The sequence below is a fragment of the Patella vulgata genome, chromosome 4 (assembly GCF_932274485.2).
Source record: "Patella vulgata chromosome 4, xgPatVulg1.2, whole genome shotgun sequence".
NCBI classification, from domain to species: Eukaryota; Metazoa; Mollusca; class Gastropoda; family Patellidae; genus Patella; species Patella vulgata.
Window position 1 is genome coordinate 79,273,866 of NC_065882.2, and position 62,162 is coordinate 79,336,027.

At 35.1% G+C, this 62,162-nt stretch overlaps 2 protein-coding genes and 1 long non-coding RNA gene across 10 annotated transcripts in view; 1 reads left to right on the forward strand and 2 right to left on the reverse strand.

The window, feature by feature from the left end:
- Positions 1–14,711: 14,711 nt before the first annotated feature.
- On the forward strand, positions 14,712–55,951 carry LOC126819345 (receptor-type tyrosine-protein phosphatase epsilon). 5 transcript variants are annotated; one of them, XM_050547329.2, is made up of 27 exons: positions 14,712–14,813; positions 18,456–18,571; positions 18,866–18,953; positions 19,641–19,757; positions 20,089–20,295; positions 22,145–22,375; positions 22,803–23,027; positions 24,323–24,553; positions 26,621–26,935; positions 28,033–28,138; positions 29,141–29,238; positions 29,530–29,726; positions 30,374–30,461; positions 31,103–31,179; positions 31,830–31,869; positions 32,069–32,166; positions 33,422–33,544; positions 34,493–34,644; positions 34,814–34,949; positions 35,442–35,591; positions 35,682–35,781; positions 35,984–36,051; positions 36,344–36,475; positions 37,184–37,315; positions 52,143–52,297; positions 52,498–52,633; positions 53,299–55,951. In XM_050547329.2, the coding sequence occupies exons 3-27, from the start codon at positions 18,875–18,877 to the stop codon at positions 53,371–53,373; spliced, it is 3,468 nt and encodes a 1,155-aa protein (XP_050403286.1). In that variant the 5' UTR covers positions 14,712–14,813; positions 18,456–18,571; positions 18,866–18,874; the 3' UTR covers positions 53,374–55,951. The 5 variants fall into 5 exon arrangements, with proteins under 5 accessions (XP_050403286.1, XP_050403285.1, XP_050403287.1 ...); XM_050547328.2 differs by lacking the exon at positions 18,456–18,571 and having other exon boundaries at positions 14,719–14,813; XM_050547330.2 differs by lacking the exon at positions 18,456–18,571 and having other exon boundaries at positions 14,719–14,813; positions 26,621–26,911.
- Positions 39,748–44,872, reverse strand: LOC126819388 (uncharacterized). 3 transcript variants are annotated; one of them, XR_007679593.2, is made up of 6 exons: positions 43,834–43,926; positions 43,447–43,520; positions 42,026–43,211; positions 41,341–41,464; positions 40,993–41,080; positions 39,748–40,033 (listed from the first exon to the last, which is right to left on the reverse strand). It is a non-coding gene; the product is annotated as an uncharacterized LOC126819388 (long non-coding RNA). The 3 variants fall into 3 exon arrangements; XR_007679591.2 differs by lacking the exons at positions 39,748–40,033; positions 40,993–41,080; positions 41,341–41,464; positions 43,834–43,926 and adding an exon at positions 44,757–44,872 and having other exon boundaries at positions 41,489–43,211; XR_007679592.2 differs by lacking the exons at positions 39,748–40,033; positions 40,993–41,080; positions 41,341–41,464 and having other exon boundaries at positions 41,489–43,211.
- A 1,162-nt stretch (positions 55,952–57,113) lies between the features above and the next one.
- Positions 57,114–62,162, reverse strand: part of LOC126819402 (scavenger receptor class F member 2-like) — a 5,121-nt gene continuing 72 nt past the window's right edge. Inside the window, exons 1-6 of one of the 2 annotated variants that reach the window (XM_056100519.1) lie at positions 62,135–62,162; positions 61,424–61,651; positions 60,758–60,988; positions 60,208–60,630; positions 59,046–59,166; positions 57,114–58,011 (exon numbers count right to left, since the gene is read on the reverse strand). The exon at positions 62,135–62,162 is cut by the window's right edge and continues 72 nt beyond it. In XM_056100519.1, coding sequence (XP_055956494.1) covers positions 57,765–58,011; positions 59,046–59,166; positions 60,208–60,630; positions 60,758–60,988; positions 61,424–61,651; positions 62,135–62,159 — 1,275 coding nt within the window. In that variant the 5' untranslated portion in view covers positions 62,160–62,162 and the 3' untranslated portion in view covers positions 57,114–57,764. Of the gene's footprint in view, positions 58,012–59,045; positions 59,167–60,207; positions 60,631–60,757; positions 61,170–61,423; positions 61,652–62,134 lie in introns of those variants that run through there. The other variant, XM_056100520.1, reaches the window with a different exon arrangement.

Sequence of the window (62,162 nt, forward strand, 5' to 3'; positions counted from 1 at the left end):
CGACAGTCAAGACCTTGTTCACCAAATGAAGAAATTATTCCTGATTACATTTACGTTCCTAATCATTTAAACCCGACTAGTTCTACAACAGATAATGCATTAGCCACTAGATATCGAAATATTCCTGATTACATTGACTTTCCTAACGATTTAAACGTATATATGATGTCTACATTTATTCAAGTATATAAGTGTTTTTATGAAGTATCGAATACTGTACTTATGTCTGAAGATATGTGAACATATATAGTTAATGTTTTTATAACAATGATTTCACTGAAGTATGTTTTTGTGGTAATTATTCATCATTATCATTTCTTCTACGCTAATAGTCATTTCATTGAATCTTTTCAAACAATGAGTTGTACAGAGACTAACCATGCAGAACGAACTTGCTACACTGCCTCAGAGCTTTACTCACTCCGACCTGGTTTTAAATCATCGAGATTATCTGACATAGCCATAAATCGAATACAAAACTTTGGTATAAAAAGATGTTGTTGGGGAAATCGTGGCAAACAATCTAGTGCTCGTAGGACGGTGAGTTGGAAGGCATCATGGGACAAAAATAAAGGAATTCACATTGATCTATTACGTTCCCTACCACCGGAGACATTATATGACAATAACCGTCACTGTAGATTTGGTTTAGTTAATGCTAGATCAATCCGTAATAAAACTGACCAATTTCTACACCATGTAGTCACTGAATCTGTTGATTTTTGCATAATCACCGAAACGTGGTTGAAGAATTGTAACATCGTTGAAATAGCAGACTTAAAACAATTCGGTTATGACTTCAAAAACTTTGAGAGAAAAGACCGCGCGGGAGGTGGTATTGGAATATTTTTTAAGGACAATATTAAAGCTAGCGTTACGAGTTCGGGTGAATATATCTCCTTTGAATTTGCACAAATTGAATTAATTATCAATAGTTTTAGAATTACTGTAAAGCTATTTATAGACCACCATATTCTGAACAGCATCCCATTTCGACCGCAACATTCTTCAGTGAATGTACTGAGTTTATAAGTAATATATTTTTGACCCGCAATAGATGTTTATTTGTCGGGGATTTCAACATACACGTCAATAAGCCAACATAAGTGGATACTGTTGCCTTTAATGAACTATTGGACAATTTCTCTTTGAACCAACTTGTTACGAACCCAACACATATTTCTGGAAATACACTGGATCTTATATTGATTCGTGAAAACAGTGATTTCTCTATAAGTAATATCATAACTGAATACTATCTTTCTGACCATGTTTTCATATTGTCAAATATCTCAACATGTCGTCCAATGCTTGTGCGTAAGAAAATTCAGTTTCGTCGTCTTAAATCGATTAATCAAGAGCTTTTCAGGTCCGATGTTACCAAAGTTGCAGAACATCTTTCGACCTTGAATAACATAGATGACCTCGTTTCTGGCTATCATGAATGTTTACAAGATGTATTAAACAATCATGCACCAATCAAAACGAAATCTATTACACTTCATCGGGAAGTACCTTGGTTTGGTGCTAAAGCAATGGAACTTAAAATATCAACCCGAAACGCTGAACGTCACTGGGTCAAGCACAAAACGTCCGAGAACTGCGATCACTTCCGTAAAGTCCGTAACTTATACAGTCACCATCTTAATCAATCTAAAAGTTCTTTCATACGCGACAGGATCAACTCTTGCGGAAATAATTCTAAACGACTGTTTGAAACAATTGCCAACCTTACTGGTTCCAAGAAATCTAATCCGCTACCCGAAGGTGTATCTGATTCTCAGCTTGCGAATGACTTTGCTTTGTTCTTTCACGATAAGGTTGACACCATCTGCCGAGATTTGGATGGGTATCCAGTGTACGTTCCTCCATCTATAGATGTTCACTCGTTTGCTTCATTCAGTGAAATAGACACTGAAACTGTTGAAAAGCTCATTCAAAATGCAAAACCAACTACGTGCAGTTTGGATCCGTTACCATCATGCCTGGTTAAAGAACATCGCGATATATTCGCACCAGTAATCCGTGATATTATCAATACCTCCCTCTTGTTGGGCGTGTTTCATTCAGACTGGAAAAGAGCTATCATAAAACCGCTTCTAAAGAAGACAAATTTAGACCACATCAAAAAGAACTACCGTCCAGTTAGCAACCTTTCCTTTTTGTCCAAATTAGTCGAAAAGGCTTCTCTAATCAGCTTTACTAAGCACATGGACAGCCATCGTCTCCTACCATCATACCAGAGCGCATATCGTAAAAACTATAGTACAGAAACATTAATCCTTAAAATATACAACGACATCTTACACAATATGGAACATCAATTATTATCCCCTTTTGTTGCCATAGATCTTAGCGCCGCGTTTGATACCGTGAACCATGAACTTCTGCTTGAAATCCTCTCGAAGTGCTTTGGCGTTTGTGAAACCGCACACAAATCGGTAGCTTCCTATCTCTCTGGTAGAAGCTTTAATGTTAACATCAACCAAACTAACTCGACACCAGTCGATATAAATTTTTCTGTTCCTCAAGGTAGTATAAACGGTCCAGTTTTCTTCACATGTTATTCTAGCACATTGCAGTACAGTGTTAAGGATGACCTTAATCTCGTTGGGTATGCCGATGATCATAACATCTACGGTAGTTTTAAAGCTGGCGATATTACATCGGAATTGGAAACGATCTCGCGTTTATCTTCCACGATGGATGACATTAAACATTGGATGCTTAGCAACCGGCTTAAAATGAATGATGATAAATCAGAATTTATAGTTTTTGGTAGTAACAGAACTCTACAAAAATGTACAACAGAGATTAAAGTTGGGGATGTTTCTGTCACACGATCAAACCGTTTTAAGATTCTCGGTGTCTCAATGGATGAAAACCCCAGTCTCAAAAAACACATCGCAATAAAATCTCGTACCGCTGCAATATCACTATTCAATATCAAGAAAATAAACCGCTACCTTGATAGAAATTCTCGTTTAAAACTTGCTAATGCTCTGGTTTTTTCGCATCTGGATTACTGCAATAGCCTTTATGTCAATTTGCCAAAAAATACCTTGTTACCGCTTCAAAGAATACAAAACTCACGGCAAAAATGATCCTCGGACAGTCAAAATATTCAAGTTCAACAGATGCTCTGAAAGAACTTCATTTTTTGCCTATACATGCTCGTGCAGAATATAAACTATTGCTTCTAGTATATAAGTGCTTTAATAACCTTGCTCCCCAGTACTTGATAGATTTACTTAAACCCAATCCCAACCGATATTCGACACGATTTTCCAACAGTCAGTCACTATACGTTCCACCCACAAAAAGAAAAACTTTTGCGGACGGGTCTTTCAGTGTTGCCGGTCCACGGCTATGGAATGATCTTCCCGACAGCTTAAAAAACTCTAACTCTCAGGATAGTTTTAAGAAATCACTTAAAACGTATCTTTTCCAAAGGACCTTCAAGACTTAATTAATTATTAATATACTATATTTTATATTCTTGTACTGTACAAGTTGTACATACTAAATTATTTATTTTGATTGTACAGTGCCATTGAATGCATGCATTGCAGTAATGAGCGCTATATTAAATGTAATAAACTTAAACTTAAACTTAAACCCAACTAGCTCTACAACAGCTGATAGATTAACCACTGGACATCAAAATATTCCAACTAGCACTCGTAATGTAGAATATGAAAACCAGTCGTTTAATACAGAAGACAATACGAGAAATACGTATGATACATTCGATGATACACCAGATGATAAAAACAACACGTATACATCTACATAATTTCTAATAAACTCATATAGAAGTAATACGATTTATGTTATACATGAACTAGGAATGATAACACATTAGATAATACATCTACAGATTGTAACATAATCAAATAGATGTAATCATGTATATTCTTTATAAGACATATGTATATGGTACATTAGATTACATATAATGTAACACATCTACAGATTCTAACATAATCAAATAGATGTTATAGTGTATATTGAATATAAGAAATATGTCTGCTACATTATATAACACATTAGATAATACGTGTACAGATTCTAACATAATCAAATAGATGTTATACTGTAGATTTTATATACGAAATACTTTAATAGGTGTTATATTGTATATAAGACATGTATGGTACTTTAGATTACACTTTATATAATACATCTACAGATAATATCATAATATAATAGATACTACTGTTGATTTTATATAAAAATACTTCAATATAAAGTATTATTTATAATCCATTGTCATGGAAATCTATTATTCGAAGAATGTATATATGTATCGCATTTGTAATATTTTATATACATTATTAATATCTGAAGACGCCCATAGAAGGCAGACAGCTAGCTTATATGATTTAATGTATGTCAGAGTGAAGTAAAGTGGAGAATTTTTTATCTGGACGGATTTTTGTATTTTATATATATAAAATGTAATAATGTATATATTTTTATAAGAAATAATCTAAAAAAAAGCATGCTATACAGATGTAATACTGTTGATTTCATAGATGTAATACGTTAATAAAGCATGATACATTGTTTATAGATGTAATAATGTTTATTTTATATAAGAAATATGTATGCTATACAGATGTAATACTGTTGATTTCATAGATGTAATACGTTAATAAAGCATGATACATTGTTTATAGATGTAATAATGTTTATTTTATATAAGAAATATGTATGATATACGGCAACACATTTTATTAATTCTTTCTCTAAGCCATTTAGTATAGTATGTCCTCATATGAATGGATCAAAACAGTAGGACGTTAAACCCCCATTTCATTTCATTTCCTCATATGAATAATTTGTATCGGGGAATCGCACATTAGACAGCGTATGCTTATTCTTTGTAAAACAGTTCATGTCACTCGATATTCACAACTATACAATACTTATCAGTAGTTTTGGCTCTAGGTCCAATTGTTTATAATATAGTTAATTAATGATTCATTATAGATAATATCGTAATCATGTGATCAGTTGGCTTACACTTGTCAGAACGCTTTGTACTGTTCTATAGATGTAGATGTCGGTTTCATGCAAGAATGTCAAGTATAAATCAGTCGATGTATTTCGGACATATCTTATAAGATTACTATATTATGTTCAGAAATATTTTTTAATATTTCAATTGACGGTCATTTATTATATACCCGTCTTCAGAGCAGAACAGTAAGCCGTTAAATCCAATTTTATTTCATTTCATTTATTATATATTATTTTCAAATGTAAAGCTACGTGAATTAATGATGTTTTGTATATGTGACAACGAAACAATTAGGGGATGTATATAGATTAACTTGTAATTATTGCATTTTATATTTTTTTCATAATGCTTTACTTTTGTATTTTATATTGGTAGTAGATTGATCATAAGCCAAGTAATATTTTTGTAATTTTCTATATCTTTTAACAGAAATAATGTATTTTACATTGTACATGTATAACTGTATTATAACACCAACTATAATCTCGCCTGTGTTTTGTCAATACTTTTATATCTATAGATGAATGTTAACATTATGCTTTATAACATTGTTCATAATAATCAATAAACAATATTTACTCCCTCAAATGTCCAGAAACTCCCCAACAATTATTTAACTTTTCTGGCCTTATGAGTTCTAGATCTGCGGACTATTCGGTGGTCTGCCTTATAGCAGTGACTATTTGTTTTAATTGAATGGAGACATAAAATAAAACACCACTGTTTTTGAATAATGGACGGATGACCACAGATCATTAATGATTTCCCATTCACTTTAATGTTAATTCTCGTCTCTACCCAATTAGCGTTCTACCACATATGGAGCAACATGTGGCAACCTCTTGCTCAAAAGCAAGTATGAGGTTCACCATGGAAAACTTGAGATACACAAACTGAAAGTAAAGTAATAATAATAAACATGCAATTTTCCACCTGACATTTCAACCTACCCAATCTCTCAACTATTGTATCCTTCCGCCTCAAAATCATGAATATTTTCAAAACCTTTTCTTCGATTCTACACCAAAAAGTCACCAAAAATCGCCGCGCGAAAGGGAAAGGGGGAGAAAGACTAACAATAAATTTCGCCCGCCCTTCATTCGTAGGAATATTTAGTGAGCTGTGTCCAAATAAAACACCATTGTTAGTAGAGTTATTTCCCCTAGTTACAAAACTTCGTAAACTGTACTGTTTTTTCTGTAAAACTGTCGGTAATCAGGAATATATTTATCAAAATTTCGTCGCCTTTCAAACTTTCTAAAAACTTTAAAGTTTAACCCAATTAACATTGAGGTATTTGACCTTACATCACAACATACAATTTTTGTTGACAGGCCTTTCAATTAAGTGGGGTAGATGTACGATTGGTTAGCGCGTGCACGTTGTATCACAAGCTCTGTCATTGAGTCAACTGACGTGGTTTCCATTTCCCGGTTGTACGTGACAGGGACTAGAGTCGCCTGTCTAACCTAGTGGGTTTTCTGCGGGTCCTCCGGTTTCCTCCTACTGCTAAAGATCCCTACGCACAAGCGAATTGTTGAAATAAAATTGAACAATATGGTAGACCCGAAATGACCTAGTTTGTGTTGCGTAGACGTTAAACCCCATTTATCTCTCTTTCTCTCCTTTTAGTCATGGTTGTTGTATTATGTTTAGGCCTAGAGACTTCAGACTTCGGTACCCATTGTTTATTGCTATTAGTTCTAGGCTGGTAGGAGAGCTCCGGATTCACGTGAGATATTGAAAAAAAAAAGACAGAAACAAATGATTCTTGCTTGTTATTAAAGGTCTATTTGTTTACAACCTCAGGCACAAAATCCACCAAAAGTTACAGGCTTTCTGGTTTTCGCACCCGTTCGACTTATAAAATAAGTTTTCGTACTTTCCGGCATTTTTTGCAGCATGCTGAGAATATATTTGTTCATCACAAATGATTTTCCGCTGTTAGGCCATCGACAAAATCAGTAAATTCTCATGTTAGAAAATTGTAAAGACGCCCATAACCGCCCTACCCTGATACAATTTCTTTTTGCAATACTTTACTTGTTTCTATTGTGTTGTTTAGCAGAACAGTAGGGCGTTAAACACCATTTGTTTATTTCATTTCATTTAAACATACTTTATGAAAGAGCTAAATCAGCCTATTGCAGGTCTTTCATTAGGCCTGAAATTTTATAATAAGCTATTGGTTAGACATTTAGTAACTAAACAAGACAATAATCAACTGTCGATGACATCGAATACTCGAGATTTTAACTATAGATTAGAACGGTTCGCCATTTAAAAATTAATTTAGCGAGGCTAAGTCTCGAATATCCCAGTGCCCCGGTTACCACAATGCACAGTCACACATCTTGTCAAAACTACAAACAAAGATAACTTGGCTGAGAATGAAGTAATTTCATTTTACATTATATATGTTTGAACTATTATAGTAAGAATGGTCAGCTCTTGATCTAAATCTTGCATAATGTTTCTATAATTTGTTTAGCCTAAGTAACCCGCGAACAACATATTGAGACGACTACATAACAGAATAGGACGATTCGTTGTCTAATAACACAATGATGATTTCAATTTTATTGTCAACCCTGTCACAATCTGTGAATGAAATATCCCGCATGGGGTGTTAATCTGTTTTCAGTTTCTATTCCAATTCAATAAAACATTTAATAAATGTTTTGGCTCTATTCGTTATTTACAATTTATTACGTCAATTATATAATACAATTCAAGAGATCAAAACGTTTCCATTTTATACATTCAACATTACACGTACACCTAAATCTATTTTTCAAAAACGTGTATAAATATTTAAGTGTTCTGGTTTTCGTACTCGTTCGACTTATAAAAGCTACTTCTGTGGAAGTTTGTCTAAATTTTCGTCACTTTTTTTGGACACGTTGAAAATATATTTGTGCATCACAAATGCTTTTCCGCTATTAGACCATGGAAATTCAAATTGTAAAGACGTCCATAGCCACCCCACCCCAAAAGCTAAGCCAGATTAGTACATTTACTAACTGCATCAAACGTGACAACTGTCTGAGATTTTCAAGGTGGGGTTAACTTGTCAGGCATCCCTAATTTCCCCACGTCACCCCGCTAGCTCTTTTACTAACCACACGAAACATGTTGCAAAATGTTCTGCAACTTCACATGTATCATAAAAGACAACCTACAGACATTTTCATGGTGGGTTATCCCCGACAGGCTGTGTGATTTACCCACACTAACTAAACAATGCCAAATACTACCTCATTACTGTCGGAAACTAACATACTACTTCAGTTATGTTGGGCAGTATTGGGCTCAGCATAATAATGACAATGGCGAGACTGTTTCGATAGTGGGATATTCCAGCCAGAAATGTAATTGATCAGCCACAACAGCTAATGTACATTACTACATGACTAACATAATGTATCTGAAAACCATCAACATATTCCAACGAATCATAAATGGCCACTTCCAAACATTTTAAGTGGTGAAGTACCAATACCACACGGAACGTACAAACTGTAAATGGGATCGTTCCCATCAATAACTGATTAATCGACGAAACTAACTCTGATCCAGACTAGTACGTGTACTAGTCTTTTCAGTTGCTCACTGACTATTGCAGTACCTTACAGAGAACATTTCAGACATGTCACATTACACTATTATACAAATCACAGTTTACTGAGATGTTTATTCTGGCGAAGCGTCGATGAAGATTCTCTCGTCGCTATTAGGGAATGAAAAACAGTTCAAATTATCTGACGCTTAGCGTCACCAGCTCGCCCCACCATTATCCCCTGACATATTCTTCGTAACAGATTGAAGCCGATGTCAAACTATACACTCTTGTGAAATGCGATCATACCAAAAAGATCTACCAACTAAAGAACAACCAATGCACCTGTTAAAACATCTCAGAATGAATATATTACCAAAACTGTTATCAGTCATGGCTTCCTCAGCGGTAATAATCCAAAGATTGGGAAAAACAGCGTCATCACCACAGTACCTGCGAACAAAGAGACGGTATCTGTAATAATCGATATACATGGGTAACCAAAGACCCCATTTCTCCTCATCAAACCAAACACCCAAAACACGTCAAAATCTACCACAATTTAAGTGACAAGACGTGTACTCCGGAGATTCTGTCAACTACAAAACAGACCAATACCTTTCGATATTTTTATCAACGTAAACTCGTCTTCTACGAGTTGTCGACTTGGTCACGCCCCCCCCCCCCCAGCCCACCACCACTTCTTACTGGTCCACCTCACCATACAGCATATTGAAATTAAGTTCATCGTGGGCACAGAACGAGACAACAAATCGCTCCAAACATCAGTTTATAGGAAACCAGACCACACAACTATGAGTATCTCCATTACAAACCCAACCACTCGTATCAGACCAAGTAAGCCACCATCACCTCACTCACCTTAATATTTGGGACAGGAATTTCAAATAATATTTCAGCATTTAAGCAAAATACTGTTACTCAAGACCGACCGCAAATTCAGCAAAAAGTGAGCCACTAACCATCCGCAATAGCATGCAATTTCATGGTAGTTCATCCTACCAAATCAGACGAGTATGCTGGATATTATAGTTACGCTAATAATATTATGTATTACAATCCTGGAACTGAGTGTACAGTCTATGGTTACTTACGATTTTATTATAAACTTAGAGGACAACTTAAACAATGATCATTCATTTTGGGGTCGGATACCAAAACTAAATTGTCTACAAAAAAATTGCCCAAGGTAGACTGTAATGGATTTTCTTCTTGTGGTACTATGTACATACCTCCTTGGATAAAAGCAAAAATCGTTGGTTTCAGATTTTTCGCCAGGCTGGAGAGTCTCCTTCCAGCCTATTCTAGAATAGATGAAAAATGTTTGAATATTTATGCGGATTTAAGAGGTAAAAGAGACAAAAACAGGCAGTTACAGATTTGATCAGGTAATTGTGTCGTGCTGCGTTTGTGATGAGCTGGGTGCTTTGCTTATTAATTTCAACTCGGTGTTAAGAAAGAGTTACAGGTCCAGACATGGAACTAACATTGATGTGTACGAGGAATTAATAGTCGCCTTGTGCCACAATTCGAATAGAATATTACCGACTAGAATGTGTTGTATGATTCCAGATCACATTCTAGGGATGGCGATATTTCAAGCCATCAGAGCCATGGTCGTCTAGTTTTGATTTTCGTTTTCTTTGACTTTTTGGGGAACATCAAATGGTCTTGGTCTTCTATATTCCGATCACACGTTGCGTGAATAAATAAACTGACCAGTAATCGTGTCACGTTGTATAAATTAAGACATGACTCTGGACAAACTTACAGTTCACTTGGATGTTTATGGCTCTCTGTAAAACCCTTAATACAAAAATCCATGATAAAATGCAACATATACCATATATATAATAGCATTCCTCTACTCGTTTCACAATAAATTAAGCTGTTCGACAAAAGACGAACCTCACATCTCCAACTTTCAACAGCGTCCCTGAATGTTTCCCTGACATTTACAGATATAAGAATACCATAATATAACCACCAATGTTCTTGGCTAGTTCCTATGAAGATAGGAAATACACTGGTTATATTTACAAACACTTGACTTATAAGCAATGGACTTTTGTTTTGCCAAAAACTTAACTTCAGTGTCAGACTATTGAATGTTCTTAGACATTTGATTCTTTTCCCTCCCGAAACTAATGTCAATTTAAGCTGTAACGTCATTCACAGATACAGGGAGTAATTCTTAGTAATGACCATAAACATCACAATAAACATTCGTCTTCAGTGCTAAATGAGCATCGGCTTCTGAAGTTCAAGATATGTATATGCTTCCTTTAGCTTAAGTAGTAACTTCCAGGTGGGTGATACATTTAAAAAATATCGTCGTTGATATTTTCTATCAAGTTCAGTCTTTAGAATAGCATAGAATATGGCCAACATAAGTAAAGATACTGGAATCTCTATTTTTCTAATATTTTACCTGACTCCACTTTACTTGACATCGGGCGTGAAAATTTGTATTTGTGTTCTGTAAACCACAAGCGCCGGTAACGTAGAAAATCTCTTTCAATATTAAACTGCGTGACATTATGAAACAGCTGGCCTGAATCCGACTGAGGGGCAAATAACTCTTATTGAGGCGATTCGATATCAGTATTTATGGACACAGCTTATGAATTTCCTCATTGACTGTAATGTTAATTCTGATCTCTTTGCAAGACTCAAATCCTTTCCCAAATGTTCGTGAGGTTAAATGCTTTCTCCCACAGATGGAAACTAAGTACATGTGGCAACAGCTTGCACAAAAGCAAGCATGAGGTTCACCACTGGAATCTTAAGATACATGCAACTGTCCGTTCTAATTTCAGCGCAACAAACCTTCTAATACCCATGTCAGACCGAGGTGGCGTCCTTGTTGCGCTGCTATGGCGTGGTAGAAACGCCAGATATCGTGCTGTGGTCTCAATGGTCGCCAACGATCGCCGAGTCATCGCGTTTGTTTTGAGCATGTTCAAAACAAAAGCCAAGGTTCTGCGATCTGACCTGGAAAGCTGTGAGAACGCGGCTTTTTTCAGGTTTGTAATTTTTGGGGATTTTTCTCGCGTTGTGCAGTAGTACGTTAAATCCCATTTCATTTCATTTCATTTCATTTCATTTCTCGAGCTGTGATCAACGTTTATAGGCGACCTTGTGTATTTTCTGGTTGCTGTACGGTCGCAGCAGCGCAGTAAAGACGCCATTCCGGTCTAACGGGGGCATTACTCTCTTATCCTTCTGTCCCAAAATCATGAATATTCATCATAACCTGGCAGAAAATGTAAAAGTACCGATGACAGTTGCTATTCGAAATAAGATCAGTAGGTCATAGCAAGGCATATTGCCGCCTTCATTAGTACATTAGGATCAGAACAGTAGGACGTAAAACCACATTCATTTCATTTTATTTGTGTCCTTATAATATCATTAATACTGTTAAAAATTCGATAAACTATAAGACATACTTATAGAAGAATAAATACTGGTTTATTAAGGCGACGTATGTTTTATAGTTTATTATTCTACCCAGTTACTAAATGCCTCTAAAAGATTGGGGGATCACGTGGCTAAGTGGGTAAGACGCTGGCTCGTTAGCCTGGAGGTCGGGTGTTCGATCCCTGCATTGACCGAGAAAGTGCATCCAGATTTTCAAGCGTGGTTTCCCCTTGTCAGTGATGCAGGACGGAGGGCCTGACAAGGACAGCTATCTAGTCGTTCCGATGGGACGAAAGACCGAGGTACCCTGTACACATTCGCGTGCACGTAAATGATCCCTTGGCAGTTGGAATTCGATATAAAGAGAGAGAGAAATGGGGTTTAACGTCCACTCGACAGAAACTAGGTCATTTCGGGACTAACATATGGTTTAATTTTATTTCAATAATTCGCTTGCGCGTAGGGGTCTTTAGCAGTAGGAGGAAACCGGCCACTCGACAGAAACTAGGTCATTTCGGGACTAACATATGGTTTAATTTTATTTCAATAATTCGCTTGCGCGTAGGGGTCTTTAGCAGTAGGAGGAAACCGGCCACTCGACAGAAACTAGGTCATTTCGGGACTAGCATATGGTTTAATTTTATTTCAATAATTCGCTTGCGCGTAGGGGTCTTTAGCAGTAGGAGGAAACCGGCCACTCGACAGAAACTAGGTCATTTCGGGACTAGCATATGGTTTAATTTTATTTCAATAATTCGCTTGCGCGTAGGGGTCTTTAGCAGTGGGAGGAAACTGGTGGACCGGGAGAAAAACCACGAGGTTGGACAGGCGACCCTACTCCTTGTCACGTACAACCGGGGATTCGAAACCACGCCAGTCGACTCAATGACAGACTTTATGATACAGCGCGCGCACGCTAACCATTCAGCCATCCAACCCCCCGGAATTCGATAAAAGAGTAGGTTATAGTGCCGCTGCCCGGTCAAAATTTCCCTCATTGCACACTGTATGGCGCATGCCCGTCTTAATTAGCCCAGTTTAGGAACAGAACAGTAGGACTTTAAACCCCATTTCTTTTCATTTCATTTCTAAAAGATTGTTAAAAAATCGTTTTAAGACGAGATAGTTGCCCCTGAATCGGATTCATACCAGTTATTTTATTATCTCACTCACTTTGTGACAGTTAAATATTGAAAGAGATTTTCCACGTTACATTCTCCTCTGGGCCAATGGAAAGGTGGGGCTGATAAGTAAGGCACACCAAACATTTCCAGTCCAGCTTACTGAAAGGAGTAGACAGGCACTGCATGTAAAATCGTACGAAGTTTCCTCTATATTTCCATATTTAATTGGTGGTTGATAAAAGGGTTGAAATAAACAACGCGTTTGCAATGAATTTAGGCCATTAATAAATGATTCTTTATTCACGATATCTACATAATATGCTTTATTAAGATTGCAACACAAGAGGATATAAATAGTTTTATATTTATCAGGCCGGGGTTTAGTGTCAGAGGGTTGTAATATGGAGACAACCATTAATTCTGGAGGTGCCCCAGAAGGAATTTTAGTCCACATTACTGAAACACATAATATTGACTGTAATGAGCAATTATATCTGCTCCAACCTAAACCTATTCAATCTTTTGGTATTCGCACCCAACCTCCTTATTCTGAGACTTTCATCAGTTAGGCTTATGAGAGTATTGTGAATACCGCGTTCTTAGGTCATTTATTTTAGGTCTCCTCTCATCATATATTTCTATCTAATCCAACATAAAATGAGAGATATTAGCTCAATGGTATTCCAATCTCGCTTTACGAGTTAAAGTCTAAATATGGTGATTATGCTGTTATTTAAAAAGATACTTCGAAAGATGGTTATCGGCTAGTCTCGGCTATGCCTTGTAATCCGAGACCGTGTCTGTTTATCTTCCCTTTTACAGCTGAGCTCCACTAGTAGCAGATATTATCACCTGCTACTGTGATAAGCGTTCATCAGCAAGGATAGTGTCCTTTGCTTTTTTCCCCGGTCATGTGGAAACACTGGTATGGTCTGGCAGACGGGACTCCTGGGTTTGCTTTGCATCTTCCCATATCCGAATATTTAATAAAATGTAATGCTTTTGAATCATTACTCAATCATTTTATTTTCCACCGCTGGCAGGACTAAACCTCACCACATTTAGCCTCTATGAGCAGATTGGCCAATATAATATAGGTGCAACAAGAAGGGCGGGGTTGTTCTTTGTCGTTCACACATTGGTCATACTTTTAAACCCACATTATGGCCTTGGTAATGAACACACATTCTGAATATAAATAAAGAAATGCATTTCGTAAACTTTCGCACTGTTATAATATAATCATTAGTATTATATTACAAGGTTTGCAGGATAGTAAATAACTTGAGAAAAGGACAAAACGTTTTTAAAATAATCAATTGTATATAGCTACACAAATTCCTTTGCTTTATATTAAAAGTTACACGCCATTCAAATTTGTTGTTTCACAGTAAGACGACTGCTATGGTTGAAAGTTTCAATTGTTCGATTTAAATAAAATAGATATGTTCTTTCATCATGCGAGGCCAGGCATATAATAATCCAAATGATCTGCCGAAATCGTTGCACATAAAAGTTATTTATATCCGCCTTATAATATTCTTTCTTGTTACAAATACGGGGGTTGATTTTATTTCAGGCGAGCGTCAAACCTGTACAGGTGTGGTTTAGTTCAACAAATATCTATATTGAAAATTGACAAAGTTCACTACGAGCGTTGGTAAGTTGGATATTTAACATGTATTATTAAATATTGAGATAGATAACTACGAGCGTTGGTAACTTTGATATTTATTGAATATTGACATAGATAACTACGACCGTTGGTAACTTCTATAACTAATATCTATACTCCTCAAAAAATGAAACGCATAGCCCATTTATCATCATTTATTATTTGAATGAGATCGTTGTTTCCATAAATCTTACTGGTTTTTAATGTCATTATGTAAGGATAAAAGAAATTCATAATTGGGTTTACATCTAGGGTCACCGTGACTGGTCATACATTTTGCCGAAATGTGTTTTCGCTTGATTGCACAAACCTAAATCTAAGGCCTTTAAAATCCCGGGGTTCTCAGTTTCAAAATCAGTCGCACATGTAAACACTCAACGGAGACCAACGTAACAACGCTATCGGTCGCTTACAAGCAGGTGAATCGCGTACAGATGTAACCAGGTTGCTGAATGTTTCCCAGAGTATCATCTCTCCGCGGATAGGTACCGACAGCGAAGTTCAACACCTGACAGCCCAAGCTCAGGCCAAACAAGCGTGCCTCGCCTGCCCTGGATCGTCAAATACGGTTACGTCATTTACGGAAACGGTTTACAACAGCTACCTCTACTGCAGCAGCAATTCATGCACGACGTAGTATCTCAGACCAGATAGTCCGTAAACGCCTACATGAAACCGGATTACGAGCCAGACGACCCGTTAAAGCTGCTGTTTTGAAATACGCCATCATTGTCAAATCCGACTTTAGTGGGTTCAGACATACAGGGTATGGCTACAGCAACGCTAGAGAACAGTTTGGTTCAGCGACGCGTCACAGTTCCTGTTGCAACGCGGCGATGGTAGAGCGAGGTTATACCAACGACGAAATGTCACCACCCGTTTCTTTTATTGAAGAGTATATATATCGTTTGCAGAGGATGCCGAATAATTCGCCTATCCAGAATATGGACAGATAACTTGTATAATTAACATCTATTATTGAATATTGACATATATAACATAGAGTAATATAATAATGCCCCTATATCAGCAGTGTCATAATTATTCACGTGAGGGGGCAAGTCGCTAACTCATTATCATCCACAGTCTTGGACATTGCAAACACGACTTATTGGCCAATTTGAATCAACATTAAGGTTGTTATCTTACCGTGAAAAGATGGGCTTCTGATATCTTCTATTTAAAACAAAATTGAAATTTGAAAATTGGCACACGAATCGCGTGCCAAAATGCTTTTGGGCGCCATTTGTAATGAAGGCTAAACATTTCACGCAGCAGAATACTACCGGTGTAGACTGGAATACCCAGACGCCAAAGAGTACCATTCGATTTGGACTCTTCGTTTATTTCGCCGAACATAACTGATTAGAATTTACAGTAAAAACATAAACAATTTTCATACTACATTATTATACTGCGACCCATTTGTGTCATTTTCTAGTTACCAAATAATGGAGATTTAGCTTCTTTAAACTGATGCACCTCTATATGTATACATAATTATAATGACTTGCTTGACTATAGCTTTATTTATAAGTCTATTTAAGTTTCGTTTTCCTTCAATAGTTTATTTCAAGCAGACCCTAAAATACAAATAATGTTACTGATTTGATCTTGTTTATTAATTATTAACGACCAATAAACTATCTTGCCATCTTAATGTATGTTATTATCTCCTAATTTCGAAATAACACTAAAATCGTTATAGGAGCTAATATGTGAGACCTAGAAATTGACATAAATTGGTTGCAACGCATATAATAAAGTAATATGCGTGTATATAAACTTTTTTACATTCGATCGTTTCCGTTTTTACACTTAAATCAGTTATGTTCGGCGAAGTCTCAATCGAATGGCAACCTCTAGCGTCTGGTTATTCCAGTCTTCACAGAAAGTATTTATTCTCCATGCCCGCCAGATAAGAATATGGCGTCACCGTTTGACATGACTTGTGGAATATGTCTAGCCTCGTTCATCGAGATCCTTGTTACAAATGGTGCTGAAACCAATTATGGTGCACGATTCGTGTACCAATGGTAAAATGTTTAGTCTGTTTTAAATACTGGATATCATAAGCCTATCTTTTCCCGGTAAGATCACAACATCAATGATCAATGTTGATTTCAATTGATAAATAATTCGTGTTTTCAATCTGGAAGACTTTGGATGATATTCGGTTAAAGACTTCGCTACTTCAAGATGGTTAAAATCTGGCCCCTTGTCTCCCCCTTAACTATTCCATGGTAATGAATATCTCCAGATTCCTCATGGCAACTTCTATGCCACATGAAGTTACGGCCTTGAAAGGTCATAGGCACACAGCAGGTCTAGCGATAGGTTGAATTGATATGTACAATAAAAGTCGAATGCATACATGTATATATAAATATCTACACTGAACAGATATATATTGTTGATTTTATACATATAATATATTATATGTATTATATAAAAAATGTCACATACAATAAGCACAGTGAAGTATCGTCTATATATCTATTAATGATTGCTATAAATGTCTTCAACGAGGAGGTGTCATTGAGGCAACTGGTGGGGTTTCGATTCCCCGTTGTGCGTGACAAGGAGTAGGGTCGCCTGTCCAACATCGTGGGTTTTCTCCGGGTCCTCCGGTTTCCTCCCACTGCTAAAGACCCCTACGGGCAAGCTAATTATTGAAATAAAATTGAACCATGTGTTAGTCCCGAAATGACCTAGTTTGTGTCGAGTGGACGTTAAACCCCATTTCTCCCCCTCCCTCTCAACGAGGTTATAACCATAGTGTCTAAGTGGGTAAGACGCTGGCTCGCTAGCCTGTAGGTCGGGTGTTCGACCCCTGCATTGGCGTGGTTTCCCCTTGTCAGTGATGCAGGACGGAGGGCCTGACAAGGACAGCTGTCTAGACGTTCGGATGGGACGAAGGAAAAACCGACGTCCCGTGTACACATTTGCGTGCACGTAAAAGATCCCTTGGCAGTTTGAATTCGATATAAGAGTAGGCCGTAGTGCACTGCCCGTCTTTATTAGCCCAGTTTAGGAGCAGAACAGTAGAACGTTAAACCCCATTTCATTTCATTTCATTTCATTTATATTTTCACACGCAACACATTAACGAGAATATTAGGTCTGGTGATTACATTCATGTTACTCGTGTAAACCAGTGGGGTGATAAGGTATAGACATATATGTTTATGTGACCCAAGCATATCATACAATAGAAATGAAAAAAATGTCAATACAACCGCCTTCTAGATACAATAAATATGAAAAATGTCAATATAACCGCCTTCTAAAGTATAACATGTACTGGGCTATTGAAGACCGGCATACGCCATACTGTAGGTGCTACGAGCTACTCTTATATCGAATTCCAACTGTCAAGGGATCTTTTACGTGCACGCCAAAGTCCCATCCGTCCTGCATGAACTTTCTCGGCCAATGCAGGGATCGAACACCCGACCTCCAGGCTAGTGAGCCAGCGTCTTATTCATCTAGCCACCGTGGTCTCGAAAGATGTTAATAACAATCATTGTTTAATTGAAATATTTAAATAACCCACAAGCCCAGCAATGTGGTTTTTATTGCGAGAACCTCGTTTTTCTACAAAGCAAGTGGATTCTATTTTTTCAGGGTAGCAATAAGCTATACCTTCTGGTTTAACTTTACCATGACGAAGGAAGAAGATAACCCGCCCTTTCTCGTCACCACAGCGAATTTAACACCGTGTTTTGTTGGGTTGTTTTAAAGTGACGTGTTATTATTTATAAGAAAATTGTTATGTTTTTACCTTTTTTTTATTTTCTCCTTCATATTAAAAGAATTTTATTTAATCAATCTGTCCATAATATTTATGAAGTCATTGAGGACTATCCCGATTGTTATTATAGCCAGTTCTTGTATTAAATTATTTTTTATCAGAATTTATATCAGCGAAAATCACATTTTTAAAATATAATATTGATATATGTGATATATAGTGGTCTTTTATCTTTTGGGGAAACCGTAGTTAAAAATGAAAACTAAATAATTTTGTTCTTTAGGACTGATGAATGCGAACTAAAATGAAATTCAATCAGCTTTCAGCAGTAGCTATGATAATGATATCATCTTTAATAGATTATTGTTTAGGTAAGTAGTAATGATTAACATGTAGTATTTTTGTAGAATTATAAATTCTAATTTAGGTATGTGGTAAGCATTATCATTGCTATAGTATTTATATATATATATATATATATAGAGAGAGAGAGAGAGAGAGAGATGGGGTTTAACGTCCACTCGACACAAACTAGGTCATTTCAGGACTAACATATGGTTTTAATTTTATTTCAATAATTCGCTTGTGCATAGGGGTCTTTAGCAGTGGGAGGAAACCGGAGGACCCGGAGAAAACCCACGAGGTTGGACAGGCGACCCTACTCCTTGTCACGTACAACCGGGGATTCGAAACCAAGCCAGTCGACTCAATGACAGACTTTATGATACAGCGCGCGCACGCTAACCATTCAGCCATCCAACCCCCCTAGAGAATTATACATTATAGTTTCGGTAAGTAGTAATCATTAACATGTTATAGTACGCACAAGTCTGTGATTGGAACCACAGCACCCGCATCGATGAGAGACATTATGATCCAAGCTTCAAGCTGCCATCTTAGCGTAAAATCTACACTATTCGGCTAGTGTACATGTGTTACTAGGTTATTAACACTATTCTCTTTTTACAGCATTAGTAAAACCGACATTATTCTGCTAGTACGTGTGTACATTTTTGAAAACATATATTTTGTATTTCTTACGCTATATTTATTTACAGCATTAGATGAATGTAGAGATACAATCAACACTAACTGTCAATCATGTGGTAATACTGTATATCCTATAGATGAGTTTTATAGAGAGAACTGTATGAAGTCATGTGGTGTTTGTACAGGTAATACTTGTTTTATTGTATCGAATAATTTAAACATACTAGCTTCAGGATTATAGGGTGACTATATTAGAAATTAATGCCGAAGTCGCATTTGTAATAGGACCATAAAATTACCTTTATGCTAGACTCGCCCATGATACATTTCGTCCTAGCGTAATCGACAATACAACTGTCTTTGTAAACATGGTTCAGAAATACACAGAAAATTTACCGTAGTAAGCATACTGAACATATTGAACTCATTCTGTTAAAAAGTCTATTAAAAACAGAATTATATGTTATCTATATGTTGTATTTACATGTTGTATTTATTATATGGTGTACTTTACAGGTACAAACATTGCTCTTGGCAAACCAACAAGGCAGAGTTCCAGATATTATAATTCAAAGTCAAGTAATGCTGTAGATGGTAATACTGATAATAAATGGGAGAATGGTCACTGTTCACATACAAACAATACTGGTAATGAATGGTGGTGTGTAGATCTACAACAGATTTATGATATCGACAACATAAAACTATTTAACAGAGTAGGATGTAAGTATTTCTTCTTCTTCTTCTTCATTTTCTTTTGAAAAATGTATATCTAAACCTGGTTTTAGTCCTCATTGGCCTCTTGTATATTTTACATGGTTATTTCTGCTCGATGTTGTGGGCATAATGTGGTTGGGGAGACTGGGTGGATATCACATAAATTTGATATACAGGTTAAAAACTTCGCATATACCAGAAAGAAATTGTGGTTTTAAACAAAGTAGAAATATTATAGTTTGTACGGAAACTTTTAAAATTATATGTATATTTACGGTAACAAGTATAGTAAAAATACAGCGCCGGATTTGTCAAATCACATGGTTTGTTAATTTACATTTAAAACATGTAAATGCATACCAATACAAGGCTTAAAGTAAGATTACATCAAACATAATGTAGAAATACAACCATATGGCAGTTTACATTATGTGAGCAGTATATTAATAGAAATGGCATTTGAAATATTATTTTTACAGAAAATTGTAAATTTAATGTCATCTTACTTTAATGTTTAGAGACATCGATTATTCAAAATTTGAATGCACCGAACTGGCAGACATATGCCATACATTGACAGACATATGCCATACATTGGGTTGTGTGCGACATTTTGCTTGGACGGTGTCGTGCCACCTACTGTTTCCATTGTAAGGAGCAGACCAGTAGCACATTATACCCCATTTCGTTTAGTTTCTTTGCATTATCGAATGTGTTTTACATGCTCGGCCGAAAGGTCCACAAAACTTTCTGTGTTCGCCAGAATCGAACCTATAGGACTAATTAGCCAAGCGGAGACAAACACACCCCTTTTAGTAATGTTACTTTGGCAAATTTAATTCTACAATAGTTATGAGGTATTATCACATAACTCTGGCAAAATACACATGTTTTATTTTTTAAATGTTATTGTAGCAATTTATGTAAATTAACATCATGATAATTTTACATGTACTCCATTTACAGATATGTAATTTTACCTTGGGTGTATAATAGCTAGAGGTAAAGTTACTTTACAGACTGTGAAATAACATGCAATGTTAAAACACAGTTAAAAAAGGGTAAAAATACATAATAATTTTAACAGTGGATGTCTTTGTTTCAACTAAATCCCCACCAGTGCTAAATGAAACAGAAATCGAGTTATATAGAATGTAAGATTTAAAGATAGTTGTCGGTTATTCATGTTCAAGTATGATATGACAAAGACAAAGATGTGCTCGTATACCTAGCGGGCAGACTGTCCACGAGAACCGTAGGATGCTCTCTTAATATGGTCTGATTGCTCAAGAGAATTAAACGTCCATTAGACTATGTGATTAAACGACCGAAAAGAGAGTTTTCAGATGAATTTACCCTGGCTTCAATATTTACGGTAAATGGACAGAGACTAGAGATAAAAACACGCTTAAAATAGATTTTGCCACGTGATAAACAAAGTTGTTACAAATAAAATGTGATAGATATATTAGTTTAAATATGTATCAGACCACATATATCATCTAATCACGAAGTTTGTACGCGGGAAGGTATCTTTAAAACCCCAAAAATGTAAAGATATTTAGTATATCTAATTATAAATGTACACTAACCTGTTGCAAATTGTCTGGTGATTCTGCTGGGGGATCCTTGACACCATTTCTACACTTCAATCAAGGTCGCGGATACGGATATGCATAGTCTCGTCATGTCTAGAACACCCGGTATCACGATTGGTCCAAGGTTATACATTTCAAATAGTTTGAGATACTCGCCTAGCCAACAGTTTGTTGTCTGACATCCTCCGTAAATATAACCAGTTTGTAGTAAGCAAATCCAAAGTGATTAACTGATCGTATAATGTTATATTTTCTAGATGAAAATAGATTACAGGGATTTGAGATAAAGACAAGTTCTAGTGGTACATGTAATCAAACAGGATTTAGATCAGCTACATCATGTTATATAGATACAACAACAACAACACAAGATATATATACAATAGATATATGTAATCAAACTACATCAACTAGTGTATCTGCTAGAACACTATATGTCAATGTTTCAAGTCAACCACTTACTTTATGTGAAGTTCAGATATTTTCTGGTAAGAAATAATAAACTAACAGAGAAACATTTCAAACATAGATGATTTTACTGAAAAATTAAGATGTATTACATTTAACCTACTGCTCTACTATTGAATATACCTATATCTAGGACTAGCCGATTACATTGAATAATATATCCGTTTTGGAGGGGTTATGGTGGAGTATTATAATTCATAGCACTGATTATTTTAAATGTGTGTTTCTATTAAATATTTATTGTGAAAGGGTGTGGGGCAGTACTGAGTGTTGGTAATCATGTGAATAGGGGAGTTGATGTAAAGTGACACAGAAATAAGAAATAGAAAGGGCATCCCGCAACCAAGGGGAGATTACTGAAAATACTGTTTGATCGTTCCTTAACCTTCAATATATTATTATTTTAACTATTTAATCAGGGATTATATGTTATACATTTATAAACAGCTAAACCCACCAATGTTGCTCTTGGTCAACAATCGGTACAACAGAATTCTACAAACAATGGTGGTATCGCTTCTAGAGCTGTGGATGGTAATACTGATAGTGACTATGACAATGGTAAATCATGTACTCATACAACAGAAGGACAGTCTGGTTGGTGGTGTGTTGATTTACAACAGTTGTATTATTTCAACCAAATTAAAATATACAACAGAAAGAACACGACATGTAAGTAGATGTTTAAACTTATAATCAATATAGATATAGATAGATATGTTTGCGGAATACAAAATGGAGATGTAGTCCGAGTGGGAATTAACAAAAAGTACGAATTATGTTTCTTTAAATCGGAAGAGCTCTATACATACGTATATCATATTATTTCGGTTAATTAAACAACCAACTCCTTAGCATGGTTTTCTTACATATATGGATGAAGTAGCGGGACCTATGATAATAATATATATATATATATATATAGAAAAAAATAAAGGTTAAAAATGCCTAAAGAAAGTATATACTATTGTTTAATTGTCTACATGTTTTGACATAGACTAGTGAATTCAGTATTCTGGAAAAGACATCTAATGAGTTTTGGGGGGTTTTGGGGGGTTTTGTTTGCAAACCAGATATCTATGATTACCAATTGATATGCATACTAGTTCAATAGTTGTTTTTGTATGTAATACACGACGACATACATTAATAATAATTATAGATTTACATGCATTTCAATACCATACGATACACGGCGCGATATATTAATTAAAGATATACATGCAATACAATTCATTACATTAATTACGAAGATACATGTAATACAATGAACTGCAATACAATATACTACGAGATTAATTGATTACATATGTATATACAAAATAAAAACAAAACACACAGCGAAATACATTGATTTTGGATTTACATGGAATACAGTCCCATACAATACAATTCGAGATACATTAATTATCAATCTTGATTAAAACATTGATTCTATTTCGTTTCGTATTTTATGGTTCAAAATTTCGGTTTACTTGTCTTTACTACATTAGGATCTGGATGAGTTCTTGTATAAACTTCGTTCTGGTTGATGTGAGGGATTAGCCAATGAAACGGTCTTTTGCAGCGAGTTCTTGAGGTACGATCATGCACAGACGTGTGGGTATCCAACAAGAAACATCAACGCTTGTTGGTTAATCAAATGTCTGACCTCATACAGTTAAAATCAGCTCGTATGATCCCCGACGCGCCTCCCACTACAACTGGTCAGATCCGCATCTTGTAGAGGCCATCGAAAGTATATAAAAACGAAACGAAATATAGAACTGTATTCTTATCAGATTGATTAATTATAGATATATATGCAAGTACAAAACAATTTATGCACAACCAAATACACAACGAGATAAATAATTATACTTATAAAAGTGTAATACAATAAAGATGGAGAAGGGAAATAGCAAGAATTCAATCGCTGAAAATGTAATGCTAGTTTATGGTTGATTTTCTATTTGATTTATTTTCAGGGTGGGGGCGATTAAAAGAATTTCAGATAAAGATAAGTTCTAGTGGTCAGTGTAATCAAACAGGATTTACATCAGCTACATCATGTTATAAAGATACAACACCAACAATACAGTCTGTTTATAATGTAACTGGATGTAATCAAGGTTCATCTACATCATTTACTGGTAGAACTGTCTATGTGTCAAGCCTTAAGGAATCCTTAACATTGTGTGAAGTTGAAATATTTGCAGGTACCTGACGTAATTATTACTTTACGATTACCAACGCTAGTATTCGTTTCTTTGAACAATAAAATGCATAATTTGGAAGATTTAATAGTCTTATCATATCCGTATCAATAAACTAACTATAAATTGAAGTACTGACTACAAAATAAAATGGTCTGTTGCATTTGTATTTATAGCTTAACTTGGCTTGTAGGATGACGGAAAATCTTCATTGAAATGATAAAGAATATAGATTAAACCAATGTTGTGTCATTTTGTGTTCCAAAGTGAACACAGTAAGACTCGCATTTAATAAAATTGTAGTTCAAAAAGGGAAATGTCTTGAATGCTGATTAGTCGTAAAGTTGCGTCAAATATTTCCGGGGTGCAGTGGCGAAACATTCTAGGAAATCTTTCTTGTATTTCATCCACAATGAAATCAGACTGGCCAAATGCAATGATTTTCAAAAACAACTGAATAAGAAAATTACAATTCACAATGGGTCGTTAACTGATGGTGACATATTCTAAATAAATAGAACGCTGAATGAACTGATTTTGCAATATAGCTTGTGGCTAAGTAAAAGTCTCCAAATCAGTATGGCAACCACATACGTACGTTATACAGTATATACATACATGATTACACGATTGTGTGGATATGTATCAGTTATAACCACAATATGCAATTTAATTCGAACTTAGTCATTGCTGGAGATCAAAATCACTAAAACCACACAACGACAGCCAAAAATCGCGAAAGAAAGAATTCCAAGAAAACCGTTAAATATTTTGAGCTACAACAAATCCTCTTTAGAATTTATGGGACTTTTATTGTGTTTAAGATTTAAGCAACCATATATGCAGTTACGGAACGGTTTTGCAGATACTAACCGCGGGTCAAGACAAAATTGTCTAATGTATCAAAACCACATAATCATCTGCCGGTTAAAATCTCGCACTTGAATCAGCAACAAACATGCTCATGACTCATGACTAATTACCTACCTGGTTAATGTGGTAAATGTGAAAGGGGTCGACCTTTAATATAGGGGGTGCTCGATTGAACGTTCCAGAATTGAATTCCGTCAAACCCAAGCATAGGGACAATCGAGTGAAGATGGGGATTTGGGGCTAGACGGCATGTGCCGATTGCATCAGAACACATCTCAACCAACCATGACAGCTGAAACATATTCGTTGTGTTTAATTACGCCACGATTCTACTCACACCACCTCCGTTGTCGGGACTGACAGAACTGTGACAGAACTGAATTCCGCGTTACTCGATTGCAATTCTGTCAAATCAGGACCTTCTGGACTGTGAATCGAGGATCCCCATAATATTATTCCTAACAGAGCTAAGCCATCATTCTGTCAATCATTACAACATGATTTTATTTGGTGAAGACGGCCACCTGTTGATGTGTATAATCTTGATCACACAGGAACATAAGTGAAATAGTAAATTTGACGCGAAAATTGATTTATCATATTTTTCAATAACACTATATGTACATATATAGTTACCCGTAATATAGTATATCAAATGCAACGCGTAAAACAAGACCGACGTTATCTTACAGTACGCCACCAACAACACATACATAGCAACAGTTTCTTGAAATAAAGGAGACTGCAGTACTGCAAATAAAACATAACAGACATAAAATGAAATGAAATGGAGTTGAACATCTTACTGTTCTGCTCCGACTGGGCTTATGAAGACGGGCTTATGCCATACAGTTTGCCAAGACCTACTCTTATGCGAATTCCAACTGTCAAATGATCTTTTACGTGCATGCCAATGTGTACACGGAGTCTCGGTTTTCCGTCCCACCTGAAGGACTAGACAGCTGTACTTGCCAGACCCTCCGTCCTGCACTGCACCATTGGCAAGGGGAAACCACGCCGCAAAATCCCGATGAACACGTACATAACAACAACGTGTTTATTTTAGATATAGGAATACAGAGCATCAAATACAACACATATACAATAAATGATATGATTGTTCTGACGATGCAAACATTTCATCTGTATTACAGATGTAGTATAAAGTATTAATAATATATATCATCTATATTACAGTTCCAACAGTACAATGTAATACTGGTTACTACAGTACATCAAGTTCTACATGTAAACCATGCAATACATGTTTTAATAATACATGTGATCCTATAACTGGTGCTTGCACTGGAGATTGTAAAACAGGTTTTTATGGTGGAAGTTGTCAACAGAACTGTAGTGATGGTTGTTTAAACAATCAATGTTCTAAATCTGATGGTAGATGTAGTAAATGTATTATGGGAAGATATGATGAAGGATGTAATGTAAGCTGTAGTACAGAATGTAATGGTGGATGTGATAGAGATGATGGTAAATGTACATCTTATATTAAAGGTAAACTGGAAACATGTGTCATATCAACTGTAATAATGATTGTACTGTTTGTAATCAGGATAATGCCAACACTTGTACAGAATGTAAAGATGACCGATGGGGATCATCATGTAGTAAACTATGTAATACCACATCTGTAAGGACAAGACAGACATTCATAATTACCAGATTTACTTTCAGGTTTCCAATAACTGCGCTGCTACGGCGACGGAAAATGGCCCAAGAGCACGCCAAGATCACCATAAGCGTGGTGGAAACACCAGATATCGCGCTGTAGTCTCGATGGTCGCAAATGATCGCCGAGTCACGGCGTTTGTTTTGAGCATGTTCAAAACAAACGCCAAGGTTCTGCGATCTGCCGTGGAAAGATGTGAAAACGCGATTTTTTTTTTCAAGTTTGTAATATTTTGGGACATTTTCGCACGTTGTGTTCACGTTTGCCGGCGACGTTGTGCATTTTCTGGTCGCTGCAGCGCAGTACGGACGCCACCCCGGTCGGATCGGGGCATTACAACCTTCCAGGTTAGATCGCAGAACCTTGGCGTTTGTTTTTGATATGCTTAAAACAAACGCCGTGACTCGGCGATCATTCACGACATGGAGACCACAGCACAATATCTGGCGTTTCCACCACGCTTTTACCGCGCTTATGGCGATCTTGACGCGCTCTTCGACCATTTTCCGCCGCAGTAGCGTCGCAGTAAGGACGCCACCCCAGTCTGACGGGTGTATAAGGGTAATCTTCACAAAACAAATTCATCAATAAATATTAGGCTTTGGGTTTGAGTTTCATTGCAAATAACTTCTTATTCGATAGAAGTTTCCCTTTAACCTGTAACTTTAATAACTAACACACGATTAGCGTGTAACAATAAAAACTGAGCGCTTGAAAAATGTTATCGTATAGAAAGTATTTAAATAATATCTTATATAGCATTGAGTATCTTATTGTGTTTGTCTCTGTATCGCTTTCCTGCGATTTCACTCAGACAACAAAGTCTTATACGCTTCGCAACCTTCTACTCACGTCACCAATTCGTCGCACGGCAGTATATATTAAAATTCCACCAAACCATCATGTATTTATTTGATTCTAGGTAAACAAACTGGCAGTTACACAACAATAATAGCTGTTGTAGTGTCAATTGTGGTTTTGGTTATCATCGCTACTGTTGTTATCGTTTTAGTTCTGAAGCGTAGAAGGTAAGCTTAATCAGTCGTAGATTATAACATTACTTAGTAGACCATTTAAGATACATTATGGAAGATTAGATAAAGCGCTGGCAGTTCAAACTATAATAGTTAAGAACTAGTTGATGTAAATGGAATAAAATGCCAAAGATTTCAGTCCAAAATTTCAGTTCAGGTAGAAACCTTATTTTAAAAACCACTGTAGCCTCGATTGTCATTGTTACCGCTGTCACGATAATTAATATAGTCTCCATTATCCATTTTTTTACGTTTACTCATCAGCGTACGTTGAACAACAGATTGGCTTCAAATCCAATGAAAATCGCACACATAATATGGCATCGAGAGTTGACTATCTGGTCCTTTCATGTTAATAAATGTCTAGCTAATAGTTTATACAACATTTCAGGCCTGAGGAAAGATCTTCAATAGGCAGATTTGCCTCTTGCATAATAGATGTTTAATGTACAAATTATGTTCTAATTTCACTAGAGGCATGGAGGGGAGGGAGTTGGATAGCCGAATGGTTAGCACGTGCGCGCTGTATCATAAGGTCTGTCATTGCGTCAACTGGCGTGGTTTCGATTCCCGGTTGTACGTGACAAGGAGTAGAGTCGTCTGTAAATCGTGGGTTTTCTCCAGGTCCTCCGTTTTCCCCCCACTGCTAAAGACCCCTACGCACAAGCGAATTATTGAAATAAAATTGAACCATGTGTTAGTCCCGAAATGACCTAGTTTGTGTCGAGTGGACGTTAAACCCCATTTACCTCTCTCTCTCTCCCCCTCTCTCTCTCTCTCTCTCTCTCTCTCTCTAAATTATTTAACCCAAGTGTACGTTACTCAGACACAATTGTACGTTATAAGTACATTTATTTAATCAATAATTTATGGGAAAAGATTGTTAATATTATCGGAACTGTTCGATACTTTTATAAAAGAAGATTTATTATTTTATTTTTAAGCGATCAAATGTCACGTTTTATAATTGCATTGTTTTTCGGGTTCTTTTTGTAGGCGACAAAAATCGACGGAATCTGACCAAGTAGAAGTGAACGATATACCGCTACATGCAAGTACTGGTGTATCAAGGCGTTTAGAAAAAAACCTTAAAGGTCGGTTCAGTGTCTTATAATTACAGTTAATCTAGTAAAATCATGGGAATTAACATTTCATGTTTCTCACTATTTAATGTCATCGTTACAACGATCTTATTCTTGTCCCGAGAACTGTATTAAATTAAACCTCATTTCATTAATTAGTTTCCTACTTTATTTTAATGTTCAGTGTAATCTACTACAATAACGATTAATTGTTTGGCAAAAATCAAATTTTAATCATGTCTATTTATTATTTCCTTGGCATAGTTTACTGATTTATGTAAGCAAGCTATCCTCTGTTTATAGTGAAAGAGAAAACTAATAAGAGTGGTAATACATATATTAATCAGTTAAGATCTTCCAACAAACTAGAAGTTGATGAACAATCAACACAAGTTTATGAAAACGTTGATGAACCATCTGAATTATCTACACGTGTTACATTGACCGATCTGCTGCAATATATCAAGACCAGAAGAGAAGCACTTGAATCGGAATTTCAGGTAAGTTATTCGTGTATTCGGTGGTGGTGGGGGGAGGGGTTATTGCCGAATGGTTAGCGCGTACGCGTTGTATCATAAGGTCGTCATTGAGTCAACTGGCGTAGTTTCGATTCTGGTTGTACGTGTAGGGTCGCCTATTCAACCTCGTGGCTTTTTCCCGGATCCTGTGGTTTCATCCCACTGCTAAGGGCCCTTACGCGCAAGCGAATTATTGGAGTGACATTGAGCCATATGTTAGTCCCGAAATGACTATACGTGTATTCACCAGACTTACAAAACACGTTGAAGTACATATTTCTGAAACAATGTTAGTTTATCATGTAGAGTTACATACTTATAAAAAAGTAGAATTATGTCATATTTACACTGCCTTTGTCTTGATTAGTGGATCTAAAAGTACACAGAATCAGATTCGCCTGGACGATTGACAAGAAAAGTGCGCTCTTGTGTGCTTCGAAAATCTTTAGCCCAGTTCAAAATCGTAGAAGACTACATTAGACAAAACAGTTATAACTATGTAAATGAAAATGTTTATGTTTGTATCAATGACTGGAAGTTCTGTGTTGACTGCATATTACAGCCCATTTTACCCATTGACTTTGTATGAAATCTGCGTGTATCATGATCAATACCCATTTCCTTTTCAGAGTCTTCCAAGTGGACTATGTTCAGCATATGATTATTGTATGAATTCTGTTAATAAACCTAAAAATAGATATAAAAACATATGTGCTTGTAAGTTTCTTTGATTAATAATTTGATTGTGTAGCATTGTTTACCCGTTGACAATATATTTATGTAATTTATTACAGGTGACAATTCGCAAGTTGAATTAAAAACGTGTATTATATAGAGAATCTCCTACCAGTCTTTTTTGATATCAAAAAATATCAACACAAGTTGATAAAGTAACAAAAAACGAGGCTCTGCCGATTTTTTTTTACTTCTTCAACGAGTGTTGATATTTTTTGATATAAAAAAGACGAGTAGGAGATTTTATTTATCACCCAATCCCTTCTTACATGCACAGATAGATAAATATAATTCTTTGCTGTAGATTTCACTTTGACTGAACATAACGGCGTAGTGATACATCATTTTTTTGACAGCAATTCAACCATTGCAAAATCCTTTATATTGACCCAGTGTTTCCATCAAGGTCAATTGAATAACAATAGTTCATTTTTAATTTAAAAAAAGTTACTTTTAATAAGAAATGAACTGTTCTTTGAAAATAAAAAAAAGTAGTTCCTTTTCAACTGACCAATCAAATTCGTGTAAAGCGATATCTCCTTAGCAGTAGATTATGAAATATATCACACAAGCGATATCTACTGTAGAATGTATTATTGGGTTATAAATATAATTTATTACAGTTAATCATTCAAGAGTTAAACTGGATATAGAAAACGATGACCCTAATTCTGATTACATCAACGCATGTTACATAACTGTAAGTTGTTAGATTTTTCCAAAGTCGTGGGATTTACAGTGGGCGCGAAAATTGAGCTTGGCTACTTTAATATAAGTAGTAAATAGCTCGTGTCTGTTTCAGTTTATATATTAAATAATAAGATCGAAATTGTCTTCTACGTAAAACGCATCACAAGGCCAGTAAATTCCTGTTATATCAGCTAAGTCTTAAGGCATTCAGTTTATTGGTACACTGTTTAAGGTCAACGTTTATATCTCGGAAACAGTTTTTACGATCCCGTCTTTATATGGGTACCAATCAACTAATATAGTACTTCCATTATCCCCGGGATCAGTCACTGACGCATTCAGTGTCATGGGCTTTTAAATTTCCCTAGACATCAGTTTAATAGACATCATATTTGACGCCACCAAGACAACACGACACCATGGTGATACCTCACCAGTCTGAGCAGTTGTAAGTTATATTTCATTAAGATCTACCACAACATTATGACGTTACTGTTGGTTCTTGTATTGCTTTTCTGGATGTGATATCAACATATCTTTCAATCTCTATGGACCCGGGATTATATTTGTAAAACGGCAGCTTAAAAAAAGCCGGACCGCTAAAGTATTGATAGTCAGTATCAGTAATTTAAATAATATATTGCTTTCTGTTATACACAGGGATATGCCAACACCGAAAACAAATATATTGCTTCACAAGGTGAGAATATTTTCATTTAATGTTAAAGTTTATGGGAGGCTTTGGGGTATCCAGTTTGTTATACGTAACATCACAAATCATCACTAAGACATCAATGGGCAAGGTAACACATAGGAAAGGCTATTAACTGTGCGGTTTTCGCGTGTATTATTTTATATTGTATAATTTCATGCACATCTACTTTGATCCTATTTCTTAGGTCCAGTTGATGTTATTATTAAAGAGTTTTTGCGATTATTGTGGGTTTCACAGACCGGAAAGATTGTTATGTTGACCAACTTGGTGGAAATGGGAAAAGTACGTGTATAACTATCACAATTTAAAACATTCTGTAGTTCATTATCACATCATGTAATTTCACTTTCTGTTTCAATTATCAGTATATCCTTTTTAAAGACTTATTGTCCTGTATGTATTAATATATTTCTAAAGGTTTCGATTGGGCAACATTACCTCTAAAACCTCTGGGTGTTGGATGGCCGAATTGTTAGTGGCGTGGTTTCGATTCCCCGGTGTGGCAGGGATTAGGGTCGCCTGTCCAATCTCGTGGGTTTTCTTCCTGTCCCCCGGTTTCCGCTCACTGCTAAAAACCCCTGCTAATGCGAATTGTTGAAATAAAATTGAACCATATGTTAGTTCCGAAAAGAACTAGTTTGTGTCGAGTACACGTTAAACTCTCTCTCTCTCTCTCTCTCTCTCTCTCTCTCTCTCTTTCTCTCTCCCTCTCCCAGTCAAGGAGGCAATGTATGCTCACTATTTACTATTTCCATCACTATTGACGCGTAGCTGACTTTCATCCATCAGGACATTCTGCTTTTGTAAAGGTGTTTTTTTGTCATTAAATGTGAAATAATATCATGTGTATCCTAATATGTTGTCAAAGTACGAATTCCAGTGAACGAATTTAACCCGAGAATAATTACATTGCATATTAAATGAAATGTAGCCAAGTAACTCAAAGTTTGGATGATATATTTTAACCGAAACGATACTTGGGACCGCGTGCATGAAAATAACGAAATCAGACAGAGACATTACTATTATCACAACTTTTGAAATTTAAGCTCATGTTTAGTTTACTTTTGTTTCAGCAATCTCGGTTTTAAAAGTTTGTCGTAATTCTTGAAGCCAATATAAAATGGTTTGGCATAATATATATGTAAAGACACATCCACTTCGTGGGTAGAGATTTTAGGAACTCTCCATATCAAGTATCATGAACCCAGAAACGTTGCATATGAATATCAGATAGCGAAATCGTGAATGACAACAACCGACCGAATCGTAGAAACAAAACCAAATTATATTAGTGTTACGATTTCGCTATAGTTATAGATGGTATTGGTGACCATAAAGGTGTTTTCTTAATTCTAGAGTTATTCTAGAATGTATCACATCACATTTGAGTTTTTAAACACAGTTCGTCCACAGGAAGTGGGGACATTTCCACTTTTTATCCAGGCTACTCCACTTTAATCCCTTGCACATGATCTGCATAATAATTGCTAATACTATTACCATACAAATGGGTAATAATAATGTAATTTTCCAGAAAAAATGTTTTAAGTATTGGCCGGACAGTGGTGAGGAAATGAAGTTTGGTCAAATTTCCATGACATTGGTCAATGAAGATAACTTTTCTCACTTCACAATTAGAACACTGAAAATCACAAAAGTAAGTTTTCTATTCGATAAAAATATGTATATCTACCCTGGACTATAATATTAAGTGCAGGAGGCTCATATCTGTGTGTGGGGGTAGGTGGGAGGGGACACGGTGGCTAAGTGGGTAGAGCGCTGGCTCGCTAGTCTTGGAATCGCGTGCAATGGCCGAGTATTTTACGACTTAGTTTTCTTCTGTCAGTGGTTCAGGAAGGAGGTCTAGTCGCTGGGATGGGACGTTAAAACGAGGTCCCATTTATATATTGACGTGCACGTAAAAGATCCCTTGGTAGTTGGAGTAGGCCGTAGTGCCGCTGTACGAGCAAAGTTTCCCTCGTGGCACACCGTATGGCGTACAGCCGTCTTCACTAGCCCAGTCGGAGCAGAACATTAAGACTTAAATCCCATTTAATTCCATTTCTATCTGTGTAGTTTCTATCAAATTATACCCGGACAGACAGCGCTGGGCTTTCTTGACAGAACGGTCGTTCGTTGGTCGCACACAACAGTATTAATGAATTATGAAACTGAAATAATGTATTTTGCAAAGATTTTCACAAATCTAAATTTCGAATTACATTTTCACATTTGTTTCGTTTACAAGACACGCCCAAAACCTTAAGCAACCAAAATACTGTTGTTTTGGTTTGGTATATTTACCTGCCCGTAGCATCGTTTAATAAAATGTAAGGTATTCAAATATATTGGCATCACTACAAAAATGACAGTCGACATATTTATCAATGCCTAGTATATATTATGTTATGGAATGGTTTCACCAATAGTTCCATATAGATTTTCAGGACGAATGTGGATCTAGAACAATTAAACATTGCCAGTATACATAGTGCCCTAATAAAGCTGTTCCTAATACCATTCGTTTGCTCTTCGGACATATTTCTTAATGCATAACATTATGTTATGGAATGGTTTCATCAAATAAATCTATGTACATTTCTAGGATGAATGTGGATCTAGGACCATTAAACAGTACCATTATACATCATGGCCTGATAAAGGTGTTCCTACTGATGTTGCATCATTGGTTGAATTTAGAAGTAAAGTCATTAAAGCCGTATCACCCCATCCTGGACCAATGGTGGTACACTGCAGGTAGGTAAACCTATTGTTGACAAGTCCTGATATTTTAAATCTTGTAGCTTAGTTATTTGAATTAAGTGTTGATAATGGAGCTCATAGTTATCACCGTAGTTATGTGCTGATAATAACCATCATATGTCCATCATACAATGAATAGTCGACGAAACTTTATATTTTGCAGTGCTGGTATTGGACGAACGGGAACTTTTTTAGGTTTAGATTATCTGATAGAAGAAGCTAGAGCAGAAGGTTCTGTAGATATCTATGAATGTGTTAAACAGATGAGATATGAACGAGTTAACATGGTCCAGAATTGGGTATGATTATTTAATTTATACATTACCATTATATATAGAATCCACAATAATATATTTTATTTTTTAAAATGGGTATTAAGTAAGATTAGATAAAGCGCTGAAAGTTCTCGCTATAATAGTTAAGAAATAGATAATGAAAACAGAAATGCCGTAAATTTCAGCCAAATGGATTCACTCTGAAACAAGATATTAACGATTCAATTTTCGGCTAGCCTAGATCATCATTACTAACGTTGGTTCTATAATTATCCATCGATTATACATTTTACTTTGGAATTATCCATCACAAAATGTATTCAAATCCACTAAGATCACAGGCTAACAATGGCGTTGAGGGTTGATTATGTCCTGAATAAGTTAATTAATGTCCAATTAATATTTTAGATAACATTTCAGGCATAAAATATGACCTGCAATAGGCAGATTTAGCTCTTGCATAATGCATGTTTAAGTATTTCTAACAAAATCAGTTATCTTTTTCAAATAATTCAGGAACAATATGCATTTCTACATGATGCTTTAGCTACATGGTATATCGCGGGAGATATAACGTTTCCTGTGACGTCATATCAACAAGACTATCAGACGTTACTAAAGGTCAATAGTTCGTCTGATAAATCACAGCTTCAAGAACGATTTGAGGTAAGTGTTCATTTGGACTTATGAATACACTAATTGTATTTTAATATATGGAGCTGTTTTATTTACTCTTAATATGACATTCTTTTTCAGATGCTTAGTGATGTGTGTCCACCACAAGAAGAAACTGATTGTTCGGTAGCTTTATCAGAAGAAAACCAAAATAAGAACAGAGATCTGTCAATACTAGCATGTTAGTAGTTTTCTTAGGTTTTTTTTCCAAAATTTATTTTCTGTGGTCTTACACAATTGACTTAATTCTGACGTTTGGGTGCTATTGGGTGGTAGGGCCTATTGGGTAAATCGTCCCACCGTATTTCTAGTACTTCCTTTGGGAAAATAATTTACTTGTATACTATAAAATGATATTTATATGTACATATTCTTTATTTTAGCGGATAAAACTCGAATATTTTTATTAAATCCAAATACGACAGATTATATCAATGCTGTGTTTATATCGGTAAGACAAGAATATTAACTGAAGATTAGAAGTAAACGATAAATAATCATAAAAGTTAATCATTCTCTACAAAAATAAATATATAAATAAGTATCACAAAATAAAATAGAAGGTTAGGAGTGAAAGACAAATAATATATTTTCCCTAAAAAGCTAAAAACAAAACACGAAGATATTATTAGGTTGTTTTTTTTAAAAAAAATGTTTGTACTTTTGATTAATGTCAATCACCTTTAGTTCTAATAAACTACTGGACATTCTTTCAATTTTACACGATTGTCTTATATTTACAGAGCTACAAAAAGAAAGATGCTTACATATTGACCCAGACACCCTTACCAAATACAGTGATAGATTTCTGGACGATGGTTGTAGATCAAGACGTTACTACAATAGTTAATATGGATATTACAGAAACAGGAAAGGTAAAATTTGTAATACGTATTCTTTAATGCAATTTCAAAATCTTATTTAACCTGCTTCATTCAAAAAAAAAAATGAATTGAATCATGCCAGAGTCAAATTTGTATTGCACCCTCTTGAAGATACATTATGGGAATAAGATAAAGAACTGGCAGTTCTCACTACAATAGTTAAAAACTAGTTACTGTAAAGGCAATTTGCTGAACATTTTAGTCAAATTGATCTACTATGAACCGAGAATTAAGCGATTGAAATTTCGGCCTAGCCTCCATCAACATTACTAAAGTCTGTACGATATAAAAAATAGTCTCAATCATCCAGTTCATGATTAAATTATGAATGGAAGTCGAGCGGCAAATGGGATCATAATCCAGTAAATATAGCAGTCTAGCGATGCCATCGAGAGTTGATTATATGGTCTAGATAAGTTAATTAATGCCTAATTAATAATTTAGATAACATTTCAGGCCTAAAGAAAGACCTGCAATTGGCAGATTTATCTCTTGCATATTGTATGTTCAAACGAGGCTTAAATGAGTTTGCGGGATATAATATAGCCATATAGGCGATATAGGCACCGCTGTGAATCAGTAACGTAATTACGTATTAAGTCAAAAAATACGAAGGTACAACACAAGTGTGTTTCTCCTTTTAAAACTTGTTTGTATTCTAGATACAACACAAGGTATATATTTGTACTTTATATACAGGATATTGGACAATATATACCAGCAACTGATGAACTGAGATGTGGACCATATAATATTATCAAACAACATGAAACAGAACATGAGAATGGTATTTATTCAGTCGTTACCTGTTTAATTAACAGTGAAGTAGATGTAAGTAGGGACTTTCACTTTTAATTTAATCCCTATTCATCATATTTATTTATTGGTGTGTTATATTTTAGATAGTTGCTAGGTTGTAAATACTTCAAGGGACATTTCAATTTTATTATTTTCAATCCTTTTCTGTGTCCATCTCAATGTTAGTCAAACGAGTATTCTAAGAAATTGGACTAACACATGAAATTGTATTAACCATATTGTTGATTGTGTTATTTTAGCCCGGCTTCAGCTGTTCTCCACATTTAATTGGGCTGTGCGCTCCCCACCGCGTGCTAACGGTACAAAATGCACCAATCTCATATGAGACCACTGATCTCATGTCCAGCCCATTTTCTATAGGAGGCAGTCCACCATTGTCGTCGATGTGGTCTTTATTATCATTTATTTTCACTGTACGAGTTTCCATCTTGTCGCCAAATGTTCATTCAGCTGAACACTTTCCAGCAGAAACGAATATATCTTACTCCAAAGCGTGTATGGAGATGACTGTGGAAATTGTTGAGATACACACGTTTGTAATATCATACTACTAAACATGTAATTATCTGCCGTACATATCACTGAACCAAACCCTTTATCTTTCCACCTATAAACTACACTGAAAAAAAACTTGTGTTGAAACAACACAAACTTGTGTTGTTTTCAACACAAGTATGGTGTCTCTATTTAACAACACAAACTTGTGTTGAAACAACACAAAACTTGTGTTAAATGTTGAAACAACACAAAACTTGTGTTAAAATTTATCAAACAACACAAACTTGTGTTGAAACTTGTGTGAAAATCTACACAATACTTGTGTTGAAATTTTTGAAACTTGTGTTGAAATTTTTGAAACTTGTGTTAAAATTTCTGAAACTTGTGTTGAAATTTCTGAAACTTGTGTGGTTTCATACAAACTTGTGTATAACCATCCACAAAAACTTGTGTTGTGTTTTTCCCCAATTTATATACAGTATAGCAACCTTTTTATGCAGGACCCATCTCTTTGCTCTGTTAGACCTGTAAAGTTTGATAAAAGAAGGAAACAAAATTTGTTTTTGTTTTTGTAAGATTATTATTTATTCATAAAATCATTGGAAAAAGTAAATTAATACATCAAAACTAAATAGATATTTGAAATGTTAACAGAAAAACAGAGAATTCTAATACTAATTATATTGTGTTATATATAATGACCCCCCCCCCCCCACACACACACACACACACCCCACTTTACCCATCACAAAATATAACATAGCTATTTAAATTGTTCTTAACCCCACACACTTTACCTATCACAAAATATAAAATAGCTATATAAATTGTTCTTTACCCCAAAACAAGAACTGAGAATATAAAGATATGTACACAGTATCCCTACCCCATACTCCAAAATATATAATTCAAATAATATCTAAATTTAATAACATCCAAACCAAGCACTAAGATTAATTATGCACTAAATTGAAACAATTTCAAAAACTGAAAAGTGCTACAAAATCACACTACAAGTGATTTGTGAGACATATAGAAATAACTAATATACACAGAAAACTAACAAAAGAAAAATGCACTATTTTGCAGGAGTAATAAAATGATGTAAAACCTTTTCCTCATTAAAAAAACCCAAACAAAATGAATATTTTGTAAATAAAAGAAGCAAAGCATCAAGATTACAGGATTGAAATAAAAAAATATCATATGTACAAAAAATTTATATACAATCACAAGTCATAAGCCACAGTGGTTCAGTGAGTATAAGGTGTTGGCCGAGAAATTTCAACTGGATTTTCCGGCATAGTTCCCACTTGTCAGTAGTCTTGGATATGGCAAGGGATAATTGGGTACAAGCCCGGAATCGAAAGAGAGAGAGAGAGAGAGAAATGGGGTTTAACGTCCACTTGACACAAACTAGGTCATTTCGGGATTAACATATGGTTTAATTTTATTTCAATAATTCGTTGCGCATAGGGGTCTTTAACAGTGGGAGGAAACCGTAGGTCCCGTAGAAAACCCACAAGATTGGACAGGCGACCCTACTCCTTGTCACGTACAACCGGGGATTCGAAACCACGCCAGTTGACTCAATGACAGGCTGTATGATACCGCACGCACATGCTTACCATTCGGCCATCCACCACCCCCTCCCCCATTCCCGGAATCGAAACCATCCCCACTGCGTTCACTTAGAAGAAGCCTTGACAATTGAATTATTTGACTCAATGACAGACTTCCCGATCAAATGTGTGCGTGTTAATCATTGCCCCCCCCCCCCGGGTTCCCGTTAAAGAACCCTTGACAGTTGAAATATTTGATATAAGAGTAGGGTGTAGGGCAGAATCACTCTAAGAACACAGAAAAGTAGGATACTAAACCGTATTTCATTTCATAAGCAAGGGAAAGTCACCTTTATGTAGGTCAAGGTTTTTTGTAATTCTGGGTGTATTTGATCTACATTTGGTTTCTAGTAATGCCTATTAAATACTTTATGATTTCTGACCAAATTCTAAGTGATTTATATGCCACTTTACTTGCTATATTATACATACATTTCTGAAGAGAATTAAAATCTAATTGTGTTTTGGAAGAAAATTTAACATTAATAACAAAAAATAAATATTTAAAAATTGGGTCAAATGCATTCTTTCCCAGAAGTATAAAATAAATTGATGCTTGGGTTTTCCTGTTGTTATCATACAGCAAATACTCTTTCAATGGTGTTCCAGCCTACAAAAATAAAAAGTAGGAGATAAGAATACTTTCTATGGTTCACAACGTTTAAATAAACATTTTATTTTTGCCACATCGAGACCGAGTCTCTATTTGGTTTCAACTTTGCGTAATGTCTAATTATTTTTGGACCCATTCTTATTTTATTTCCATTGACAACAAATTGGATATTACCCTTTAAAATCTACTGAAATCTATTTGAAAGTAAAATACTGTCCATCATTATTTTACTGCTATTTACTGTAAAAATACACATACATGTAGGGCCTATCGCAACTTGAAGGAAATCAATGGATGTGATTGGCAAAAATCAAGCATGCCAAGTACTTGAAACAGCAGAGTCCTAGGCATTGCCCCAAGAAGAATAACTAGATTACCAAGCAAGTGTATAGAAGTACTTCCTGATTAAAAATACAAATATATATGTTACTTACATTTTGCGTGTTTTCCCCTTGTCAGTGATACAGGACGGAGGACCTGACAAGGACAGCTGTCTAGTCGTTCGGATGGGACGAAAAACCGAGGTCCCGTGTACACATTGGCGTGCACATAAAAGATTCCTTGGCAATTGGAATTCGATATAAGAGTAGGCTGTAGCGCTGCTGCCCGGGCAAAATTCCCTTCATAGCACACTGTATGGCGTATGCCCGTCTTCATTAGCCCAATTTATGAGCAAAACAGTAGGATGTTAAACCCCATTTCATTTCATTTTCAAAATTATAAAATAATTTGATGGCTTAATATTCAAAAGGTACAGTCCTTCATGTTTATAAAATTGTACGGGAGCCATAAAAAGCTCCTGATACCTTGAATATATGCAGTTTAAAAGTAAACAAAAATCTCAATATTTAGGAGAGAGAGAGAGAAATGGGGTTTAACGTCCATCCACCCCCCCCCCCCCACCAAGTGTATAGAACCAGTTCCTGATTTAAAAAGCAAATATGCATGGTACTTACATAGTCTTTGTCTGATAAGCAAGATCTGTGAGAAAACGTCTCCACAATATCAATAGCCCTTTCCAACTTGATCTTCCGAGGTGGGTAACTGAAAAAAAAATGGCAATGTATTAGTTGGCTTAAATTGACTAGACAGTTTTGATTAATTAAAAAAAATGTTACTTTAATTACATTTGTTTTGTTTCATGTGTTGGTTTGCTTTGCCACAGATGAGACAGTGATATCTACATATAACTAAGATTCTGTCTCTGCTCATACATGACGTGTACAGTTTTACTATACTAAACTGAATTTTAGATTTCAAAATAGCATAACAATCTTTTCTATTAGAATTGAATAGTTACCCACCAAGAAAAAGCTGCTCTATCATCAATTTTTCCAGCCATTTCTTCTTCCTTTTTTTCTTTTATAATTTCTTTTGTTATTACATGATCTTTTTCTGGGTGATTTGCATATACATCCAATATTGAAACTGCAAAAATAAATACATGATATGTAATTTACGATTAAAGCTACCTTACCATATATACAAACTGTGTGATATGAAATTGAAACTAATGTATCTATATGTATCAAAAGTTTTAATCCCAAGGAACTACCAAGCCGTAAAAGTCTATCTTAATAATCCTTGTTTGTCACATGGTTTCACTGTCGCAGTAATTAGAAGACGGCCATGGTGACTGAGTAAATTAGGTGCTGGCACACTAGCATGGAGGCCACAGGTTATCTCTTGGGGTTGACCGAGAAAGCTCATCTTGATTTTGCAGAGTGGTTTCCCCTGAGATCCAATGTACACATTGGCGTACACATAAAAGTTCTCTTGGCAGTTTGAATTCGGTATGAGAGTAGGCCATAGTGTCGCTGCCCAGACAAACATTTTCACTTAGCACAATGCATTAGACCAGTCGGAGCTGACCAGTAGGACGTTGTCTTTAAACCCCATTTCATTTCAGGTAATCTAGTATTTTTCTAGTAAGATTGAAGTCTCTCTACTTTCTTTATATGTAAATATCATATTTGAAATAAGTCATACTTTTATTCGATATGGGGTGGGGCTGGGGGGAATGGTCTAGTAGGTAATGCATGCGCATGAAATCACAGGGTCTGTCATTGTGTTAAGTGGCATGGTTTCAATTTCAAGGAGTAGAGTCGCCTGTCCAATCTCTTGAGTTTTTTCGCTGGGTCATTCGGTTTCCTCCGTTTTCTAAATACAATTCAATATAAATCAAACACGAAAATACTTTAAAACAGTAATCATGATGTAATATTAGACTTTTTAACACTTTCATCGAAAACCACACAGTTTTTCTCTGTTAACGTAGTTTCAAGTGCCAAATTGTGGTCAAATCTAAAATGTTGAAACATGCAGTGCCTATCAATTTTAAAATATCTCCTATATAGCTGTATTTCCATAGGATAAGTAAGTTGAAATAATCTGATTATGTAACACTACAACAGCTTTTTCATCCCTACCCCCCAGTTTGGAATCTGATAATTTAAAAGCACATGAATTTTGAATTCCACAGAACATTTTTATTTTTGAACATAAATGCATTCTTCAAAAAGATGAGATGAATTCAATATAAATCAAACACGAAAATACTTTAAAACAGTAATCATGATGCAATATTAGACTTTTAACACTTTCATCGAAAACCACACAGTTTTTCTCTGTTAACATAGTTTCAAGTGCCAGATTGTGGTCAAATCTAAAATGTTGAAACATGCAGTGCCTATGAATTTCAAAATATCTCCTATATAGCTGTATTTCCACAGGATAAGTAAGTTGAAATAATCTGATTATGTAACACTACAACAGTTTTTTCATCCCCACCCCCCCGGTATGGAATCTGATACATTGCTGACCAATCATAGGTCGCCCCGTTCACTCGGGCCTGTCAAATGATTTACAATGGCGATGGTGCCTACAACTTTCCTGACCAAGAGATATGCACAACCGTCGATCAACACACAAGCCATTAATGATATCTTCCAATATGAGAGGCCATGATAAACACACAAGCGTCCTTTTCAAGCTCGGAAATTAAGTCATCACCAAAAAGCAAAGTTTACAGAGGTCCTCGGGGCTGGAACCCAAACTGATTACGATTTGCCCTCCACTTCCACCACAGGTGTCATAGAGATCAGGGATGAAATTGATATGCATCATCGTTCTCCTAAAGCCAGTCCAGGAAGAGATCAGGTTTTGAGATGTAGACCTGAAATGTTAAATTTGGATGAGAATGAGAATTCTGGGGCGAATACTATCCAGGGAAATGGTCATTGACATCCAGAAAATGGCCAAAATGTGAAATTCTGTCATTCAGTTAAATGTCAAGGGGAGAAGACAGGCCTGTGCAGTACCAAATTTCCAGCCCATTACTATTCGTCAGCAGAAGTGGGGATGAGGTTGGATGTACTTCTTAAAGTGTATGAAATGCACATTTATCTCACCTGTTTTGCTTCTTTTTTTTTTAATACTTGTGTTGAGGTCAATCATTCCACTCTATGAAACATTGCCCTGGCACCTGAAATGATAGGAGGCTGGGGATAAATATGCAATAAAAAACAGTGAGAAAATAAGAAAAAAATATGGTTTCAACTGGAAATAGAAATAAACCTCTTTATTTCTCGCGAACAGCCCGTCACTGGCCCTCCAAAAAGAAACCAGTTAACAATCAGTAAAAAAGTAAACCTTGAGTGTCACATAAGTCTAAGCCAATCTCAAAGGTAGATGCCATGTTTTGAGGTTCGGTCTAAATATTAAGGCCAATCATGGCTATTTTGATACCAAATAGTCAAAAAACTTACTGCTGGGCAATAAAAAAGCAGTATTCTTACCATTTCTGACACTTTCCATTCAAAACTTCAGGAAATAAGCCGTTGAAAAAATATCAACATCCCGAGTCGGCCATGCTTCTTTATATCATCAGGGGTCAGACTAGCAATTATTTGCCCATTGACTTCAATGTTAAATGACTGTAACATCACAGGCTGTAGCTGTTTGCTCAACATTCCGTTGGTTCCAATCTTTATAGGCACAATGGGGACAACATTTGGCAATCTCCTTATCATAATTTTGTAGGGGGGTTGACCGTTTAGATTTTTTGCTACACGGATTTGAAGTTGACAGGGGTGAAAATCTCACTTCCGACACAATGATTGCTCTGCAGAAAGACACTTTACACCCCCTATCCCTCCGCTGTAATATCATCAGTATTACCCAAAACTGCTATGAAATTGCAAATTTGATCCCTTTTCTCCAATTCTAGACCAAAAAGTCAACCCAAAAATGCAGGAAGAGGGGAGAAAAAAATTAAGGGAAAAATTGTCTATTTATAACTCGCACTACATTCGACAATCATGAAATAAGGGGAAATAATTACTAGTCTTAGTCCTGACTCCTTTATTAGGGTTGTCTTTCTTGCTTTTATCTTCCATTTATTTACGTTTTTGTTGTCTCAGAGATGGACTATTATTTTAAAAAAAAGTTGAAAATCGTAAAGTTTAGGAAATGTTAATCATATAATGATGAAAAAAAAATAAGAGCATATGATAATAAAAATGTGTTTGAAATTGAAGGCTCTATAATTAGCCTATAATTAAGGTATCAGTATGGAACGGATCGTAATCGTACGGTATTCACTACGGTCAGACTGATATTTAGGAACGTAAAGTTATCAGTCTGGAACGGATCGTAATCGTGCGGTATTCACTAAGGTCATACTGATATTTAGGAACGTAAAGAAGACCATTTTACTAACCGTCTCCATTTTAAGAAAGAGCAGATATAAATATATGATTATATCGACAGAATCTCCACACGAATCTTTAATTTAGTAGAAGAAGAGCAAGTTGATCATTGTCGCCATATTTGACCCATTTCTCTATTGGTTGTATATGCATTAAGGCGTGGATCTAACCAACCCGAGTAGCTCACTATTGAGCCGAGTGATTTATGAAATGAAATTGGGGTTTAATGACCCGCATTCCTTCACTATTCAGGCTAATGAACACGAGGCGTTCAAGCCAGCTCTTTATTCACAGAGCCGCCTGGCTCCCCTGAGAGACTTTCACTGACAACTAGTCATTGTCGAGACTAATGATTTTTATCGCCGCTGTTGATCAATATATATATTAAATAATAGCCCGAATTTAAGTATACCAAAAGTTAAAGAGCCATTCAGATATGACTGCCAAAATTGTAATCAGCGCGCATGTTTTTTTAGGCTAAAGTCTAACCATAAAACTTAGTGTCCATACATAATAAATATTTTATTCCATTAATCAATTCCATTCCGCCATTGGTTTGTCTTAAACTCGTCATTTGTGTTCATGGGCATCAGGGTCGAGATGGCAACGTTATATGTTTTATTCGTCTAATTTACTATAAAACATCATTCGGTTTGCCTCACGGGTAAACGGCATATTAATAGCTTTATTCACTGAGATGGTTCCTTTACTTATAGTTTATTTTTCGAATTGCTGTTTGTATTTATTTAAATGGAAATATTTAGCACCTTCTTGTTAAACCGTTGAAAGATTTAAAGTTTGGATTAATTTTAAGAGAGTGTGGGTCAAAGATGCCGCTGGCAGAGTGTGTATAGGGTGTTAAAGTTTAAAAGTTATTCCCTACAAGGTGGTTCTACGGTTCTTACCATAGAATTCAGCTGTGAAATAACACAGTTTCTTTCATTATGTGTACAACAATAAAACTAGTTCAATTGCAAGTTGTCTTAACCACGGTGCTGTGATGTATGCATCTAAATGTTTCGACGACCCACCAATCAGTAGTTGCATGATGATTAAATTTATCGGACATGGAATGTGAAAATGCTTTGGAACTTTCAACTGTAACACGTTGCAATAATTACTCAATATAAGCCAAAAGGATCCGCCTTGTTCATTTATAGTCCGGCCCTGTCTTCAGTATTAAAATATAAAATTGAACACAAAGTATATTTTGTAATCCGTATTGTAGTAATGGCAATCACGGCTTGTGTTTTTTTGTTTTGTTTTTTGTTGTTTGTTTTTTTTGCAAAATATAAAATAATTACGATGTCGTTTAACACTCACAATAACATATTTGGTTACCGGCCATTCAGCCATTCACGTCGTACATGTGTCAAGTATACAGTCATATATACAAACGCCTAACTATAGAAGCCTACCATTCTTAATTTCTACTTTTCGCCACCAAAACACGAAAGTCGAAAAGTAGCAGTTACGACAAAATGTGAGGCGACAGCAACGCTATTCAAGCCAAAATCGACTCGAAAATAGGAAATCAAGAAATAATACACTGCGATAATAGCTACCCTCGTTTTTTTTCCTAATTTCTTATTTTCGACTTGCATTTTGGCTTGTATACCGTCTTGTTGACTTTCGACTTAGTCATATTTTTGTATTTATTGATGTCAGTAAGATGTTACTATGGAGAACGTAAATTTCAGATTATACATTCCAGACTTCGTAATTGTAAAAGTGCTCTAAACTTCCATAGATTTTTAATGCATATTTCACATAACCCGACATGCAGTTGTGGTCATACTCAAGAAGACAGCGACCATTATTTTCTGCACTGCCCAAATTATTCGTCTCAGCGTATCTCAACATTAAATACCCTCCCATTTAAATCCATAAATACAAAAGCGTTCCTATATGGCGATACCAACGAAAGTAACCCGTTCAACAAAGTGAGTTTTAGTAAAGTTCACAAGTATTTAAAACTAAACAAGCGCTTTGAATAGATAAGGTAATTGTCAGGCGACGATGATTGGTGTTAAATAGTGATGATGACGATGATGATGACCATGAAGATGATTTATTTATATATTTATTTATATACTAGAAGAATGCCCGGCTTCGCTCGGGGGTCATAACTCCGAAACCGGAAGTGGTAGACTAACGCCACCTGGCCTATGTTACTCCCCGGTCCGAGCTACCCCTATACCCCAAATTTCAGACTCGGAAATGACAACGTGAATGATGGATCAGTCGAACGACAGAGTGAATGACAGGAGTTTTCCAGTCGAATAATAAAGATAATGGCAACTCATAGCATATCTGTTTATAATATATTGCATATAAATGTTTATACACGTATTTGAAAAATACATTTAGGTCTACGTGTAATGTTGAATGTATAAATTCGGAAATGTTTTGATCTCTTGAACTGTATTATTTAAAATACACGATTAACGTATTAAATTGTAAATAATGAATCAAGCCAAGACATGTATTAAATGTTTTATTGAATTGGAATAGAAACTGAAAACAGATTAACACCCTGTGTGAGATATTTCATTCAAATATCGTGAAAGGGTTGGTAATAAAATTAAAATTGTCATTGTGTCATTTTAATAACATTGAATCGTCCTATTCTGTTACGTAGTCGTCTCAACATATTGTTGTCATGGGTTACTTCTGCTAAACAACTCAATAGAAACGAGTAAAGTATTATAAACGAAATTATGTCTAAAGAGTTCTTCATGACATGTATTGACTGTAAGACACAAAGCGTACAGGATCTAAGTGTGATGTTAAAGGTCAACACGCAAATATTGAAATTGGGTATGTTCGTGGATTGACTTATAGAATGTTGTTAATATTTCCATTTAAATAAATACAAAAAGCAATTCGAAAAATAAACTATAAGTAAAGGAACCATCTCAGTGAATAAAGCTATTAATATGCCGTTAACCCGTGAGGCAAACCGAATGATGTTTTATAGTAAATTAGACGAATAAAACATATAACGTTGCCATCTCGACCCTGATGCCCATGAACACAAATGACGAGTTTAAGACAAACCAATTGCGGAATGGAATTGATTAATGCAATATATATTTTATTATGTATTGACAATACTTTTCTGGTTAGATTTTAGCCTAAACACGACATGTGTGTTGGTGACAATTTTGGCAGTCATATCTGAATGACTCAAAAACTGTTTATATTTCTTTAACTTTTGGTATACCTAAATTTGGGCTATTATTTATGGTAGAAAGATATAATAAAATGACCTAAAGCTTTAAAACATATTTTTAAATATGTTGAGGCACCCTAAATTGAATTTGAAGCACCAGGGATAAATAAATAAAAATAGCTATAATGCATGATTTTATTGTAACTAGTGAACTGATAAATATTGTACAATTTATCTAAAGAGTACATTTATGAAAACGTGGTACTTTTCTGATATCTAGTTAAATTAACACTTACCCAGATCTTGGCATAAGCATGACTTAAAATGATCACGGCTAAAACACTTCCGTGCGAATCAAGAATTCTTTATGTAAGAATAGAGCTTTATAAGACCGTAAATGCACCACACATTATGTCTCCATAAGATGGTAGCTATAATCTTTCAATCCAATCCCCTAATTAAGTATACCCCCACCCAATCATAAAAAAATAATAACATAGCAAAACGGTGTTTAATTCTGATCATCTAAATTATCAAACGATATTCGCCGAAGTAGTAACTGAGAAGGGCGTGTTTTAAGATATACATAATGTATCTTACTATTTTTCGCTTATATAATTTGATTTTCAAATACAAACCATTAATACTTATCTTAGCATTAAAACAATCAACCATTTGTGGTTATATTGAAATCTGTAAAAGACGCATTCTTTTTGAATATATTTTTAAAAAATAATAAATGGAAAAAAACATATTATTAACGCTTTTTCAACAAGCAATTGTTATACTCTTAGTGATTTGTAGAGCGTCAAATCACAATGTTATTGTACTGTTTTAAATTGTAGATTTTATTCATTCATGTAAAACATTTATTACAATTTTATAATAAAATGTATAAAACACTGAGGTCGAGATTCAAATCACAAATCCATCCAAGCTAGGATACTGCAAATCCGAATATTTTTGTTTATAAAATATTTACTTTCCATTCAATAAATATTCCAGTCATCTAGTTTTGGATTTGGGGAAATTCATTCTCCTTTTCCCATATATACAGATTGCCGTATTATTTAATAATCAAACCAAACAGCATGTAATCAAAGAACGCTTGTATCCGCCATATGTAATATTGTCACGTGACATTGTTATGTTTTGTTTCGCTCGGGAAGCGTTTATTATACATAATAGAACTCCAGTGTAGTAAGCCATAACTATGAACAATATCATGTCCCAAATAAATAATAAAATTTGTAGACCTGCAATTGGTCACATGATGGTCCTAACATTATTTGTATGGCTCTATTTGTTGACAGCAAATACCGCTAATAATTATCTTGGATAAAATACCTCGTTTAGTAAACGAGGCAATTTTACCCAGCCTCGTTCTGAACAAAATACCTCGTTTCAAAAACAGGGCAATTTAAAAAAAAACACGTTTTGGAACTCCAGAGAAACGAGGTATTTTTTTTACCTCGTTACAACGAGGCAAAATCGGGTCAAAAATTTTGACACGTTTTTGCCTCGTTTGGACAGAAATGCCGAACGAGGCATTCTGAGGTTTATAGTGATACACCACTACGGGTTCTTCGTCGCAGAAGACACTAACGTCGGCATCGTCTGAGATGGAGGACTCCATAACCGGAACTGGCACATCGTATCGGGTTTCGGCTGTAAACGATTTTTCTACTTCCATAGGTTCAGTTGTTGGGACCTCCATAACTTCTTCTTGTTGTTCGTCCATATCTTCCGTCTGCTTATTAGATTTAAGGTTGTTTTTTTAAACATAAATTAGATTACAATTCAACTAACACAAAAGTGTAAAAAGATTTTTTTTCTAGTCTGTGCCCGCGTTTATATCTACTGTTGGCAAAATCGTTATAATATAAAAAAAATCATGAAACAAGAATCAAAATGGCCGCCAATCGGGTCTCCAACGCCAATCCAACCTCCCAAGATATAATTTCAAAACAGATTCTTACCTGCTGGTTCAAGTCGAACCGTTTCTGCTTTAATCATAATGTGATTCTGTAATGTAAGTATTTGAACAACATCGTAGCGCCGAACAACTAATGTTAATTAAGCATGATTTCAGAAAAAATGAACAGATTTGATAATAACATGCCGAAATTTTTTTCCTGACCGCGCCATATTATAAACATGAACTTCCGGTTTAAATTGTTGGAGTTTTTTTTAAGGAAACAAAATACTAATATTATACAGAGAAAAAATATCGATGCTAAATTACATACATGGTATTATTTTTTTTATATAAATATTCACAAACCTGCGGTCTTGTAATCTATGTGACCATTAGCTTACATTTGTCAAACATATCACTGCTCCAAAATCATTTCAGCACGTTGTTAAATGTTAAATTAATTGTGTGAAATCACTTCATTTAATGTCCGCTTCCACCGAGATGATATCGCAGACAAAATGTAGCCTATAGTACGTTGATTTTATCAACCAATCACATTCAATAACAGTTTTACTTATTTTCTTGTCAACGCATTTAGAGTCAATTGTTAAAATCACACCGGGCATGAGCGCTCAACAGGCCTTTGATCTACCAGTTTATTGGGCCCAACTTTATTTTAACTACAGACATCTTAACACCAATTAGCATTCAAGTCTGTCTGGCTATATTGTCTGAGTAAAAAATACCTTTCTCTTACTTGTGGACCCCCGGATTAAGACTTTGTATGGAGTTCAAATTTAAAAAAAAAAATATTTGTTGACGGTACACATTACTTGTGTTAATTATATGGAAAAAACACAAGATTTGTGTTAATGCATTAAAACGAACACAAGTTTGTGTTAATGCAATGCAAAACAACACATAACTTGTGTAGAATAATTTTCACACAAGTACTTGTGTTGAGATCCAACACAAGTTTTTTTTCAGTGTACTAATACCCCCTCCCTTCATCCCCATGTCACGTCAAGCTTTGCTCTTAGTAGGGTGACCCACCATAAATAAATATCTCCATATATCTCGACAATTACGCTACAATGCTTATATATATGCCAAGCCTCAAATCAGTTCCACACAATTATAGTCACTAAATAAACGATCATGTTGTACTTAATAAGCTATGGCCATTAATCACGTATAAATAATAGACTGAAAACTGGTTCCAAGAGTCGTCCATAACATCCAGACACTTTTGAGTAAAAGATAGGTTACGTGCCCTTGTTTTGAAATTAGTCTCGCTTAACCAGTCTATCGACCATTCTACGTCTGATTGACAGGTCGGGATAATCAAGACTACTTTTTTACGAAACATAACAGAAAGCTAGAACAAGAAATTGAATTTAGAAATAAGCACGTTAGGTAGCTCAACAATCGTTTTAAGAAGCTTGTAAAAGTAAAATGAAACTACTGCTAGTATCATGTTCTTGCCTAACCTGAGTGTTTCAGAGATATTATTTGTACTAAACCAAAAGATGCCGCTCTTAACGGTACAGTTAATGATAAAGCGATTTAAAAAATGAAACGAACGTAATTTCTAAATCTGCTGTAATAACCAAGAAGCTTAATTTTACTGCTATTCAAAATCGTCAACAATAAATTTTTTACGGCTGTAATAGTTGATAGATATGTAGAGAATTGCACGTGCCATGGCTATTTATAGTATCATACTGTCAGAAAGTTGGTCTCGGCACGGCGAATGTGCACGCTTCAGTGGTAGTCTCGAACTATCAGCGGTGGACTGTATTTCTGTGAGTACATGGGCCACCCTACTCTTAGTCCCTAGAACAACTCCACAACAAAATTGACCGTACAAAAGGGTAAAAGAGTTAGAGAGAGAGAACAACTATAAATGATAGAAACTATACGTTCGGGGTAATAATTGTGGTCTGCAACCAAAAATACTTTTCATGGCTATACAATATAACATTTAAGATAAAAATGTTAATTTTGGTGTATAAATGTCGAAATACGACAACAAATGAAGAAATAAGAATTATAGGGACTATGAGTTAAAAACTAAGAATTAAAAAGAACTAAGAACCGAAAACACTGAATAAAGAGCTGTTTGGTCTTCCATAGGATCAATAATTGTAAATCATTAATATAATGTAATGTTATACTAGCTCAAATAAATGTAACATAATTTTATGCCAATACGGCAGATTAGAGAACGGTTAATAATTGTAAATCATCAACATAAAGTATACATGCATGTCTGTAAATAATTTGTTTGTTTCAATCCATCAGGATAACCTACAACGAACAATCAAAATATATCAGTGTAATTTCTGGAATCCAAAGAAAGGGGTACCAACTTCTGCTGGGCCCATATTTACTCTCTTAGAAGATATAAAAGCATGGTCCCAAGAAAATGAAGATGGACGTATGATAGTTCATTGTCTGTAAGTTGGTTTACATTATTTTAATACTGACCTATAATAGTCCATTGTCTGTAAATTGGGTCAAATCACGTGTATTAATCATTGTGAACATGTTCAGCTTTGTTGTTAATTGTGATGCCTGGATTTTGAATGAAAGATGGCAAACGTATTAAGACAGGGGAAATTTTAAAATCCAGTTTTCATTTTGTCTGACTTTGTAGGAATGGTGTAGAGAAATCGGGTGTATTCTGTGTTCTAGCAGCTATATTAGAAAGATTAACTATAGAACAAGATGTCAGTATTTTACAGAATTTAGTTCAAATAAGAGTTTCTAGACCTCAGATTATAACATCTTTTGTAAGTATTATAAATCCAATCACGACATTACATGTTGTAAAGGTCCAGCTTGCCATTTCTTTAAGGTTAACCATATGCTGCTGTCGGTCCTGATAGGTAATCATAAGTTTTAGACCTTTAATAATTATAAGTAGCAAAAATAAATAAGATAAGTCATCATTAAACGTATGAGAGTTATTCATAAATTCTTTCAGTTGTAGCAACAATTCAATCAAGCCACACGTTAATGATTTGAACTGTGTTTCAAAATATGACTGTGGTATCTTTTTATGTGGTGTCCCTTTGTAAAGATTTGCGAATGATCCATCGGAGGTGGCAACAAGTCATGTATTAAATCACCAGCGTGCTTGAATAACCGTTATTAACAGCGATCAAGGCTGTAACAGTACTTTTATTCTAATCGATCAATTATAATTTAAAATACATATAGTCGATCACACTGTGTATTGGTTTCTATTGATATATTGTTTTATTAAACCAATAGATTATCCAACGGCATATTTTTTAAATTAAACCAGTACAGTTTGTCCTTTTACTTTGGTTTGTTCAATTGGGCATGATAATAAAAACTTATTTAATCATTTCTTCTGTATGATGATCACCCACATGGTCAATATACCTATATACTATATTTTATGTTGTAAATTATTATATGTAAATTTCAGGAGCAGTTAAAATTTTGTTTTGATGCGGTTGGTGAATATTTAGATGAGTTTGCTGTTTATGCCAATTCTTGTTAAAACTGTCCTCAATTCTCTTTTGTTTATATCAGTTATTTTTAACAAATTGTTTTGTTGTACTATCTGGTGACGGGGATCACGTACGTGGCTAAGTGGATAAGACGCTGGCTCGCTAGCCTGGAAGTCGGGTGGTCGATCCCTGCATTGACCGAGAAAGTTCATCCAGATTTTCCGGTTTTCCCTTGTCAGTGAGATTGAACGGAGGGCCTGACAAGGACAGCTGTCATAGTCGTTCGAATGGGACAAAAAACCGAGGTCCCGTGTACACATTGGCGTGCACGTAAAAGATCCCTTGGCAGTTGGAATTCGATATAAGAGTAGGCCGTAGCGCCGCTGCCCGGGCAAAATTTCCCTCATAGCACACTGTATGACGCATGCCCGTGTTCATTAGCCCAGGTTATTAGCAGAACAGTAGGACGTTAAACCCCATTTCATTTCATTTACTATATGGTGACCGTTTTGTTATTCATCGAATGTTATTGTTGTCACGAGAGTTGTTTTTGCTGGACCGGTCACTTCTTTTTTGGTCCGTAAAATTTATATCAGAGTGGTATTTCACCAAAGGATTGCGTACAGCCGTTTGCCCATGTTTTATTATCTAGTAATAGTATTTCTATATGTTATGTTAGTTTTAATTTATATCTCACTGTATTAACTATTTACTAATTGCATTCCTATTTTATGTTAGATTTAACTTATATACTATTTTGAAATTTATACCATGTCTATATCGTTATTAATTGATTTCCTATATTTGTTTTAATAATATTACTATAGGTTATACTACATTTAATTTATATACTATTTTAAAATTTATAACAGATCTATATTTTTAATAATTGTTTTCCTATACGTTATACTAGATCTAATTTAAATTATATTTCCTAATTTATACCATAACTGTATTTTTATCAATTGTTTCCCTATATTTGTATTAATAGCATTCCTATATTAATTGTTTTCCTTATGTTTTTAATAATAGTATTCCTATAATGTTATATGTTATATTTTTATGTTAATTGTTTTCCTTATGTTTTTAATAATAGTATTCCTATAATGTTATATGTTATATTTTTTTGTTAATTGTTTTCCTTATGTTTTTAATAATAGTATTCCTATAATGTTATATGTTATATTTTTATGTTAATTGTTTTCCTTATGTTTTTAATAATAGTATTCCTATAATGTTATATGATATATTTCTATATTAATTGTTTTCCTTATGTTTTTAATAATAGTATTCCTATAATTTGATATGTTATATTTCTATATTAATTGTTTTCCTTATTTTTTTTATTAAACATACATTATACAAGAGCTAAATCTGTCTATTCCAGGTCTTTCTTTAGGCCTGAAATGTTATCTAAATTATTAATTAGAATTAATTAACCTATCAAGACCATGGCATCGCTAGCTTGCGATCTTTAGTGGATTATGAGCCGATTTACTGCATACATTTCCTTCGCGATTTAACGATTAAATGGATAATCGATACTATACTGTTTTTCTTATTGACTTTAGTAATGATGATCGAGGCTAGGCTGAAATTTCAATCACTTGGTTCTCGGTTCATTTCAGCAAATTGCCTTTACATTATTTAGTTTGTAACTAGTATAGTGAGAACTGCCAACGCGTTATTGAATCTCCTATAATGTATTTTTAATAGTATTCCTATATATTATATTAGATTTAATTTATATTCTACTTTTTTGATAATAGTGTTCCTATATGTTATACTAGATTTAATGTATATTCTGTTTGCTAATCTTATATCATATTTATATCAAATAAAATATAAATTAAATCTTGTATATTTGATTACATGCTATTATACCATATACATGTATGCATTAATAACATAAATTTTCGTTGGGTTAAACTTTCCTCAACTCCCCCGTCCCTTCCTAACCTTTAGATATCTCCACAGAAGGATTTTGTTTGTCTTTCTTAAAATCTTTTCTCTAATGTTATCAAATTTGGTTATGTTATGATATTTATCTGCACAACCTGCAGTTCGAGTGATAGAAAGCATAATACTATCTGTACTACGAGCAGCAGTTAAAACGGATCAATCGTCATGGCTGTTCCTGTCACGCAAACGCCTTAAAGGCCCATAAGAATACTGTATAATTTCAAATTTAAATATATAACAGTCACAGGTATCTTTATTACCTGGTGAGAATTAGCAACCACGTTACCACTCTGCAGGCTTGAATTCCAGATGTGTAGGTATTCTACATTCATCACTTTTCGATTGTCAAATGCTGTCAAATGCTATTAAATTTTGATATTTCGAAAATCAAATTGATATTCAAATTTATGAGTCGATAGAAATGTTGCACAACATAGGGTTCAAGGTATAGCGGTTCATTAGATGTCGACCGTCTTGTTACAGAGTTACCGTTTCACTTGTAGAGCTTATCAACGCGATACAGCGAAGTTCTCGATGGGGTTTGTTCTTGTTTTTTTTTACGATTGCGTCACTTGGAGTATAGAAATTTAGAATTCGGAGGTGGGCTTGATCGCTACAGAAAAATGAACTACCAATAAAAATTCCAAATTCTCGGATAGAAAATTCTGAAGGTAATTTTGTATAGTTATCTTTCTTGTCACGTTCTACATTTAGAACTTTTCAATGCGATACGAGATATTTTGGCATATAGAGGAAACATAATCGATCTTTTGAACATATCGATCATGCATATGTTATCCAAGCATGTGCTTCATTCGTTTAGGACTTGCGCGCTGTATCATAAGATCTGTCATTGAGTCAACTGGCGTGGTTTAAATTCCTCGATTGTACGTGACAAGGAGTAGGTCGCCTGTCCAACTTCTTGAGTTTTCTCTGGTTCAACCAGTTGCCTCCCACTGCTAAAGACCCCTACGCGCAAGCGAATTATTGAAATAAAATTGAACCATGTGTTAGTCCCGAAATGACATTGTTTGTGTTGAGTGGACGTTAAACCTCACCTCTTGTGACTTACCTCTTGTGGGGGGAGGGGTAACTCCGTTTCCACCTTCCCAAGAATCTGGCAAGAAGACAGCACCAGTCTCGAATGAGAGGCAAGTCCAGCGTAGAGTAGTGGTGATTCAGTCACACGCATTGTTATTGTATTCTACCTGAATCACAAACAGAGCTAGGCTACCCCATTTTATCTCCATCACAAGCAGAGTTGCTGTATTCAATCTCAATCACAAACAAAGTTAGGCTACTCTATTTTATCTCCATCACAAGCAGAGGTACGGTATTAAATCTCAATCACAAACAGGGTTAGATAGCTCTATTTTATCTCAATCACAAACAGAGTTGCTGTATTGATTCTCAATCACAAACAGGGTTATTAGGCTACTCTATTTTATATCAATCACAAGCAGAGTTGCTGTATTAAATCTCAATCACAGACTTAGGCTGCTCCTATTTTATCCCAATCACAAGCAGTGTTACTTTATTATATCTCAATCACAAACGGGGTAATGGACGGACTGACAGACGACAGACAGACACCCTAATTATTTCATGAAGAACATGTATGCCTGGTCAAATATACAGTTGCCTGTTACAGCATATTCCTAGATGGTTCAGGGATGCCAACACACATCAAAATAATGTTCAATACATGACATATAAATAAAATTTAATTCTTACATAAAATGAACAGTATTTTATTGAAGTACTTCGTATATAAAATTTAACTCAATATTATATATTATTGAAATATTTCTTACAAAAAATCAACAGTATTTTATTGAAGTATTTCGTATATAAAATTTTAACACTAAATATTTCTTACATAAAATCTACAGTGTTGATTCATTGTTGAAGTGTTTCGTATATAAAATCTAAGTGAAATAGTTCTTTCATCAATAAATATAGAATAGTTTTGGTGGGTACTTTACATATGCAATTATTGATTATTAATAACGTTATAAACATAATATAGAATAATGTTTACAAAATATTCATCTTTAGATATATAAGCATGGATTGTTATGATAAATGCCTTCAAGAGAATTTTTAATGCATGGGAAGTTAAACAATTTATCTTCATATTATATGAACATTATATAAAAGTATTAAATTTAACTCAATATATCATGTTTTATTAAAATTTCTATTTGATTTTGTTGAAATCTATAGATGCATCTGCCCGTCTTTAATACCCCGGATGCAATTTAAAATCCGGAAGTTACACCCCATTCCATTTATTATCTAATGTGTGGTTTAATGTATCATACATATGTCTCATATACAATTGAATTATTACATCTATTTGATTATGTTAGAATGTTTGATTATCTTTACATGTATTATCTAATGTATAATCTAATATATCATACATGTACAGTATACATTATTGCATCTATTCTATATACAATATACAGTATTATACCTATTTGATAGATGTATATGTATTTGGCGTATCGTCTGATGTGTGATCTAATGTATCGTACATATTTATCGTATTGTCTTCTGTATTAAACGACTGGTTTTCATATTCTACATTACGTGTATTAGTTGGAATATTTTGATATGCAGTGGTTACTGCATCATCTGATGTAGAACTAGGCGGGTTCAAATCTGTATTACTGTAAATATAATCAGGAACAGTGACTCCCTTGTGCTCACATGCGTCACACCTGAAAATATTTATACGAAAATCTATTCTTCCCCACAGTCAGAACTGGCGGCGATTATTAAGCAACTTTTAAATTCAACAGTATTGCATCGTTTATCAAAATAGTGACGTATATAAAAAATACTTTTCAGCATAGGATACAACAGGCCTAAGTACGCTATTGTATGATCCATGTCAGGCCTGTCTAGGTTAGGACATCATACAAAATATCAACGAACTTGTGCGACTTTTTGTTATTAACTAAATACACGCGTCTTTCATTTTGCCATATCTATACTAATATTTGTGACTGTCGTTTGTCTGTCTGTCTGTTTGTCTGTCTGTTCGGGGTTGGCGGCTACACTAGGTCCGCCACACTGATCCGCAGTGAATATTTGCTAGGCCGCTACAATCACTGATAAGGATGACATCGATGCGGCTTAATGAGCCAGAAATATTAACTTTTTTCCTGCGACAAATTAAATTCTAAAACATTTTTTTTTATGTATTGGAAAAATAAATAAAGGCGTTTGACGTATTTGTAGGTAAAATTTATTTCCTATTTAGTGTAAATGGGTATTAAAATGACTAAAATGCAGCATTCTCTCCGAAGCAGTAACGTCTTATGTAAACAATGCACGCGCCATTCAGCCAATGATTGACGCCGCGTGCTGTGACAGCACGTGTTAAGGCAGTCATCTTTGACAGAGATATATCACTAGACTCGTAATTCTCTGTGAAACAGATTGTAGGTCTGCCCCGAGTCTGAAATTTGGGGTATAGGGGTAGCTCGGACCGGGGAGTAACATAGGCCAGGTGGCGTTAGTCTACCACTTCCGGTTTCGGGGTTATGACCCCCGAGAGAAGCCGGGCATTCTTCTAGTTGGTATATAAATCACAGCAACGCGAAATACCAATGAACAATATTCATTCTGAATAATTCACAGTGAACAGACTACTTTGAAGTGCATAGCCCAAACACTATCATAATATGCAAAGCATGGGTTTCGTTGTTAAACTGTTATAGGGAAGATAACGATAAATAATACATGTTACCGTTTCTTGTAGAGATGACATGACAGGAAGGCAGTTAACGAACCAAGTATACCACATAGAACACCAATTGCAACATATACCACACGACTTATTGTTGTACATTCACCTAGACCTAAACCATCTGTTAAAGATAATGTCATAGTGTTATTTCGTTATCTTAATGTTGTACTTGTTTATTCAAATATTGTACATTATTGTACGCAAGGTTAAAGGACAATATTGGTGTCAGTCATTATCACGTGTGATAGAATTGGTTAAACACGTTCCAAATATAATTTTAACACAGAGATCCTTGCTACGATAGATGCGTAATGAAGGTTTCAATAATCGGAAGTGACGAACGCAAAATGAAAACACGAGTTATCCCTCTATATAACTGAGTGAAGTGACGAGTGATATATACATGGACGAATTTCTGCTCACTAATAATTCCTTCGAAGATCAAAAGTTGTTATAAGAGACTGTAAGAAGATATCTGACAATTCAAAAAGGTAATTGAATGTCATTGGATAAGAGAACAAGAGAAAATTAGAAATAGTCCGTGCATTCCTTGTTTTTATTCATTCTATACTTAATAAAAACCTGGTAATGCACGGACTTTTTTTTATTGTTCTTTCGTGTTCTCTTATCTAGTGGCAGTCAATTCTTTTTATGGATTGTCAGATATCCTCTCACAGTCTCACACAATAACTTTTGGTCTTCGAAGGAATTATTAGTGAACAGGAATAAATTCGCCTATGTATATGTTATCACTCGTCGCTTCAGTCAGTTATAAAGAGGGAAAACTCGTGTTTTACTTTTGCGTTCATCACTTCCGAGTGTTGAAACCTGCATTACGCATCTATCGTAGCAATGATCTCAGTGTTAAAATTATATTTGGAACGTGTTTAACCAGTTCTATCACATATGTGATAATGATTGACACCAATATTGTCCTTTAAAAATACTAAAGACTGGGTAATAGCTACTGCGATCATTATGTCATATATAGCACCCATAACATACATCGCATATATCCGTTTATAATTTTATTAAAGATAATACCATCGTCTTCTTTCGGTTTATCGCGATAGTATTTTGCTAACTCAAAATTTAATGTGTTATTTCAAACGTTATTGCCTTATTCGGAAATATTTCTTTTTCGACATAAATCTTCGTTTACCTGCAATACAACATGTACATTTCCCAACATTCCTATAACATCCACAGGCACATACTTCACTACAGTTCATATCACATCTATCACCATATCTTCCAATAATACAGTTAGTGCATAAACCATTTCTATCACAAGTAACACTGGTCTGGTCTGGGCTTGGTTGACATTCTATACCACATGTTAGGTTACAGTATGGACCAACTGTATCAGGTTTACAGTCATTACATTTACCATCAGATTTAGAACATTGATTGTTTAAACAACCATTACCACAGTTCTGTTGACGTTTTGTACCATAAAAACCTGTTTTACAATCTCTAGTACAAACACCAGTAGTAGAATCACAGCTGTCGCCACGGCAGGTATTACATGGTTGACATGTATATCTTGATGTACTGTAGTAACCAGTATTACATTGTGCTAGATCTGTAATATAGATGAAATATAGTATCACATTGTACTAGATCTAATATAGATCATATAAATGAAAAACCTGTTTAAAAACATTCCAAAATGACGTTAGTAATTGCATCACGGGAATAACGTAATATACCTGAAAATATTTCAACTTCACACAATGTTAAGGAGTCGTTACGGCTTGACACATAGGCAGTTCTACCAGAAAATGATGTAGATGAACCTTGATTACATCCTGTTACAGTATAAACAGACTGTATTGTTGATGTTGTATCCTTAAAACATGATGTAGAGGATTGAAATCCTGTTTGATTACATTGGCCGCCAAAACCTGTCCTTATCTCAAATCCCTGTAACCTACTCCACCCTAAAAACAAACAAATAATATAATTTAAATAAAACGCACAACCAAACTCTAAAAATATAAAGCACAACCAAACCCTGAAAATAAACATGATATATTAACTATAAAGCCGCTACTGCAATCGATCACAATGACAAGTGGAATTCAGAGAAAACCATTCTTGTTTAGCAACATTTAAAGGAAATTTAACGGTCTTAATCGGTAGACAAAATACTAAACACGAATATACAAGCTGCCACTACTACAACTATAAAACATGTCACGTGTATAATAAAAGATATATCACGGAACATTATTTTGCAATTATATAAAAGTGTCTGATCGATAGATTGAACAAAGTAAGTCCTCGTGATGTTGCCTGTTCTCCGTCAGCACGACTACGGAAACAATAACTCTTCACACCGTTAGGTCATAATGTATCTGTTAATATATACTTACACCTCGTGTCTTGTCTGTTATATATTTTAATTTGGTTGAAATAATACAACTGTTGTAAATCAACACACCACCAACCAGACTGTCTTTCTATTGTATGAGTACATGATCCACCACTATTAACAAAATCACTATTAGTATCACCATCTACAGCTCTAGAAGCATTACCCCCATATTTTGTAGAACTCTGCTGTACAAATTGTTGACCAAGAGCAACATTCGTGGGAGTAGCTGTTTAAAGGGATATAATATATTGGTAAATGCATCTGTTTAAAAACGAATATTGGAGTTTTGGTAAGGAACAACGCATATTTTGTTACGTTGTCTAAAATAGAATCGTTCAACCACGCCCGCAAACCACGACCAAAAAGGGAAAACATTCGCGGTAAACTCTCCTGTGAAATATATCCCAATTGTCCCTTGAAAGAAACTTGATGTTGATTTCATCACACACATATATATATATATATTTTAAAATAGAGAAAGGCATTTTAATAACGCATAAGTGTGTGAATACACTTTATTATAATGATCCGCAATATCGTCTATGTACATGTTGGGTGTGCCTTGGTTTATTATTTCTTAACAGAAGTAATTTAGCCCGCGTGTCCTTACTAAAAGCCTGAGGCAACGACTCTGTTTATATAATAGTACCTACTACGACTCCGAAGCTATATATGTTTAAATCATCCAATCAAATAAAACAAGTATTACCTGTACAAACACCACATGACTTCATACA

Bases quoted from the DNA above. Each gene is read 5' to 3' on its own strand.
- LOC126819345 (XM_050547329.2), top strand. From the start codon at position 18,875: ATGCGAACTAAAATGAAATTCAATCAGCTTTCAGCAGTAGCTATGATA. The intron at 24,554-26,620 runs GTACCTGACGTA...TCTATATTACAG, and splicing joins TGAAGTTGAAATATTTGCAG to TTCCAACAGTACAATGTAAT. The intron at 30,462-31,102 runs GTAAGTTTCTTT...AATTTATTACAG, and splicing joins ATATAAAAACATATGTGCTT to TTAATCATTCAAGAGTTAAA.